This window comes from Rhyacophila brunnea, unplaced genomic scaffold (genome assembly GCF_057557595.1).
Source record: "Rhyacophila brunnea isolate RB1 unplaced genomic scaffold, BYU_Rbru_1.0 scaffold_6, whole genome shotgun sequence".
Taxonomy (NCBI): domain Eukaryota; kingdom Metazoa; phylum Arthropoda; class Insecta; order Trichoptera; family Rhyacophilidae; genus Rhyacophila; species Rhyacophila brunnea.
Window position 1 is genome coordinate 34,662,143 of NW_028233276.1, and position 57,832 is coordinate 34,719,974.

General features: G+C 32.6%; 1 protein-coding gene across 4 annotated transcripts; it reads left to right on the top strand.

Annotated features, from left to right (window-relative positions):
* Nucleotides 1-2,544: 2,544 nt before the first annotated feature.
* UGP (UDP-glucose pyrophosphorylase) lies at nucleotides 2,545-49,202 on the top strand. 4 transcript variants are annotated; one of them, XM_085956490.1, is made up of 6 exons: nucleotides 2,545-2,703; nucleotides 34,437-34,623; nucleotides 44,909-45,144; nucleotides 45,767-45,972; nucleotides 46,928-47,702; nucleotides 48,200-49,042. In XM_085956490.1, exons 1-6 carry the CDS (start codon nucleotides 2,674-2,676, stop codon nucleotides 48,305-48,307), a joined length of 1,542 nt encoding a protein of 513 aa, XP_085812616.1. In that variant the 5' UTR covers nucleotides 2,545-2,673; the 3' UTR covers nucleotides 48,308-49,042. The 4 variants fall into 4 exon arrangements, with proteins under 4 accessions (XP_085812616.1, XP_085812618.1, XP_085812617.1 ...); XM_085956492.1 differs by lacking the exon at nucleotides 2,545-2,703 and adding an exon at nucleotides 9,354-9,514 and having other exon boundaries at nucleotides 48,200-48,576; XM_085956491.1 differs by lacking the exon at nucleotides 2,545-2,703 and adding an exon at nucleotides 16,380-16,788 and having other exon boundaries at nucleotides 48,200-48,576.
* Nucleotides 49,203-57,832: the final 8,630 nt, after the last annotated feature.

The following is a 57,832-nucleotide window of genomic DNA, read 5'->3' on the forward strand; positions in this document are numbered from 1 at the left end:
ATTGTTATCATCATCATCATCAACCAGGATCAATCCTCTGCTTAATAAAGACCTCCATAGACTGATTCTACTCCTTTTTGTCATATGAATTTCTGTATTTATCAAAATCGGTTATATTATATTTATCTACATATTCATATCGTCATCATCATCACACCGACCTGAACCAATACACTGCTAAATAAAGACCTCCCTAGCCAGATTTTACTCCGTTCTGTCATATGAATCCCTGTATTTATAAAAATCGATGATATTATATTTATCAGCATATTCCTATCATCATCATCATCATCATCATCAACCAGGATTAATCCACTGCTTAATAAAGACCTCCCTAGCCTGATTCTACTCCTTTCTGTCAAATGAATTTCTGTATTTATCAAAATCGGTGATATTATATTTATCTACATATTCATATTGTCATTATCATTATCATCATCATCGACCTGAACCAATCCACTGCTTAATAAAGACCTCCCTAGCCTGATTCTACTCCTTTCTGTCATATGAATTGCTGTATTTCTCAAAATCGGTGATATTATATTTATCTACATATTCATATCGTCATCATCATCATCATCGACCTGAACCAATCCACTGCTTAATAAAGACCTCGCTAGCCTGATTCTACTCCTTTCTGTCATATGAATTTCTGTATTTATCAAAATCGGTGATATTATATTTATTTACATATTCATATCGTCATCATCATCATCATCATCGACCTGAACCAATCCACTGCTCAATAAAGACCTCCTTAGCCTGATTCTACTCCTTTCTGTGATATGAATTTCTGTATTTATCAAAATCGGTGATATTACATTTATCTACATATTCATATCGTCATCATCATCAACCAGAATCAATTCACTGTTGGATGGAGGGTTCCGCAACCTGATTCTACTACTATATTATACCTATTTCTATCTTCCTTATCATCATCGACCTGAATCCATCTACTGCTGGATAAAGGCCTCCCATGCCTGATTCTACTCCTTTCTGTCATTTGAATTGCTGTATTTATCAAAATCAGTGATATTATATTATATCTATTTATATTTCCATTATCATTATGAGCCTGAATCAATCCACCGGTGGATGAAGGCCTCTCTTAGTTGTTTGAATTTCTGTCGGTCATATGAATTGCTATATTTATCAAAATTGCTGATATTATATTTACCCATTCATAATATCGTCATTATCATCATCAACCGAGATTAATCCACTGCTGGATGAAGGTTATCCCAACCTAATTCTACTCTTCTTGGTCATATAAACTGCAATATTTTTTTAAATTTGTGATTTTATATACCTACCCATTTATATCGTCATTATCGTCATCAACCTGTATCAATCCACTGCTGGATGAAGGCCTCTTTAAGCTGATTCCACATCTTTAGGTCTTATAAATTCCTATTCTTATCATAAATAATATGTATTGCTTCATTATTTATCAACATTTGTGTCGATATGAATGTCCCGCACCGGGAAACTATATTGTTTAAGGTTAATTTTTAAATCAAAATATGATTTTTAAAATATTATTCTATGACTCCAAGCATTTATTTTTTATAGACAATGAAACAAAATAATGTTTAAATTTATTGTTTATGCTGCTAACCTTTTTCTATTATGTAAATGGGACCCGTAAAAGATTAATATTCGCGTTATATTGGATCGCTATTTATGATAATCACGATTGAGATGTATAATTATTTATCATATTTAAATGCACATACCTACACATATATTGTATTAAAATTAAAATAACAGTGGTAGCAATCGGCGATTGCCAGCTGTTCTGCTAAAACTAGCATCCTGAAATGGTGTCAGACGATATTGAGAAGGCCAGACTCCAGAATAGAACACGCACATGACTGCAAATTTGTATTGGCAGTGACGACATGCAGATCGTAAAACTGACAAATCAGCTAAATTTTCAACTGTCTGACGTGAATGAAAATCCATCCCGAAGAGAAAACTATGGCGCCGTCTATAGACACTTTACAATTATTATATTAAAATCCAACACCAAGTCACTATGACGAAAAGCTGTCTGCAAGACCAAGCGAGACAGACTGGCGAGAGCCAGCTGGCTCAGCTAGTATATTATAAATTATGAGTATTATGTCGAAAAGCGACACACAATCGTGAATGGTTCCTTTGCGCCTTGAATTTGATACATATTTCAAATTAAAGTTGGAAATAAAATCATGTTAACTCGCGTGTTTGAACATGTACCTACCGAACCGAAAAAACCGATATTTTTCGAATATTTACCGAACCGAATCAGAAAATTTTAGATCTCATCCCTTCAGAAAACCTCGAAAACCCCTTTAGGTGTCGTATTCTACAAAAATTATAATGATTATTGATTTTAATATTTTTTTAAAACCTTTCTAAAAATTAATTAACAGTTGAAACAAGCAATAAAAATATTAATGTTAATCGAAAGGGTCACTTATGTACTTAGTTATGAGGAGTGGCAAACTTAAAATTACCGCCAAATGTCACCACTGTTACCAGCTGACCGAAAAGATACTTTGACAGATACACTTTCTCATCAGTGTCGGAGAGTTTCGAATCGGATTATTTTTAAAGCAACCAGTACGGTTTTAACGTCCAAGTTTTGTTAATCGCTTTGAAAGATAAAAGCCGCGATAAACATAAGAAATGCTCGAAGTCAATCAAGATGATAAAAAAGTAAGTTGTCATTCAAAACTGACTGAACGTAACATAAAATGCTCTAACCTTATCTCGTTCGAACTTTGGCTTCATGTAAATATTTGTTTTGATTTTCAAAGTATAGAATATATTTATGACCTTGAACGAACGTAAAGGTCATAGATAACTTCAGTACCTATGGATAACTTAAAAAATAATATTATGTAGTTAGTATGTACCCATCTTATTATTATAATTTCCAATGACGAAGGTTACATAAATCCAAGCAAAAATAACTCACAAAAAATATTTGCGCAAAACTGTGTTTTTTTATGAAATTACGTATGAATAAATCATTCAGATTTGCATGCTCTGCAAGTATTCATTTAATAATAATGTGATATTCTCTTTATTTGCCTTAATAACATTGTTTTTTTAATCTTTGATACATCAAAATAGGTTAGGTTTACTTGCCTTTCAGTTTTCTATCGCATAAATACTATAAAATTTGAATATCTACCTGGCAATGCAGTATAAAATAGTAATAAAAATGCACTACAAGTGTTAGCTGTGTAGGTAGTTTTTTTATATTAAAAATGTAGGTAGATTAATTACCTCACAACATTTTACAATGGATGTTACTAGTTTCCTCAATAGTCATGAGTTAAAATTATGTACCATTGCACTTTAATTTAATTTAATATATTAGGTAGGTACAATATTAATATAATACAATAATTACTTATAAGTGCTATGTATTGGTACCTATGTAAAATGAATAGTGGATAAAATCGATTATCTTTACTGTACTGTAATGCGAAAGTTAAATTATTCTTTACAACTGACGATGAATATTGATAAAACACATGTGCCCTATTCACCAATCTACAACCTTATACCATAATACCAATTAGATATTGAATATTATTTTCACCCGTGGAAAGAATTAAGCTGGCTAATAATATGATATGACCTTTATTCAATAGATATTTTAATCGTAGCCCATCGCTGTTTTGTTAAAATATATTTGTTCAATCAATATTTAATTTCTCCATAATATTTGCGATTAAACATCAAACATTCTTGTATATATTAACGACGACGATAACAAAATTAATAAAAGGTCATCTATTATCATCTAACAATAATATGATAAACGCATCGTATCAGAAGTAGTATTTATTCATTGCCACGTTAAACTATTGCACGTAAAGCGTTTTACCTCTGAACCACCGATATGATGTAATTCTGGATTCATCTTTAAAATATGTCTCCATTTTTTTTAAGTATAGCTAGTCGCGAGTGGAGAACTACAAGGTTCTAAGTGTTTGTCTTTGGCGAAACAAAAGTAACAATGAGGCAGCTTAGAATACTACTTCATTGTTGGGTTTGTTTTCTCAAGGATGGACACTTAGAACCTTGTAGTATTAGACTCACGTAGTTTGTGATATTTCTTTAATAAAATACTTGATCATCATTGGCTGAATAGTTAATTAAATTAGTTCCTCTTTAGGACATTTCAATTGATATTTAAAGTTTTCCAAAAAAAGTTTTAAAAGTACAGAATTAGTTTGCATTTGTTCTATCTTTTTTTAGAGGGTGATGGTTATAGAGAAGTAACAAGTAAACACTCATGTCCTGGATTCAAACAAACAGGTTGATGTTAATAATTACTAGTATATAATATTGTATTGTATGATGGTATTGGTAAGTTTCGATTTAGGCAGGGCTTAATCGAATTTTAAAAACCATCTGCAATTTCTATTCTTAGTTTAATGAAAACTAGTTAGTATGACTGACAAGTTTAGTATGCCACTATTTTTGTTGGATCTCCACAGCCTACCTCCACCATTAACCACTGATGAGACTATTGAATCAACGGGATAGTATTTTAATATGAATGTGAAGAAAAATTCTGTGTGCGGAAAGATAAGGATAGAAAATAAGAAGAGAGGAGAGGAAAATAAAATCACTACCTTTCTGGATAATCAAAAGATTGAGTTTTAGACGACTTTGTATGAGAACTAATACGTTTCTTTAAAAAATTTAATTATTTAGAGGCGTTGATTTGACTCATCCTTTTTCTCATTTACTTATTGCATTGTGGTTAATTTGGCATATATTAATCAAGTATTTTCTTTAACACATTCGCGGACACATGTTAGCTCATACATGTTAGTGATATGACACATATTAAAATTAAAATTTTTTAAATTTTCGATTTAGATATATAGAAATGAGTATGTTTTAAGATACGACACTATCTAATGGAAATATGTTCGCACTGTGACACAAGTAGATAGGGAGTTTTCAATTTTGTTGTTCTCTAAAATTTCAGTATGTTGATTCTAAACATCTCATTTAATTGGTAGGCATCTATTATATCACACATTTAAAAAAGAATGAAGCCCTAATTATAAAGGTACCTACCTAAATATACTTATGGAAAAACAACGATTTATAATAATTTCCATATTGTGATCTACAATGCAGCACGGGCTCTCAACCTTTTACGATTTGCAACCCCTTATTTATAATAGCCAAGTAACCTGTGAGTAGAGTTGAGTTTCGGGAATTTTCCCTCATTTTGTTTACACGCAAATTCAAAATCATTTGGTTTCACTTTACTAGTCTCTGGTTGCTTACTATTAAACATTAAACTAATCTCTTTAGCCGGCTCGCACACCTAAACGCGTCTCGTCTGCAACGTGTCGAATATGTCGATGGGACGTTATCGTTATTGACAAAACACACGTTGCCAAATGGATCTCCGTACATTGGTAGAATGCGTCTTTTTAGTTTGAAAAAAACGGCTGGAGTCACATGCAACTGTGACATACCCGAAATCTCGCACTTCGGCATTCATTTTGGCTTGCCGTGTGACATCACTGTCCTCGTACGGCGTTGCCTATACGCATATAAGTTTCACTCAATTTTGATTTATGACTATTATCCCAGTCGAGACGATTTTCAATCTGCAACTGGGCTTAAGGCTAATTTTTATCTTTTCCACAAACCAGTAATTGATTGTTATTGTTTGTGAATATATCGTTCATTCCACTTTTATTAATTTTGTACTGAATATCACTTTCAGCCGAATCTCTAATTTTTGTTTGACGAGGTTAAGTAATCAAGAATGAAATGTAATTGTTAATGTCTTGCTAGTGACGCTTAACTTATATTTACACAAAATAAATGTGTTTTATTTAATTGAAAACCTACGATCTACCTACATGGTAATTTTCCTACGAGGTCATAGCAATTGTAATTATTTTATGTGTATGATTTGATGATGAGTGTAATTTTATTTTCCTGATTGCATGATAATAGGTACGGTTTATGTCTGTCATTTATATTACAGTAAAGTTAAATCACTGTATCTTCTCCAGAAGTAGCATATGGATGCCTAACATAAAGCACCTATTTCGACAGATGCTGCATATTATTAGCAATTCAAACCAGCCTTGTTTGTTTAAATTGTGAAAAAGATAAAATAAATACATTGTATAAGTGGTGATTACTACCCTTTTGACAAAGGTAAAACTTTAGTAAGCAAAAGAAATAATGATAAACACTTGGGACAGTGACCACTGCGTTATAATATACTTACAGTAGACGTGTTCACCAAGTAATTTTGGCAGTTCATTCTGGTCTATTCGGATAATACATGATTATTTCAGAAGAAATATAATATATTCAGTTTTAAAAAATATTATTTATGCATAGAAACGTCTGAACCAAAGACATTGAAAAAATCCTTTTATAGAGATGGAGCCTAAATGTATGAAATTGAAGCAAAAGATAGGACCACGTCTCCACTTGTTAAGTTTGCTACAAGTGATGGCATTGCAGGTTCATTTGCAGAGAACTTCAAACTACTGTTATGTCATATATTTGTCAATTTGTAAGACACGTAAGAACTCAATCTATCACGATGAGTAGATAAGCAGCCAATAAAACTATACACACTTCAGCATTATTACTTAGTTGAAAAAATATTTAAAAAGCCATTACGTAAGTAGTTGCGTAACTTAACCATGTTTTATGCGTTTGCTAAATAATTTCAAATGTTATAACAGAAATAACATATAAGGCTCTTTCTATTTATAGTCCAAATTTTTTGTTCTGAATGTTTTTTATTTTCCCCACTGCATAGCAATAATTGCTTTTTTATTACAAAATTTAGTTTATGATTCCCAAACCAAAAATGTCATACTATTTATAAATGTTGCTAGTTTCTCGTATTGTAATTTAATTGATTATGGATAAAATAATAATTAAATTAAGACTATTCATAGTAATCACATTATATATTTGTCTTGATTTATCTATCTGCTGTCTGTAATGCAGAGGTAGAAAAGACAACATATTTGAAACTGTGCAGGAGAGTGAGAGAGAAAGAAGAAATAATAATAGGGGTAGGGTGAGAGAAAACATATATAAGTATGTGAGAGTGAGAAAAGGAGTATATTGAAATAGTGGTAAGGTAAAATAGAACATAAACGTAAACATATGAGAAAGAGAGATACAGAGAGGAGACTTATTAAAAGGGGTAAGGTGAGAGAAAACATAATTATTATGTAAATGTGGATAGTATTATTGAGTGCATCAACAAGAATGTTGACACTGATGGTAATACCTTCTGGTAATTGTTTCTAGTTGTATTATATTATGTTTAGGCATTTAAATTATCCTATTCATTACGTTAAGGCTATACTTCAGTTGAGGCATGGTCTAAAAAGATCGTGGCTAGGCGATGCGCGGATTATGCAAATGACGCATGCCGAACGAAATATAATTTGTCATAAAAATTCAACATGCGTCCATTTAATGTTATGTTTATTGTTATATTACTAATAATAATAGAATATTCAATAACATGTTTTCTTTTTCAAGTACATACGTAAAGTTTTTTGGTCACCTTTACACGATTTAAGAATATATTCATCCGACGCCATTATAAAACAAATCGACGTGCGCACACCTCGACTGTCGGTCTCCGTTTGTTGACGAGTGCCAAATTTCGTCCCACCTACTGTTAAAAATTATTTACCGTTTCACTGAAGTACGCTCTTAAGTCAAGTAAACAATAAATAATCATTCAGTATCGATTCTTTGCCACTGCCGTGATTCCAGCTACATATATAGGTTGCAAAAAGCACATATGAACTTGGACCCACTATATCTTTCCTGAAATACCCTAACTCCCTGCTCTGTTATTATCTATGGATTTAATTTTTTTAAATACCAAATACACTTAAAATTTCCAATTTTCAAAATATCTTCAGTTATGTAGGTGCTTAAAATTGTCAACAAGAAAATGCATGTGTAATACCCCGTTTACACATGCATGGATTTACTTCTGACAGTACTATTATCGCGGCCATAACAAGAAAATGCACGTCATGTAAACATGTATTATCGTGGATGTTGCAAGACTGCATGCCTGAATCAAAAAAGTTCGGAAGCTTATGAACTTTCACGCGACAGTTGGATTTGTTCAATATCTGCGCCTGCGCAGTAGAACGATAATGGCAAACCTGCCGGTAAAAAAACGGAATATACTACGCAGACTCATTTTGAGGTTAACCGATTTTCACTATCTGCCAAATAGTACTATAAAGTGATAACATCGCGTCTCGCTTACTCTTGAAGAATGAAATTGGCGAGACAGTCAGCACTTTTACGTGTAAACAGATATTATCGCGATAGTTTAAAATACACACTATTGTTGCAAATAAATCCATGCGCGTGTACAAGCGCTATAAACACGTATTATCGTGCAAGTTACAAGATTGCATGCATGAATCAAAAACGTTCTGTGGGTTCTTAATTTTCACGCGATAATTAGAACCCGTGCGATATCTGCGCTTGCGCAGTTGAATGATAGTAGTGAACGTACCGGAAAAATACGAACTACACCACGCAGAACATTTTGACGTTTACCAATTTTCACAACCAATGAATGACAATGACAATGCGTCTCGCTTACGTTTGAAGAATAAGATTAAGACAATCAGCACCTTTACGGGTAAACAGTAAAGTTATTATTACGATAGTTTAATTTACACACTATTGGTTCTAGTAAATCCATGGACGTGTACAGGCGCTATAATGGATGGTGCACTCGCCTGGCAAGCAAAAGTTACACATTCAATTCCAACCTGGTCCAAGATTTTTTTCTAATAATTATGTTTCTGCGGTTACTACAAGCTATGTATTTTCATACTTAAAATTTGTGAATCGGAAGTATTTAAAATTTTATTTCTATATAGTAATCAAATACTATCTGTAGATGTGCAATATCATAAAAATATTAATAATTGTCCTATCGCTTCTAATAATATGGTCATAAATATTTTTTATTAATTTCATGTCCTTTAAATCAATCCAAATTTCTATTCAATATGGCCAACCGTAATTGAAATATCTCAATTTCAACTGGGCAAATATTAATTATCTGAAATCAATAAAACTAATCTATGATGACAATTACTACATGCTGTATTTTGTAAATGCATTTTTGATAACAGAAGTGCGCATGCAATTGTTTATGTAACCTTACTACTAGAAAACGTTGTACCTCTATGTTGTCTATAACTGTATTTTTTTTGAATTATTATCAGATTTATGATCATTTTTCTCTTACTTATACAAGGTTCTCTTAATCATTACTTCTCTATTATTCTGGCCAGTATGTTTTTAGTTGACACCGAGACATATTGTGCTCGAAAACTTCATTGTGTACCTATTATATTTCTTAATCAATTGAATAGTGTTATTAGTTAATTGAAACTGTTTTTGGAATTGTCATTATTTGACAACATTTTTTGTGATTTTTTTAAATACAGTAAGTATTATATCACTATAATATACTCATTAATCTTATCAATTTATTTTCATAAGTAATATATACTAACTAATTTAAACATATATTTTACATGTTTTATTAACTAATATTCTTCAATACTAGCTATCATTACCAGTTGGCAGTACCACTTGTCAACATTCTCAAACTTCTTCTCCCTGTTTCACTCTCTCTCATACGTTTACGTGTATATTTTGTCTTACTGTCATCGTTCTGATGTTTCAGACTGAATTATTTGTCTGTGAGTCTTCTGACTTTGCAGAGCACGCCATCGATGAACTCTTTCATTTGTCAAACGGTGACGCTTAGCTGATAGTTCTTCCTCATCCATAATGTTTCTATTTTTTGATTGATTGTGTATGTTGCCTAATGTTACAGTAGGTTACATACCCTATTTGTATTTTAATTACCCTTAAATCGTTCAGATAACACACTAATTTCTTGATTTGCTATTAGGCACCGCATTCTAAGCATCTATCAAACTTCTATGAGAGTATCATTTTTTTTATTCACGACCTGATTATAATTTTTCAAATTTAGAATTTGCGTTTATAGGTGTATATTTAGTACGTCTTCTCCCTCTCTTCCTGTCTTGCACATTTTCATATTTCTCTCGTGCGTTGCAGATAATTTAAAACAAATATATATAAGGTAATAACTAGATAGGGAAAGTACGGGCAAAACGATTACGTTTATTGAAGACAATAACTAACTAAATAGAATATTAATATCTTGATCCTTTTTTATTAATACTTTGTATGCAATCATGTTATAATATCATTAGTGGACAATAGTAATCATTAAAATCTTTTAATGAACAAAAATTAAGACTATAACTATTATCCACATTGTTTGAAAACCCCACATAAAGAAAATAAGATATACTTACTTCAAATTAGAACTTAAGCCGTCATAAGCATCACAAAAATAGGTTCCAAAATCCAAATAATACAATTTAATCATTCAAACTTCTTAATTAACATAAGCAATAGCCGTTATCCGTTTTACCTGGACAGCCCGGGCAATAAATCAACACATTAGTCCTCACAGACCACAAAAATAGGTTCCAAACCGCAATACTTACAGACAATCTTACCAATAAAATTGAAACGTTTCACAGTATTTATAATATCTTAGAAGTACTAGCGATTATTCCATTTACCTACACCACTCACTTTGCCCGTACTTCCCATAACTGTTTAATTGTTTAAAGTTTTATGAATGTAAAAAAGTATTTTGTTGTGTTTTTATTAGCATTACCAAATTTATGCAGAATTTACAATAGGTACTACAAAATTTGTTTAATGTCTAGTAAAAAATTGTTTATCTATATTGTATTAAGAATACTCTTCATTATCAAACACCGGCAAGGCAGAATTTGGCGCCTGTGTGTGGCGTGTATGTGTCCATGCTTTATTATTATGGACTATGGCAACCACATCCTGACACGGGACCCAGCCCAGGATCTTTGGCGGGTCTCCTACCAATTGCTAAGGGCAGCGTGATTTAATTGTATTTTAAATGGTATTTTTCATTATAATTTAAGAGTATCTGACGACCCCCTAGAAATCACGCGACCCATGGGCTTGGAAGCAATGATTTAAATTTATTCCTAATACCTACAATGGATTTTGAAAGTTTTCTGTCACCTGTTTGAAGGCACCTAATGATAATCAATTAAGAATCTGATTTAATGAAGAGATAAACTTATAATTTTTATTCCGCGAATAAATTTAATTGAGAAACGCTGCTCTACAGGATTTCAGATAAAATAAATTCATGTGCCTAATAAATTAATAGTTGGATAGACCAAGCAAAAGTCATCTTTGTCTTCTATTCACAACACTTAGCTGGCTGACCTTCCAGGTCGGGCCTCCTTAAGCCCGGGGCCTCAGGCTAAAGCCTTGTCAGCGCTCCCCTTGTGCGGGCCTTGATGTCAACACACTTGTGGCTCATGCTCGATATAATGCGCCTGCTCGAATATACCAAGCTAAGTAGCAAAGCCTAAATAGGAAACAAGTAAAAATGTCACATACATATTATTGCATTGGTTCCATCAGTTACAGTTTCTCTTTTCATGCGATCTTTGAATTCCAAATGACATTATAATTATCATAAAGATTCAGTCAACAGTTGTGTCAAGCATTCATTTATTCATCATCGTCAGTACATGTTAATATTCCCATACATAATTTTACATATAATTATTCGCATTACGTAAACAATTCAACAGACTCCAATTATTATCACGTCCATAAAAATAATTGATGTTTTTACTTATTTGGTTATTATAATTTGTTATCTTTAAGCTTACATTTTGTTTTTTTTTCTAATCAATGTACCTACATTTTAGCTACTGTTATTTAAGTGGTTGTATATCCTTCAATAACTGTGAATAAAACGTAAAACTAAACATGAAAATTGAGATACACAAAATTAAAATAATATCTTGTTATTATTACAAGACTTAAAATTATTTTTTATCAATAGATGGCAGTATATGCTTTGAAAACATATCTATACAATAATTATTAATAGTTGTTATTTTATTATAAGTTTTATTACTTTATTATAATACCAAGTAAAATAAGAAAGTAAAAAATAATTTAATGTGATGTAAGTCCTAATAAATTCATATTTATACCAATAAACGTCAAAATTGTCATATTATTTCATGAGTTGGTTGTTTTAATTGAATATTTACTTTTTTAAATTTTTGTGTGATTTTTACTTATTTTTTTACATTTCATTTATTTTATAAAGATTATGGGATTAATAAAAAGTAAGAAAAGTAATTTCTCTTATATATAATTTTACTGAGGCTTTGACTGCGACCTGATGTCATATTGTATTTTCTCTTCTCCTCTGAGTGAGTTGTTCAGGCCCTCTCTTCAATTCTCTTAAAAAACTTTATAATTTCACCAAACTCTTTGTCTTTGAGAATGGCTAATGACTCAAATATTTCCTGGCATTGAGGAAAACAGAAAATCTTGATCACAAGCCTTGTGTTGGTGTTTATAGAAATCTACCTAGTTAGTTCTTATTTCTTACATTACTATTAGATATATCCCGAAAAACGCCAAGATGACCTTGAGCGGCTTAAGCGTCAACCTAAAACATCGTGGATCACAGGTACAGATCGTTTGTCTGGCAAATACACATATTATTGTTTTTCAATTTGTGTTTGAGTCAGAGTACGGACCTAATATGTTGAGCAAGTGGCTAACATTCATTTCGCATAAAAATAAAAATCTGTTAATTCAAACCTCCACTCCGCGGAGGCCCATATGATCTTATTAGGATCGGAAATGGTCAAAAAAACAATCCTGAAAAAATAATTCCATAATGTTTACAGTAAAATTATTGTCTATATCAAGTTCTTTATCCCTAGTTACATAGCAGTAAGTAATTTCTGAATTATTTATTAGTACATACAATATGTAGACATTGATGAATTATCAGCAAAATACTAAATAATGCAGCACTGTAATTATCCATGTTTTTTCAATGATGTGACATTTTGTTACACATTTACCAGATGACTTATTCTACAATTAATGGGTCGGGAACTCCTAATGATTTTTTTTGTACAAAATGTTATTAATTGCATTTTATATGTCAAATACTTGTTACTTTTCCTTGACATTTTCTCAGTTGGTTAAGAACACATTCCTGCAAGATTTTTGTGCACGTCGGTCACTGGAGCGAGCTATCGTTAACAGCGGCAAAGTCCAATGATATTGTTGTATTGAAATTTATAACACAATATTTATTATAAGCGATAATACATAATCATAATTGTAAGTTTTCAGACTGCTTATTATTTCTTTACAGAAATACAGAATATTTTATCATGATTGTGTGTAATATAAATTCGTTTTCTAACTGCATGCCCGTTCTCCATCAATATCTAATCGTGACCGCTATAATAATAGTAGCTGGGTGATAAAATATCAGACTAACGTGTTACAAGTTTTATAACCAGTGAACTGTGAAAATGTCATATTTCTGTTATTAGCAATACTTCGTACGTATTCAGATATTTTGATTTTAGAAGCAGGTGCTGTCATATAAATCTCCCCTTTCTCAACCATGAAATCACCTTAAAAATGGATAACAACTGACTCCTTTAAATAGTACTGTCACTATTTTAGAATCAGTTATTTTATTCTATGTACAAGGCGGATATTATGAAAAAAGACATATGATTTATTTTTGAAAATGATCGCCAGTTTGGGAAACAGTGAATCAATAGTAGATTAGAGTCCATTATTATTTGCCTCACTCACACATACTGACTTATACCAGTGATTCCCAACCGGTTCCACGAAACCTAACCCTAGGCTCTGTGAACTCTATTAGGGGTTCCGCAGAGTCTGCAAAAACTTAAAAAAAACATGTTAATATATCTTGCCATTACTGCTTGGGAGGAGATTTTTTGTAGCAGCAAAAATATGATGAATTTAGTTTTCAGTAATGAATGTCGCTGTGTATTTACACACTACATTTTATTTCTAGCAAAGCGTTTAAATCCTGTATGCTGCTAATGTATGCCCCTGCTCCATCGCCACACAAGTCACATGATTTGCAGTCTTAGAACTTTTTCTCGCGTGGCGCACACCAAATCTGCAGACTTTTAAGTCCGCATACTAGATTTGTTGGATTTCAAACATTTTTGATATTTTACTCGCCGAGTTGCCAGAATTTGTCCGTCAGAGTTCAATCTGTCATTAATACACAATCATTGGGACCGCAAAAAACCTGTAATTGTTCTAAACTTTGTATTGATTAATTTGTTCATTTACATAAAATGAGGGATTTTGTAATAATAATTATTTTTTTTGACTTAATGAAATTCTTAAAATAAAACTTAAAATGTAGTTACCTAATTATATTGTTTTCACTCCTATATTATTTTCTGTAAATCTGCATGTAAATAACACGACATTTTAAGATTTTCAGAAGACATTACGATATTATGTTTATAGATGTGTTAACAAGAGTTGAGGCCAAGCAATACTCACACATTGTTTACAAAAAGGATGTTTCAAGGACATCAACGTAAACGCATGTTGTCCTCTTTTCGCTATAAGCGCAATAAGTAGGCGTAAGCAAGACAAGCGGCTGTTTCTCGTAGACGTTGTGCAATGCCTGTTGCCTCAGAAATTCACCAATACGCACAATCTTTCGTATCTTCGTTCGCACCAACTCTGGCTGAGAGACAATGATACCAACCGTACTATAATTATAGTACAATACTATAATTTTAATTCTGCGAAAAATGTAAAATACTATAATTTTATGCCAAATATACCAAAATACTATAATTTTAACGGATTCAAGACGAAAAATGTTCCTGTACTATATATTTTTTAGAAATACTATAATTTTTACGCCTTTGTACTATAATCAGCATAGAAAAAGATGGCAACACTGCTGAGAGACCTATAACTATCACAATTCGACTTTTACTCATTAGTTGGTCAGTAGCAGATCATAGACAAGTCAAACACTTGCATTACAGATACAGCATATCATAGACAATATGTTAAGGTTAGGGTTCAAATAGACTATATGACGATCGGGCACATAGAGCACTAAGAGCGTTTTAGTGTATATGATCAAATCTATGCCATTCCGACATATTATACATACATATTGTATGAGAGCTATGACATCGTATTTACAATCTGTGACACCCTGTGACACAGGACGCCAACATAAGAAACGGGGTTTTCGACATATATATGACTGATCGTCATAGAGTGTATTTGAAGCATAACTCATGTACTTATCAAAATTTTAAGTCAATATTAATTATGTTTGTGACAGTACCAATAATTCTGGAATGACTTTATTTTAATTATTTTTTTTTATCATGATAAAACTTTAAGTAGGTAATACATCATAATTTCAAAGATCATTTTTGGGTGTAGTTATCGATAAAATGGCCACGACAAATAATACTCGTAGATTGTAGGTATATGTAATGAATGCACACAAAATTTAAGACAAAATCGGAAGGAGATGATTTTGTCTGTTGAAGGTAGGCACTTTGCCAAAATAATAATGTCGTATTATGCATAAGTTTAGTCATATATTGTTATCCTTCATGTCAGTCAGGCAGGGGCATTTGTGACCATCTTTTTGTCACCGAATTACAGTATACGGTCCAAGAAATTATAGTATTTCGGCAAAAATTATAGAACGCTTGTCATCTGTTAAAAATGTTTAAGTACGTTTTTTTTTATTTCTTACAAAAAAAATAACAGAATTAAGTATTATGAGAAATTCTGAAGTTCTTTTTTATTTTAGTAGGTACCTCTTCCGACTAAAAATGCTTACCGTCGAATTCAAGAAATTCCATTTTAAATAAAAGCCGAGGGCTTTTAGTACGTCTTTCGAGCAACTTTATTTTTCGACTTTTCTTCTAATCTATTAGGTACGAAAAATGGTATAGTACGCAGATCAAAACTTTAGTACAAATACTATAAATAAAATTATAGTACGATTGGTAACACTACGGCCCTACCGCAGGGTTCTAAGAAATTTTACAATGTGTCTCAGGGGTTCCGTCTTTTTAAAAAGGTTCGGACTTCAGACTTCGAAATCACTGGCTTATACAATACACGCATTAGGACACAATTAAATGCGAGCTTTTTCGTGTGACTTATCTATTAAATACAATAATAACGCAATTAACAAACAGATAATATGTGTTGATAACAGACTTCGTGATGATTATGTTATAATATAATTATGTATTATATATTTTTTTCTTTGAACAGGCAGCGACCATCGACAATGTATGATTTAGGTATGTACATACAAGGTACATACATATTTTGTTGTCAGTGCGATACGATTCGTCGCCGGCTTCACTGATTATTTAGTGATGTGATAATATCGGTTAATCTTTTTTTTAACACATTTTAGAAGCATTGTATTTACATATTATTATTATTATTTATACTTTGTAACTAAATACCTATATTTTTCTTTCCAAATTCTAAAAGTTCTTTTGAATTCTTTTCAACGCAAGGGTTGCTATCTATTTCTACCTTCGTTTGTGTTTGTTTATCGGCGCTAACGTCACGACACATCAAATCTATCGAACTTTAATTAAAATTCGATTCTTAATTCGAATAGTTTGACGTTTTCCTTTTAATTAACTACACGATAAAAAGTGTTTACAGTTGCAAAAATAAAATAATTTTTCTGGTTCAAATATTACTATGGAAGACTTTTTAGCAAGGGTGAGATGCATTGTTTTTCTATACTTACAGCGCCGGTACACGTGCATGGGTTTACTGGCGACAATAGTGTTTATTTTTAAACTATCATGACAATAACTGTTTACACGTAAAAGTGCTGACTGTCTCCAATTCATTCTTTTAGAGTGAGCGAGACGCGATGTTGTCATTTTATGGTACTATTCCGTTCTATTTGACAGCAGTGAAAATCGGTGAACCTGAAAGTTCGTTTTATGCCGGCAGGTTCGCCACACTCGTTCTACTGCGCAGGCGCAGATAGAAAAAATCTTACTGTCATATGAAAATTCAGAAGCTTCCAAACTTGTTTGATTCATGCATGCAATCTTGCCAGCTGCATGATAATACATGTTCACCCATACATTTTCTTACTGTCAACAGTAAATCCATGCACGTGTAAACGGGGTATTATTTATATTTAACCGGAAACTGTTCCTTCTGGTTCCTGACTAATTAGGAAACTGATACAACCAATTTGTATACAACTGTTGTTATCTACAGTTTATTTGGTTCAGTGTTGTGTCAATGATAAATGAAATAATATGTAGGAATATATTGTAATAATTTAATAATTATGTCGCTGTACCTACCTATATATATATAAAAAAAGAAAGTCATTCAGTTTCTAAAAAAATAATCACCAGTTTTAATCAGACCTGTTGGAACCGCCAATTATTATCGAATCCAATTCGGCACAGATTACTATAGGTACCTACCTACATACGTAATTAACTACTTACTAGCATAGTTATTCTACCTTATTATAATATGTAGGTACATATATTATGAACATTTAATCTTTAATATAATTTAGGAACTCAAACGTAAGTGGCTCTACTCATTTTTACAAGACATCAGGTGAACCATATTATGACACCACAATTGTATGTATAATATGTATTTAACCGCATTAATAAAACAACATATTTACATTTCGTTGGAATTTATTATGTGTAATTATACTTAAACTAATTATACTTGATTGTGTTGAAGCTGAATTCGAGTAGTGGGGAGTTTATCCAGCCGACCCTCACGATTTTGACGATTTTTGTGACAATACTAATAGGCATTTGTTACTCGCACCTTACGCACATTACGCACTCTCGTCATATCCGGTGGTGTTCGTTTTGTCAAAATAATAGAGTTTTTTTTATAATAAAGTATATTTATCGCTATAGTGCTAATAATTTATTTTCTAGGGATGGAATTAAACCACCACCTAAAATTTTAAATACAACTTTATAATGATCAAACTTAGATTTACATTTTACTTTGCTATGACGAGTTAGTATCTACATTGATTGTTGTTTGATCCTTGCAGTGTAATCAAATGTAATTAACGCGAAGTTCAGTGGATATTTGATTTTTACTATACATATTATATATTTTCGGCCCATTTTCCAATGGCTCAAGCATATTAATAATTGAAAAACTCTGTCTTAGTAACATGACATTATTGTTTACAAATTAATAATTTTAAAGAAACTCGCGTATCTTTGTAATAAATAATTAATCGGTTTCATTATTAATACACCGTCAATCACCATTAAAAATATAAATTCTAGTTCTAGTACGATCCTGTCGATAACAAAACAATAATATTTCTAAACCAACAAAGAAGTTCACTCGAATGTGACAAAAATAGTCAGTTATGGTTTAGAAACATTGTCATAACGTTGTACTATTTGAAAAGTTTACTAGAAGTTTCTACCTAAACCTAAAGCCTAAGCTATAGTTGTTCATAAATCATATTATAACTTTGTATTATAATATCATAATATTATGTTATGTTGTTATGATGGTGTATAAGGTCTAGTAAATCAGTGTTTGTACGCGATGGATTAACCCAGTTGACATACGTCAGATTCAAGGTTTAAAATTTTGTGATTACCGCCGTGGTCGGATTTATTGCATGATGAATACGAGACCGCGAATATTGTGAACCAAAATTTTATTATTGAGGCGTGCGTACACGTCGTTGACAGGCCATGCCATTATCCTTGTCTCGTTATACCCTCATCTGTGGGTCTATTCTATGCTTATCGACCGCTAAAGTGATAAAGTGAAAAATATTATCAAACTTAGGGTAGGTTTGTATCAAAATATTAGCACTTATTGTAACAATTACACGAAGCCGGTTTTTATTGTTGCAATAAGTGCTATATTTTAACAGCACCTATCTTGCTGCTGTTAAAATATCGCACTTATTGCAACAATAAAAACCGGCTTCGTGTAATTGTTACAATAAGTGCTAATATTTTGATACAAACCTACCCTAAGTTTGATACTATTTATCAATTTAGTGTTCGATAAGTATAGAATAGACCCACTGGAATATAAATGTCATCACATCACATACGTGAGTCATGAAGCTATGATGTTTCATTTGTGACCTTCGTGGGTAGCATATAAGTAATCGATGCACTTTTATTGTTATTATTGCAATATAATTAATAGTACCTAAAGTAATGCATCGCATAATATATCAGTTGCTATAACCGATTTAGGACGGCAGTTAGCTGCACTCAGGGAACTCAGAAATAATGGGAACTGAAATACCTAACGGGTAAGGAGAAGCAGGCAACCGATCTCGAGTAAGGAAGAATACGGGATAAATTTAAACACGCGTCAAGAATACGTCATACGTCGAATACTGACAACTGCTCTCGGTTTATGGATGACGCTCATTTAATGTTGGTGTATTACACACACTATTGCACGTCTATAATGCGTGGTTAATTTTCGTAGGACACTCACACATTCAAAACACTGCGTCAAAATTTACTGTATTGGTATATAGCCTATCAGAATTCTATTTATTTTCTGATTTGTGGCTGGAGTAAACATGCTGTCCCGCTTTGGCATTTCTTTCGCGCAATGACCGATAAGAACAGTGACATGATGTGGTAGCTAATATCAACATTGGTCAGCACGATGTAGCATTTTACAAACGTCGATGATGTTTTATTTTTTTATTTATAGTATTCTTGTGCTGCGTTCTGATAGTATCATCAACCAAGAAGAAACTTTGTGATTAACTTATTTATGTAGGTAGGTACCTGTGTTAAATACGTCAAATACACGTAGGTACAATTTTCCTAACTGACTTCTTACAGCGGATAGACTTTAACCATAGATAATAATATACCTACCTACTTTAGCTACCGAAGCAGTGTTATCAGGTGATTTTTTTCTCAAAAATGTCAGTAGATTGATAAAAATCTATGGAATTCAACGATTTTGTTTGATGAGAGCGTGTAGGTATATTGACACAAGTGTGTAGAAAAACCTAGACATGGCAACACTTAACTGGAGATTGGGAAAACCTGAAAAAAAATGATTATATGAGAATAGCACACATCTACAAAAATGTATATTCGTTTTTTATGAGAGTGGGTATCAATATAATTTAACTCATTTTATTCCTAGAGTTATGTTAATAATTATGCCTAATATTACGATAAGGTGGAGGGGTGTCAGAGCACATCTTCACACCTGGTAAGAAATATGTCAATAATGCAACGCGAAATATAATTTGAACTCCATTAAACATTACATAACCACCCCATAATGATGTTTTCACGAGGATCTGTTCTTAGCCAAATTATTCGTCGACTTCTCACTAAATTGCCTAGATTTGAACCTACAGATTATAAAGTTTGTACTGCATCTGTGACAAGTGGGTACACTCATGTAACGAGGTAAATATTTAATGTTATCTTATCATTACCAATCTGAATATAATATACAGCTGCGTGGAAAATACCAAATTGACAGTAATGCTAATGATGAAATAATAAATATACTTACTTATTAGGTATATTATTATTACCGTCTAAGTAAACATTATAATTTACTTGCATGCTATTATCATTGTATACTAAAGGTTTCATGGAAAATTGTTGGACTTTATTACTATTGTAGTATTGTCGTGGAGCAGGAAATATAACATCAAACTCGCGTTGTTTCAAACGAATTACAAATTTCCATCGAGTACCTACCTACCTTCGGTATAGGTACAGCAGTTTCAGCGTCTTCTAGACATCGTACCTAAAGATAACAAAAATCGTTACAAAATAAGCACTTATTTTTTTAAAGAATTTGTAATTCGAATAGAAAGGTTTTCGAATCTACGATTAGTATTTATATGTTGACCCTATCTCAAACACTACCTACGGTCCATTCCGAACTCCTGAACCCGTGATCCGAGATGACGGTCTGATGTGACAGACGTTGTGTGTCTTATATTATATAAATGTATATATTATAAAATTAAATTATACGGATGATCAGATCGGACTAGGGATTGTAATATCGTTATTAAATATTAATCGATACCGGAATACCTGTTTCAAAATTCAAAAATACCGGTATTTTTATGTTTTTCGAAAATAAATTTAATGTTAGTTTTTCATTCCTACATACCTACTACTATATTGTAGGTATATGAGATTTAGTGTATAAGTTTTATGTTTCCAAAACGCAAATATATTGACTGAAACCAACAAAAGTTAAATAATATTAAAACAAAATCCCTACAAATATATACTTATAGAATTGTCGCGATGAATCAACTCTCCAACAAGAAGATTTAGGCAAAAGCCAGAAGGCGCTGTTGTCGACTAAATGGGAGGAGTTTGTTAGTTCACAGTTTTAACACATAGCCAAGAAGATGTTGTTCGAGGGCAAATATTTCCAATTATTTTGCTTATAAACTATTGATCCAATGTTGATAGTGCATCCAACAAACATTGAATTTGAGAGGATTTTCCTGTACCCGCTCTTAGTATTTGTAAAAATTAACATCTTACCTACTTATTTATAAAGGTCAACATAATAAATATAGGTAGACTTTAGGTCCCTATAAATAGTGTTTTAAATAGATTTTAATAGTTATATTTATTGATAGGTACCTACCTACTTCTTTTTTATATACTTAATGTGTTTTCAACAATACCGGTATTAATGACGATATTCAATAAGAAATACCGGTATTACAATCCCTACATCGGACTGTGGCCAAAAGTCTTGAGGGGGAAATAACGAATCGCGATAAGTTGTCATATTATATTGGCTAATCTAATAATTTAATCACAATGTCAATTATATTATCTTAGAATCGCTCTAATTTTTAGCCAAATAAAATAAAAGTACTTAAATGTGTTATAAATAATAATTATATATATGTACCTACCTATACACATAATCAACAATCATATTTAGATAAACGTGTACACAGTTAAAATGGAAACATATCAATATTATTTATTATCAACTATAACAGTTTTTTGAACCCAATACACTACAAACTAGTCATTGTATATTTATTTTTTTACTAAAATATCATTTGTACGATTGTATTATGTAATGTTTCATTAAATAGGTCAATAGTACACCTGAGACTATTATCGTATTATTGATTTGAAATATTTCAATTAGTTGATACGGCTTTCCATTGAGAATAATTCACGAATGATTGGAAAATAATAGGTATACAGAGCCGCCACTAGGGGTACGACCGCCTGTGTGATAAAACCAAATATTTGAATCGAGCGAAATGCGAAAACACGGTTTGAAGAATTTCAATATTTAGATGCCGATTACTAATAATGACAGCTTGTTGGAATAAAGTATCTTATTTTTTTTTTCAAAATATGTGGCCATTATAATTCCGTAGTTTCGTGGAGTTTGGTTGCAGCTGAGATAATCGGTTTTGAAATAAATCTCAGTTTTCAAAAATACTCTTGCTGAGAAATTTTTTGTATCTTTTAGAGGTTATACTTCTTTAGGCGCGTTTGGAAAATCAGATCAGAGTGTATTTTTGGCGTGTGACATGTAACACATAATTAATTTTTTCACACAAAAATAAACGCTCTCGATTGGATTCGAACCACCGATCGTTCGGTTATCAGCCTAACGCACTACCATTACGCCACAGTATGATACCACAATCGTGACGATTATACAGTATAATATTATAGTTTAGAATTGTTCCGTTGCCTATGCAGCGAATTTATTATTGTCGGCCATTTGCAATTCCTCACGTTAACAAACTATTAAACGTCATAGTGGCAGTTGTTACTTTAAAAATATAAACAACGATAAATAATTATATAATTTAGTAATATAAGTTAAAGTGTATAGAAATAAACCAACGGCGTTCCAATAAGGGGTCCTTTTTCTTGAGTGTGTAATTTAACAAGATAATTAAGAGCTAGTCGAACAATCTAGGTTATCACAAGTTTTGTTTTTGTTTTGTTACGCAAAAGAAGTATAACTTCTAACGCGCGTACATAATTACACACACTGATTTTTTTAAATATCTTTTACTTAAATTGTTTATGTATAATTAAGTTTATATATTGTGTTATATTCAATGTTTTAAATAAGTAATTTTTTCCTCAATTTAAGCTATTTCTACAAATTAAAATATCTATTTATTTTGCTTACATGAGACAAAACCTATGATAGGTACACAAAAAAGAACACAATTCTTTACATTAAAATCTTAATTTCATAAATACGCGACTTACGAACTTTTACCCTGCAACCACTGAATTCACAATGCTGTTATTTATACATACCATGACCACACTTAAAACCGGAAATCGGTCCTCAAAAGTATTTTATTTATATACTTACAACACTTTTCGACCATGTAATTAATAAGCAATTATTATGTTGTCAATAAAATCTAAAAATTATTATCTCATTCGTAATTGAGTAGTAACGATTGGTTATTCATAATAATATACTATTATTCATGCTTTATATGGCATTATGCTGTCATAGGTTTTTTATTTACTTTGCTCATTAAATGTTTTTCACATAGATGCACGCGAAAATGCGACGTTCAAGACAGAGCTGTTAGAACCTTATTTTTGAAAGTGTTTATGTTGTCAATAAAATCTAAAAATTATTATCCCATTCGTAATTGAGTAGTAACGATTGGTTATTCATAATAATATACCATTATTCATGCTTTATATGGCATTATGCTGTCATAGGTTTTTTATTTACTTTACCCATTAAATGTTTTTCACATAGATGCACGCGAAAATTCGACGTTCAAGACAGCTGTTATTATTATTTACTATTTACTTATTTTTGAAAGTGTTTAGTTCGTTCGGAAATCACATCAAGTTCGGTTCCGTTAAATAAAAAATAGATTCCATGGTTCCGGAATTTTTGGTAGCAGTCCTTAAAACCCCTACTTCTCTAGTGACAAGTTGTCACGAAATTATGAATAAGTACTTTATTTTAATTTCAAAACTCAAAAAGTAGGTACCTGGTTATACCGTATTATACATCCATTTCTCGTAAAAACAAAATCTGTTAATACAAACCTCCACTCTGTGGAGGCCCATATGATTTATTAGGATCGGACATGGTTAAAAGAAAGAAAATAATGAAACTTTTTAACATACGCTTACCAGGCGGAACATATGGACACCACAGTTTGCAGGTATTTAACCACATAAAACATATACATGCCATAATTATTTCGCGTCAATAAATAAATAAACTAGCTCCTCGATATTGCCCCTTATGGGATAAAATGTGGTATAGTGTCGAAATTGCATTGAATTGAACAGTTTCCCATTACTTTTTGACAGCAATGTCAACGTATGGTTTTATTGGGAACCAACGACAGCAATATTCAATTCATTTGTTTTGAAAAATCTGCCAAATACTATGTAAAATAATGTATTTGAATATCCATTGTGATAAAACTGTTACATCTCAAAATACTTCTTATGATTTATATAAGATGAAGAAGCGCACACCCGATCTCGAAATACACCGTACGCCATTGATAGTAGTTTAGATAATATGTTTATGCTTAGTTTACATTAAATTTGATATCCAATGTTTAAACGTAGGAAGTGGCTTGTATCTTGTATCTACAATAAAATATCAATAATTCAAATGTATAATTTTTCCGACAACTCATATTAGGTTGAATAATTCCACCCAGAGGTTTCTCACATTTTTGTTGCTTAGTGCCATCATTGCATGCCGCGTGTTTTCAAATTATTCACTTCAATTTAATATCACTACATTTAAACATTTTACGCCGTTAATAGAAGAAAATGCGTGTCTAAAATAATTTCGTCCGAAATTAACCAAATTGGAAAGTTTTATAAAATGGCTTGTACTTTTGAAAATAAATTGTAAAATAATAAACCCTAGTGAAGAAAAAAAGATTAATAATTGCCTACATTAAGGTTGGTTGATGAGGCAATGCAATCCTCCGAAACCTTAAAATTTTTAAGGAGTCCAGAACCACGTAATTAAGGGTTTCGATTCCGGTTCCATTTACAGCTCTGGTTCAAGGTTGATTCGCTATGGGACTTATTATATCTTATCTATCATTCACAGTGTATAAAAAAATACCCGATGTTTTTACCTACGTTTCCGCAATTTTATACAAAATTAAATTGCTTCGTTAATGTCCGTAATACATTATGTATTATTATTATTATTATATTAATTGTAAGAATATTTAATGCGTCAGTGCAGCATCTGTATATTTAGTACTTTCGTCTTACCTAAGTAGGTAGGTTAAAGTATTCCGTATAATATTATATTTTTAAACTCGGAGAACGTTATCATTATAATATTGTAATCACCTTGTAATTTATTGCCATAGAGAATCTGACCAAATTTCAAATAAAGAACTTCACTGCATTAAAAAACAAAAGGCAGTGATGCATTTCATAATTTAGTTTATATCAATTTTATTTCGAACCGATAAACAGGTTACCTCAATCAAAATTTTCTGTGAAATTTCATTAACGTAAATTCATTCAAAACGTAATCAATTTTACATTTATTATTATCATCATGATACAGTAATGTATATCGAAGAATCGAATTGCCTATAATATAAATATATATCTACATCCCATCACAGAAATTTAAACGCTAAAAGGAAACATCTGATGAAAATTGGCAAAACGAAACCTCAGACCTCGAAGTGTCACTGTGTAAGTTTAGAGTGAACAAATATTTAAACATGTATTTCTAACTTGTTTTCTTCGCGTTGATATTTACCTACCTAGTGGTGATTATTCAATAAAAGAATTAACGACGTATAAAATACCTATGTACAGATATAAACATACATGGCCATGAAAATTTGGTAAACAAAATGACTGATATAATATTTTCAACAGCTGATTAATTGATCCAAAACCCGTTACTCTTGAACTATATTATTATTAGTAATGCATATAAACAATAATATTGGAATATTATTGTCTATAATGACATTATTTTTATATCTTAGATATAATTTCTAGTCACCTACCAAATAGTAGATAATATATTATTATCTAGTGGAGTTCGGATTTTAATCTCCGTGTATTATATTCTCATTTGTCTTCTATTCCTGCACAAATATATTATTGGGGATTTTTTAGATTTTTACGATCCCCTCTAGGGGGTTATATTATATTACCCATATTATAATACTTACGTTTCTGTTTATTTAAATCCCCAATTTGTTATGTCTTCATGAACACAGACTTGCAGGCCTGTAGTATAGATCTAAATGATCAGGGGTGCCCGAAAAATAATATGATTGAGATCAATCGTTGTTCCCTTCCTCTTGTATTCCAAATGATTTTTTTTATAGATCTTGTTTTTTTGGACAAAAATCAAGGAGAGTTTGTGGGTACTAATAAAAAATCAATAAAATAAGTATGACAAATAAAAATAGTATTTTTTTAAATAGGCAGGTTCAATCATACGTTTTAGTGCTCCGTTAGACGTAAAGCCCAGGTCCGTTTAAGGGTAAAATATAAATTATAGTAATCAAAGTAAATTATAGTCTCTGAATAAGTATTCGGGATGGCATCGTGACATTACGATAGTAATGTAGATCTTATACAGCTGATATGTTATTTGTATTATTATTGTCTGACTAGTAAAAAATATACATAATATTGTAATCAATGTAAGCATATCGTGGGGTTGCTGCCAAAAGTTTGTAAGTCGATAATCTATGTATTTAGAGTTAACAACGGATTATGAAGTGTCTATATTATATAAATAATAAGTATGCTAGAAAAACAAATCAAGGTCATCCGATATATTATAGAACATGCATATAAAGCATGAAGAAATTCACATTATGTCCACAGAACAGGTGTTCCCTGATTATGCCTGATTTTTCAGGGCATGTCAAACTTAAAATTGCAACTATTTAATTAAGTTCAGCACTACATTAAGTACATATTTATTATTTCTCTATATATTTGGCTCTAGCTCCTTGTGTTAAGGACTTTGGCCTCCTTATATTATAATTTCGACATTTTTTTATTGTTTTGTCACAAGTTTATTGACGACGTTAAGAATTCGAACTTTATAGGTCTCTATCTTAAACTATAGATAGATACATGTCTCTATCATTTTTTACGATATCTCTCAACTTACGTTTATTATAATTCTTTATTTATATGGTCTTGATACTCTATTATTATGATATGAAAATAAGTTTTAATCTAGATTTAAGACTATTTAAGCTGTGTTTAAGTTTTAATCTTTAAAATATTTATAAGAAATATCTGAAAACAGCCATGTCTTGAGTAGATCTACTTGTATAAATTTATTTTAATTTCCTGTATCATTCTGTATTCATCGATCCTTCGTCATTATTCCTCGCGAGCTCAAAAGAACTGGTCGGTTGCCAAAATTAATAGTTGACGAAAGTTTCTCCAAAATATATTCAATCGTGTTCTTTTAAATAAGTGTCTCGTTGTGCCTTTTTGTACCTACCAATCAAACGATAATCTACTATAATTATTGATCTCTACTATATTTTACTCTACTTATAAGTTATATTATACATACGTAAATTAACTCTAACTTAAATTGAGTGTTTAAATCTAATATCACATAATTTGTCATTGGCGGGAAAATCCATAGATTATTGTGCTCTAGTTTTCAAAATGGTTGAAAAGGTGTCACATACTAATGGAATCCTAACGGACGACATAATGATTTTAAATGGTGATTTATTAAGGGTGTGTATACAACATTATTATATTATTTTATGTCTACTGAATTAGATACGTTGTTTATAAAATTTATCTATATTGGTATGTGTCATATAATATATGCAAATAAACATGTCACGTGTTTCGTTCGCATGGATACCCTTCATTAAGTACCTATACTAACTAAGTGCCTTGAAATAGTCTTTATTATTATAATTTTTATAATAAATGATTACCAAATAGCGATGAATTACTAAAAAAAATATACCATTAGATAATAATGAGAGGTATTTTTTATTGATAGATAATCTGCATCATTTTTATTTATTAAACACGGTTACTGTTAATTTATTATATTATAGTGCAATTATATAATATCTAGTTTGCTAATATATCCGACGCAGTTTATTATAAAAACCTGATATTCAAGGTTTTCTGTTAGAAAAATCCTCCTTATGCCAAAGCGTAAAAGTTACATGCAGCTAAAATTAAACAAACGAAACCATTATATTTTTTATAATCAATGGTAAGATCTACCATCATAAATTGGCATTTCAGCGAGGGCGCTAGTATGACATTGAGAATATTACCATAACTAACAAAAAAATGGTAATTTATAATTTTTTTATTGGTAGTAGATTTCTGTACAAATATTATGCAATCCATAATTCGAGAAACATGTTGTAAAATTAAATGGCATTTGTAACAAATTTATCCTCGATAGACAATTTTAGTTTCAAATTCGACCGGCTGCCAACTTACGATGGTAGATCTTTACTTGTAAACTTTGAGGGAAAACAATATTATACTTAGAAGTATTACCCCCGTTTCAGACGGGACATCGGTGTCGCGCTCGTATATAATAAGGAGGCCTTTGTATTCGAATAAAGGGGCCTTTGTATTATGTTTATGAACGCCCAGAGCTAATGAGTCAACGCATAATTTTGCGATATAAATTAGAACATAAAACTGGCTGCGGTCATAAAAACATGTGTATCGGCGGCTTGAGAAAGTAGCGGCCGACGGAAAAGTGTACCATACACGCTTTGACTCATTAGCTCAGGGCGTTCATAAACATAATACAAAGACCCTTTTATTCGAATACAAAGGCCTCCTTATTATATACGAGCGCGACACCGGTGTCCCGTCTGAAACCGGCCTTAGTCTTATTTTCTTACATACATGTACGTCAATGTCATTAACTGCATCCTTCTGTATCCTCATTCGACATCATCTTATATATCGTACACAGATTACTAGCATACTATTGTATTTAAATATAAATAAATATGCAGGTTCATTTTAAGTAAATTCGTATGAATAAACCAAATTATGATTGTTTGATGCCACTTGCGTATCTGAATTCTGCCACTATTTAGTGGCGGCCTTACTTGTATCTGATCTTTAGTTAGTTTTGGTTAACGGCGATAATATACAATACGTCATATAGTTACCTACCTAACATATTGTAACAGTAACCGTGATATGTACCCACTTTCTTATTATTTTCACAACTCGCCTCGTGTGCCTGACCGCCATAAATCAAAACTTCCGAAAACGGGCAGCCGGTGTTCCATGATACAACCTCGCACATTTGCCTGGTGACATCGACATTAACCGCATCGCGGCTGCTCCGAACGCGGCGACAGTCTGGAGAGAAATGGCCGATTGTGCGGCTGTGCGCATGCGCAGAGTCGATATTGGCCGATGTCGACATGCAGGCTCTGGCCAACGCAACTCGACGCATGTGGCAGCGTCGCAGCGTCGTAGTTGCATCGGCCAATCTGCGAAGCTCCATTTGATAACGTTTTTTTCTTGGTTTACGATGACGTCACATCGACGAATCCGTCGTAAGACGCATGCGGCGAGTTCTGATGTGCGAGCCCTCTAACATGACGTGTGTAACAACACACATCAAGAAAAATATGCATAACCTCAGTTTCATACGCAGCGAATATTATCGCGCGTCTATTTTCCGTCAAGTGGAGTGGTGCGTCGAACTGTTAGGACGCTTTCACATTACACGTCGGCCAACAATGGTCGCGAGACTGTGTATCGCGCGACAATATTCGCTGCGTATGAACCGGGGTTCGAGTTTCATATTTTGGATTCAGAATTCAGATTAGGTTCGTGGAGTTAGATAGGTTTTGATAATAAGATGCTCATGTTTATAAAACAATCATATTATGTAGGTATTAATCAGATGTATAATAATAGTACTATTAATTATATTAATATGATTTTCTTATTCCCCGTGTTAATGGAACTTGCAGCGGCTTTGCTTCATTGGAATTTTTAAGATATGATTTGTTGAAGAAGCCAACCATTTCACGGTGTATTACCAATACGTAGTCGAAGCCATTTCGCTTCACCGTTTTCGATTCTTTAATAAATACTAGGTTATTGGTATTATTCATGAGTAGTAAAGACTCGAGTAGAATTCAAAACATCGTTTTTATACAAAAATAATATTTTAAAAACTGAAAATTTTCAGTCAAACCGAATATGATAGAAAAAATTCAGGCGCATTACTATCTATGCGTCTAACACAGTGGTTCTTAACCGGTGCACCGCTAGTTTGTTGCAAGTGCACCGCGAAAAAAATGATAAAAGCAGAAAAATCAGCGAAACAGTGAAAACCGAAAAAGTCCTCCGCAAAATTATGAAAGCCGACGAAAGATCTAATGTGATTTCGATTTTGCCGAATCGACTTTAACGACAACATATCCAAGGGAATTATTTCCTTCCTTATATATAGAAAATTATCACTGGATACGAAATCCATTTGCTACGATTGATGCATCTAGTTGTGAATTGTTGTACCAAGAAGAAGAAGAATTGGTCACCTTATCAACGGATCGTACTCTAAAAATTAAATTTTATGAAATAACTATGGTAGAATTTTGGATTTCTGTCCAAGACGAATATCCAGCTATCTGCATGAGGGCACTGAAAATCTTGTTACAGTTTTCACCATCATAGTTGTGTGAGCTCGGTTTCTCAATTATAAATAACTAATATAAAAACTAAAAGACGGGAAAGACTTACGAATTTAGACCAAGAAATAAATTAAGGGTGGCTATATCAAATATTCGACCTAATATTTCTGAAATCTGCAAAATCCGACAAGCTCAGGTATCACATTAATTGATTTTCACATGAAATAAATTTCATTTTGTTAAGGGTAATTATTTTAGTTACAGTTTTTCCATTTATATTGTAAGTAGTATATATCTTTTCTTTAATATATTTTTTACTGTTATGTAATCTATTTAATTATTGTAGTAAATGTTATGTCCGCTTATTATTTTTCTTTGTTTTTTAACCGTTTGATTTTGGTGCACCGCAATTTTTTCATACGATCAAAAGTGCACCGTGACTTCGAAAAGGTTAAGAACCACTGGTCTAACATATATGTATTATAATATTATTAATTATTATAACTATAACATAACAAATTGATCACTGTCTAAGTGTGTATCGTTATTTTTTTAGTTTTTTATAATCGTTCACCACCATCCAATAGTAGTTATCGCCACTGCCTTCTGCTCTTTCCAAGTAGTAAATATAATATTTTTCGATATACTGTAACCACAGAATATTTCTGAGTTCCCTGACTGTAACCTTTTCTCATGATTGTTAGTTATCTACGTAGGTATATAAATGCAAGCTGGCGCTGACTTGTGTTTATCATGCCAGTGATTTAAATGCAATCGTGCATTACGTTGTGTAGAATGCATAATACATTTACTTTTAACGTTTAAGTTTTACAAATACTTATATTATTATGGTGTATGTATGCTTAATGAATGAAAATGATTAAAATTACACGTAATATTGTGCGACACACGTCTAGTATAAAAAATAGCTGAGAATTTGTTGATCGCGCCGTATTATCTCGTTTGCATCTATTAATATTCATGGAATTATTTATCCTAGTAAACACGAGTCTAGCATATTTTCAGTCAACATAATAATAATACACGCCTTTAAAATAGCATAAATATATCTACTATATTATCACATAATTACATAACATAATGTAAATACTTACAATTTTATTATTAAGAAGATTTGTTAATATTCGATTTTGCGATCTATTTTTGACTCAGACCAGAAGCGAGGAAAATACCACGTGTAAAATTCGTCGTATAAATAATTTACTTGGAACAAAATTTTCTGAAAACGTAGGGAGTTTAGTCTACAGCATAATGTGGGTACCTACTTGGTAGTGTTTTCATTTTTCTTTTGATGTGTTAAAATTAGAATGACTATTTGAAATAAAATAAACATGCTTACCTAGGGTATAACTCGGCTGTAGGTGCTTATTAGTAAAGAGAAGTCACATGGGGGTACAAAACACTATTGTCAAATGGGTGGCTTGCAATATATTCATGTTTTATGTGTCCAATTAACAAGGTGTATTCTAATGTTTTTACATTTTGACACCGTACCTAATTCTAGCATGACTGTTGTTGACTCTAAAGGGCGTGAAGTCTACATTAACGCTTTCGCTGCTGAATAGATAATGAGATTTTAATTGCCCCCTTTAAAATGCACGTTAATTACATCGATTGGCCGCCTGGTCATTACGCACCGTGTGCGTCTTCCGCGTCCAAAGTATTAACATACTTACTTAATAATATTTGAGATTTTTAATAATTTAAATGATCTAAAAATTTATTAAGTAATTAGCTTTTTTGTGATCTATATTTGTGTAAGTTCGTTAAAATTTGGCATTATCTGTCTGCGGATGACTACATAATATTATGAACTGGCTGAAGTACCCGGCTTCGCACGAGGTCACTTCAGCTATGTTCCTGCTAACCAAATCAAACTGAATCAAAGAAATCAAACCGGACGGTTGGACCTCGGACCATTTGGCAGAAATTTTGCGGGATGCGCATACTTAGAAAGTATACCGGAAACAGTTTGAGATTTGACTTTTGGTTCACTGTTCCAGCGACTTCAAACCATTCTTTGATCGTCAGGGTTTGGTATGATACTTCAAACCACTACTGACGATCTGTCAAAGTGATGAAGTCCCAGACAGGACCTAACCTAAAAATTATAGTCATTTTTTATTATATTCCGTATCTGTCAATTTCTCGACATATTGCGTTACCTATGAACATTATAATATTTTTAGGATTAAGAAAAATTTAGATGATAAGCATTCTTCGGCATTTATATATCGTGAGATGTTCATATTAATATTTTAGACGTCTATATAATATATGTATAAATGTATCAACAACAATATACTGGATATTTATCTACCTAGGTACCTACTACTACTTATAGAATTTGTAACAGTCGTTAAATATTGAAAATTAAATCAAACATGCAGTTACTAGATAAATAACTAGCGGCGTATTAAATAAAACAATTATTATACATTTACGATAATATTAATTAAGTAAATAATTGTATAGATGCAGGCGGCACGTGATAGGACAGTTTGCAGGGGTCGTTCTTCAGAAATATTAAATGAAAAAAATTAAACCACATTTCTGATAACAAATGACTGATTTTGAGGCCCAATACGATAAAAAAATTAATAAGAAAATTTTAATTTTCAATAAAAATATAAGTATATACTTTCACTAATAAAGTAGATAGTAGCATAAGCACCGCAGGCGAAAAAAAACATGTCCAAGGAATCTACAATCAAAAATGTATAATTTAATATTGGAACTATCTGCCTCAATTCTCTGTCCCTAAGCAGCGCATGACCTGCTTAGTCCCATAGGATGTCGTTGATTTTAACTTGATATATACATATGCCTGTGTTAAAATGGATACGTACCTAAATTACAATATTATTTAAACAATGAAATGAAAAAAAAAACAATTGGGCATTATAAATTGGAAATCCAGTTCAGACAGAAATATGTATCTTATTTCAGGGGGTCTATTCTATGCTTATCGACCGCTAAAGTGATAAAGTGAAAAATATTATCAAAATTAGGGTAGGTTTGTATCAAAATATTAGCACTTATTGTAACAATTACACGAAGCCGGTTTTTATTGTTGCAATAAGTGCTATATTTTAACAGCACCTATCTTGCTGCTGTTAAAATATCGCACTTATTGCAACAATAAAAACCGGCTTCGTGTAATTGTTACAATAAGTGCTAATATTTTGATACAAACCTACCCTAAGTTTGATACTATTTATCAATTTAGTGTTCGATAAGTATAGAATAGACCCACAGATGTAAATATTAATGTGAATAAAGAAAAAAATGTTTATATTACTCATGTCCAAAAAACAAAAAAATTTGAAGGTCTTGAAGGATTTTCACAGGAATGCCTGTATTTTGGGCTTGCAATACAATCTATTGCAAAACAATGTATTTTCGACAAGCTTATAATTGAACACAAATAATAAACTTGGACAGTTTTGTCGGAATAATGTGTACATACATACATACATACATAGCTAAAATAGCTCGCACGACCAAGAGTGAACGAGTTTTTTAACCCCTTTTAAATCTTATAACGAATTTATTGCGTCCTTTGCGTTATGTGAAAACAACCACTGTGTGTTCCCTGTTTGACGCAATGGCGACGATGACGACGATGACGACGATGCCATTCGCTGATTTTTGTTTTCCCGTTTGACAGGTCCGCAGCCACCAGCGCGCGCCTTCGGGTACGCGCGAGTTTCGGGAGATGACACAGCGAGACGCACTCATGACGCTCCAAGAAGAGCTGGACAGACTCCTGTCGACTGCTTCGCCAGACAGGAAGGTGGCCGCCAACAGTGAACTTCGCTGCTTCACTCAACTCTTCGGGAGATTCGTCGCTGAAGGTATGTGTTATCATCCGCATCCGCGCCATGTTATCTGATGATGTTATTTGCGACGGACCATTTTTATATCGGACTGTCACCCATAGTATCTAGTCATACGGTTTAGATAAGTAATAAGTATAAGTTGTTGATGTACTTACCACCATATTATTTCTGTTTTGCATTATTGTAGTCTGGTAAAACAATTAATATAGTCAGCCGATTATCATTATAAAGTAAACTGACAGCATTGACGTAGTGCCTTTTTACCCCAATCGTCGAGTTGGATTGTCCTAAAATATAACTAATTCTAGACTTCCATGGAGTCTAGACTCTAGACTCAATGATAAAATTCAAAATGACATTAATTTGCTGATCAGACCAGGAGGTCGTTGAAAGTCATTAAGTATGCAAGTCTGCTTATATAATTTAGACGAATGGTAGGTATTATTTTTCAATGGATTCATCGTTTACTCGGATATAGGTCAATTTAATAATATATATAATAATTATGCATCCGTTCTGCGGGAAGTACTATGTAAAAATTTAGCATTTTTAATGTCCTATCAACATGAAGATTATAGTAGTGATATCCGTCAAACATTTTATTCAGTCCAATTACGAGTATATTGTCCATCGAATGTCAAAATATTGGATAACTCTTAAGGGCGGACGTGCTCAGCGTGGGTCAAAATGGAGCTTTTTTCTGTTTTCAAAGCATGATCCTGGACATATCTTAAACGTTGTAGATAATCTATTTATATAATTTTGAAGCCTTATTATCCTTTATATTTATTTTAAACATTTCAACACAAACCGTTTAAAAAAAAAAGATTTTTTTCCGGTTATGTACATGTTCAAACACGCGCGTTAACATGATCTTACTCCCTACTTCAATTGTTGTTGGTCAATTTATGGCTACGGCCGTATGTTGTAGCTTAACCACTGGGGAATGCCAAAAGAAATGGCGTATTTAAAAAAAAACACTACCTTATTCTTAGGTCAATAATTATTATAAAGCAATCATTCGTAGGATGTTTATCACACTTGAATGGTCAAAGACATAGCTTATAATTAGTATCTTTAGAATTATCTTCAAATGTGTTAATCTTGCCCATTTATTGAATAATAAATTGCCTAATTCTTGTCAAATTTGGGATCACAGAGATTATCAATATAATTTTTTATCGTAAATATTTTACTAAAATTATCTCGTCATAAATTATACTAATGGTTTTATAAATGCGTTTAAAAAATAATAAATGTAAAAAATTTTAACACCACTGCACAGTTGTGTACTGAAATATGACTATATTCTAAAACATTAGAGCAAGAGGTTTAAAAGAATACTATTTTATGTAATAAAAATACTTTATGCAGTCCTCAAATGTTTAAAATAAATATAAAAAATAATAAGGCTTCAAAATTATATAAATAGATTATCTACAATGTTTAAGATATGTCCAGGATCATGCTTTTAAAATAGAACGAAAGCTCCATTTTGACCTACGCTGAGCATGTCCCCCTTTAAGGAGGTCTAACAAATTACAAAATTCTGTACCTAGTACTCAGGGCCGGTCCTACTAAATGCGAGGCCCGATTGGAGGATGTGCGCGAGACCCCTAGGTATGGGCCACGGTTATTCTCCCTCTGGTTACCATACATATTAGCGTGAAAAATTTAATTCTATGATTATAATTCTCGAATTATATTTTTTTTAAATATTCATCAACCAATTACCAACAACATACTTAACAATTTACAGGACATTGTGATACCGGACGAAATCCCAAAGGTCGAAATCCCGAAGACCGAAATCCCGAATGCTGAAATCCCGAATAGCCGAAATCCCGAAACCCTAAATCCCGATAGCCAAAATCCCGAAGGCCGAAATCCCGAAGGCCGAAATCTCGAAGACCGAAATCCCGAATGGCCGGAATCCCGAAGGCCGAAATCCCGAACAATTAATAAATATAAACAGTAATAATTCTCAACATCTGCATACCTACCCGAAAGCAAAAAATACTTAAGAAAATGCAATAAAAAATATATATTTTTACAATACGTAATTAATGTGGGTGGGAAAATCTGATTTTTTTAAAAATACTTGTAAACAATATTTACATTATAACTAAAATATGGTAGACGGAAATCCAAAACAAATAATAGATTTTCTAGTAATAGATACTCTTTAATCCACGAGTCTCTAACCTTAATGTTATCAAGAGCTCGTTTATTTTATGGACACGTGGAATGATGGGCACTATTTTTCCAGTGAAACTCACATCGGTACTTTACCAACGGACTTTCATAGAAATATGCCGTCGAATCCGTTTATTACAGTCATACCTTACGCCATAACCGTTTATTGCCATATATAAACCACTCGAGTGTTCATCCAATTGTGTTCAATATGTTCGTATATTTCGATCAAGTATTCCTTATACAAAAACAGAAAAATATTTTTCTCTATTGTCACTTTTTGGCAAGTTTGGTGTTCATGGGACTGCGATTTACTATCACTTAATGTGGAAAGTAAACAAATAAAATTAAATGCTTATCATAATAGTATAGGTACCATTTATTATGCATAAATCGATTCCATTACAATCATATGAATTGAGTATTTATATTATAATAATTAGATTTTATTTACGAACGAAACTCTTGAATTCGAAAGCATCATCACTTTTACGAAATTTGCGGCGCTGTAAATTATTGTCATCTGCGAAAGCAAAGTTTAGTATAAATAAAGCAGTCATGATTGAATAAAATGAAGCACCAATTATAGGATCAATTGTAAAATAAATAATACCATTAGACAATAATCAAAATAATTCACTCAATCCAAGTAAGTATGACAATTAACAACAAACGCGGGCTGTCGGTTGCAATCTGTCAAATTTAGCAATCGGTTTGTTCAACTTATGGGGGAGGGGCATTCGGTATACGGCCACGGCCAGATGCTTATGTACAAAATTTCCATGAACCCAAATTATACGTTTCGCATGCCGTGTGGCTTACAGCCGTATGCGAAAACAGTCTATGGATGCCTTGCCCCTTAAGACAGATTTACGACGAGAATTCAAAGTCGACCCTGTATTAATGAAGATGAAATATTCTTTCGAAACATTATTAAATAAATATGATGAAACAGATACACATTTAAGAATGTGTGATCATGTTTATTAGTTTAAAATGATTAATTTACTTTCCTACGAATTAAAATAGGCTATTTAATTAATGGGATCGTTGGCATTGGATTTTTTCAATAAACTATTCCTAATTAGGAATGTATGAGAATATTCATGTTACGCTCAGCTATAAATATTCTAAATCTGTATTGTTATCCCTATTCGCGGTATCACTCTTCTGATCACACTATAACTAAGCGCCAAATGTATTTACAGTTTAAACGTTTCTGAAGCTAATTTAGTTGGTTGTTCAACCATACATCGACGATTAATTTAATAAATCCAATCAACCAACATAAAAATTCAATTGCAATTTTTTTATTAATCGTTTTAAAATATAATAACAATCATAATATACCTATTTTAATATATGAAATGCACAAATGAGAAGGTGAGCGCATGCAGAAATTCTCGCGGGCACATGGTGGGGAATCCCTGCACTAAATGCATTAGAAACAAGATTTGGCCTAGTAGGTATTAATTACTTCGGGTCATTAATGTGTGAATATTCCATAAACCATAATCACCTATGCAGTTGTAAACCAATTATTTCTTGGTATTTTAACGTTTTAATAAACAATGTAAAATTTCGCCGTGTAAAATTAAGTTGCTGACTATTGTATGGAAGTAGGCAAATAATAATTAAGTAGACACTAGTTTATTCAAAAACATTTTGTTTAAATATGTAACGGATATAATATATTATATTATACCCACATATACATATTATTATACCTAGTTCTTATATTAATAATAATAATTATTATATCAATAATATAAAAAGTAGTTGTAATATTATTGTTAGCAAATGTTGTGTAAGCGTATTTATGATTTTCATTTAATACATTAAATTAATTTCATATTATGTAGATATATAATATATATCCTCGTCAGCTGGAGTCGATCCACTGCTGGATGAAGACCTTCGCTAGCTCATTATAAACGTATCCGTCCCTGGTCCTACACTGGCACGTATATAAGATTTTTCTAGTGGTTATATATTTCTCTAAGGTGTTTTCAAATTATATATGAAAGAGATATAGGTATTTTTACAAAAAATATTAAGGATGTAGAATTTACAATAATTGTATATTTAACTTAATATCAATTTGATCGCTTCCCTTCCCTTTATTCCTCAGCTCCTTAATTATTAAAATATCAACTTACTTATAAAAACGATTACTGTGATGTGTGAATGAATTGAGTTTCTTTCTGCATTGTAAGTAAGTTTATTACATAATCCTTTTAATAAGTTGTTCCTGAGTCCATGATTATTATAAGCAATACTCGATATAGACCAGTGTTTCCCAAAGTGGGGCTCGCGTCCCACGGGGGGGGGGCGATTTGAATATTTTGGGGGGCAAAAAGGTCGTCTTGAAAATCATTTGAAGACGAAGCATAGCACAAGGATCGAACTAATTTTCTTCCGAGTTGTAGGTAAGTACATATTGTAACGTAATAAGTATACATATTTACTTCCGAAAGTAAAATTAAAAATACTACATATTGCCTATGTGCATTTTTTATTTGAAGCAATTCATTTTTTTTTCAGAATTAATTAGGTACCTAACTATATTTTTTTTATAGGGAGATTTTTGAAGCGTTGAATTGGGGCTTAGCAGAAATAAGGTTGAGAAACACTGTAAACACTGAAAACTTATCTATGTATGTATGTCTATATTATAGACATACATAAATAGATAGGTAGGTACTCATAATATGTTATGCAATATGAAAGACGTGAGGTTTAGTTATTCGCTTATTTATATTATCAAATTCAAAACTTTTTTAAAAATTAATTTATCAATTACAAGAGCCATTCTTGAGAGTAATGTGGAGAATTAATTATTAATAATAATCAATTATTTTCACAGTATAACACTTTTTCTATGATAAGCGTGTGAATCTAACAAATTAAAGTCAGATAAAAAATATTTTTTTTAAAATACTCGCTTTATAAAGCCAAAACTATGGAAAACATACATAATTTTGAAAAACACTTCTGAGAAAATTTATTATAACCAATAGAAAAAATCTATTTGAAAAAAGTAAGACACCCGGCAGGATCGAACCTGCATCTCTTGGGTTTATGGCCCATGCGCATTGCTAAGTAAGTAAGATTATGCTAACGCGCGTGTTTGAACATGTACCGTTTAAAAAAAACGATTTTTTTTCCGGTTAGATACATGTTCAAACACACGCGTTAACATGATCTTACTCCCTACTTCATTTATCGTTTGTCAATTTATGGCTACGGCCGTATGTTGTAGCTTAACCACTGGGAAACGCCAATAGAAATGGCGTATTTAAAAAAAATACTACATTATTCTTATATCAATAATTATTATAACACAATCATTATTCGTAGGATGTTTATCACATTTGAATGGTCAAAGAGTCAAAGACATAGCTTATAATCAGTATATTTAGAATTATCTTCAAATGTGTTAATCGTGCCCATTTTTTGAATAATAAAATGCCCAATTCTTGTCAAATTTGGGATCACAGAGATTATAGAATATAACTTTTTATCGTAAATATTTCACTATATAATGCTAACATTAATTTTACTGATGGTTTTGTGAATGCGTTTAAAACTTAATAAATCTAAACACCACTGCATATGGATGTACTGAAATATGACTATATTCTAAATCATTAGATCGAGAGGTTTAAAAGAATACTTGCCTACTGGAAATTATTTAGAAAAAAATGTTGACAAAGTTATGTATTTATCAATACAGTAGGTAGGTACTCCGAAATAGTTAGGTATTAGCCGGGTATCATTTCGCGTAACATTAGGTTGCTGACTATTGTATGGATTTAAAAAAAATAGGCAAATATCATTAAGGGCCTACATGCCCAACGTAGGTCAAAATGGAGATTTTTTATGGTATTTTCAGAGCATAACCCTGGAAATTCCTTAAACGTTGTAGATAATCTATTTATATACTTTTGAAGCCTTATTATCATTTATATTTATTTTAAACATTTGATGACTGCATAAAGTATTTTTATTACATAAAATAGTACCTATGTACAAAAAATGTATCTTATTGATAAAATAAATTTATAAGCAGCTTTTGGTTCTGAAGTGTAATTAGCCATGTGTATAATATTAGGTTACTACAAAATTACTGATTATTATTGTACACTGATTATCTTATCATTTTAATAGTAGGCAAATATTTAATAAAAATCACATTAAGTAGATACCTACTGATTTATTAAAAAACATCATTTGTTTAAATGTGTAATGGACTATTATTATAAATTATAATATAAGAAGTACCTACCTATGTATAATGTTATATTTATTATCATATGCTATGAAAGTGCATCTGATGTTTTTAGTTACCTACATTATATTACTTCCCTTGTGATCTGTATCATCATTATCAGAACGGGTTGATCTACTGCTGGATGAAGGCTTCCTCTAGCTCTTAAAAATCTTGTCAGTCCCTAGTACGTCCATCCGACGAACTTTATGTTCGTTGATCCAGCGGCCTTAATAGAATCATTGTCGTTGTAATGCCCTATAGACACTACTCTATTACCGCATTTGTCCAACGGTTCTCAATTCGCTTCGTGACATGTCCAGCCCTGCCCATTACAATTTCTGCAGTTTGGAGACCTCTCTCACGTCGTGTACCTACTCTTGTCTGCCTCTAGCTTGTATAGATCTACCCCAGCAATTGCGCAACTGATTATCTTGTAAGAAAGTGAAAAAAACCCTTTTTTTAAAAACAAGATTTAATATAAAACAACTAAAACTGCATCAAAACTTCAATTTCGGTGAATATGATGATTCATGAAATAATTCCTAATTGTGGAATTGTATATTTTGGCGAAAATTTATTTTGTATTTTAAAACACTAAATTCCCAAGAAACAGATTACAACTGCACAGGTAAACTATAGCTTACGGATTATCTACACATTGATGATCCGAAGTTATACCTACGTACTAGGCCAAATCCCATTTCTAATGGATTAAGTTAGGATTCCCAATCCTGTGCCCGCGAGCACTTAAGCATGGGCTCACGGACTTATTTGTGCATTTTATATATTAAGGGGGGACATGCTCGTCGAAGATCAAAATTGAGTTTTTATTGTATTTTCAAACCATGATCCTGGACACTCCTTAAACGTTGTAGATAATCTATTTATATAATTTTGAAGCCTTATTATCCTTTATAGTTATTTTAAACATTTGATGACTGTATGAAGTATTTTTGTTACATAAAATAGTATTCTTTTAAATCTCTCGCTCTAATGTTTAAGAATATAGTCATATTTCGGTACATAACTGTGCAGTGGTGTTAAGATTTTTTACATTTATTAATTTTTAAACGCATTTATAAAACCATTAGCATAATTTATTACGAGATAATTTTTGTAAAATATTCACGATAAAAAATTATATTGATAATCTCTGTGATCCCAAATTTGACAAGAATTAGACATTTTATTATTCAAAAAATCGGCAATATTAACACATTTGAAGATGATTCTAAAGATACTTATTATAAGCTATCTCTTTGACCATTCAAGTGTGATAAACATATTATGAATAATGATTGCTTTATAATAATTATTGACCTAAGAATAAGGTAGTGTTTTTTTGAAATACGCCATTTCTTTTGTCATTCCCTAGTAGTTAAGCTACAACATACGGCCGTAGCCATAAATTGACAAACTTTAATTAAAGTAGGGAGTAAAATTATGTTAACGCGCGTGTTTGAACATGTACCTAACTGAATTTTTTAATTTTTTTTTTTAAACGGTACATGTTCAAACACGCGCGTCAATATCATTTTACTCCTTACTTCAATTATAGTTTGTCAATTTATGGCTACGGCCGTATGTTGTAGCTTAACCACTGGGGAATGACAAAAGAAATGGCGTATTTCAAAAAAACACTACCTTCTTCTTAGGTCAATAATTATTATAAAGCAATCATTATTCATAATATTTTTATCACACTTGAATGGTCAAAGACATAGCTTATAATAAGTATTTTTAGAATCATCTTCAAATGTGTTAATATTTCCGATTTTTTGAATAATAAAATGTCTAATTCTTGTCAAATTTGGGATCACAGAGATTATCAATATAATTTTTTATCGTGAATATTTTACAAAAATTATCTCGTAATAAATTATGCTAATGGTTTTATAAATGCGTTTAAAAATTAATAAATGTACAAAATCTTAACACCACTGCACAGTTATGTACCGAAATATGACTATATTCTAAAACATTAGAGCGAGAGGTTTAAAAGAATACTATTTTATGTAACAAAAATACTTCATGCAGTCATCAAATGTTTAAAATAACTATAAAGGATAATAAGGCTTCAAAATTATATAAATAGATTATCTATAACGTTTAAGGAGTGTCCAGGATCATGGTTTGAAAATACAATAAAAACTCAATTTTGACCTTCGACGAGCATGTCCCCCCTTAAATAGGTATATATAATAATTGTTATAATATTTTGAAACGATTAATAAAAATAATTGCAATTGAATTTTTATGTTGGTTAATTGGATGTAAGTACCTATTACATTTATTGTCGATGTATGGTTGTACAACCAACTTAATTTACTTCGTAAATATTTAAACGGTATATATTTGGCACCTAGTTTATAAAAATATAAATGATACCGCGAAGTGGGATAACAATGCAGATTTAGTATATTTATAGCTAGCTGAGCATGACAGGAATATTCACATAAATTGATTGAATAAATGTAATGCCAAAGATCCCATTAATTAAATTGCCTATTTTAACTCCTAGAAAGTAAATTAACTGTTTTAAACTAATAAACACGATTACATATTATTCTTAAATGTGTGTCTGTTTCGTCATATTGAATTATATGTTTTTAAATAATATTTCATCTTCATTAATACAGGGTTGACTATGAATTGTTAAAAAAATAAAACCAATATTTATTCGTCAATAATTATTCTTATCGTAATAAAATCTGTCTTAGTAAGTATGTAAGTTTCACTGGAAAAAATAGTGCCAGCCATCCTATCCCGTGCGTCCAACGCAACTGGTGCGTTGCCATTAGATGACTATTAGATACTATTAGCATGTTTATTAATTGTGGTAATTAAATAGTAATTAACTGGTCCGCAGTGAATGGGCAATGCAGACAATGGGAATGAGCTCGTGTTGAAAATAAGGTTAGGAACTCCTGGATTAAAGAGTATCTATTTACTATTACATAGAAATTCTATTAAGTACCTATATCTTTTGGATTTCCGTCTACCAACGTTTAGTTATAATGTAAATATTGTTTACAAATATTTTTTTTTTAAATCTCACTTTTTCACTTATCCCACTCAAAATTTTCCCACTCACATTAATTATTGTCAAAATATATATTTTTTTAATTTAATTTTCTTTTTTAAAAAAGTAGCATGTTTTGCTTTCGGGTTGTTGAGAATTATTACTGTTTATACTTATATTTTTATTTTTCGGGATTTCGGCCATTCGGTATTTCGGCCTTTGGGATTTCAGCCTTCGAGATTTTGACTTTCGGGATTTAGGCTTTCTGGATTTCGGCCTTAGGGATTTCGGCTTTCGGGATTTCGACCCAAACCCGATATAATACCTATAACAAAATTACTTACCCAGTCAAGATGATATTTTTCTTGCCTATTTATCAGCAAATTATTCAAAATTTCTGGATTTTTCGTTAACAGAAAAATTGGAAAGCGGCAAAATATCAGCAAATTTTATTCGTTTAACAGTATTGCTTTGTACTGCATATTCCATGATGCTGATGGGATAATTTTGAATGTTTTTTCAGAAGCATTTTATCAATTTTAATTCAATTCCTAAATAACTATATTAGAAACACATCATACACGATTTTTCCCGTGAATTCTATGATTCTACTGCATAACGACCTTGTGTTTTAAATGTTTCTTCAAATATTTGATAGCAATTAAAAACCAACTTTAATGTATCGTTTTATTATTTTGTTTGTGTATTTTTCTTGCAAAGCCCGAAGTAACCTAATCTTGCAATTTATCCGCGTACGTTTCCGTTGAGTTGCCTGGAGCTCATGTAAGTTATGATTTTTTTTTTTATAGAGGGACCGTCTGTATCATGGGACCGCATTCAAAAATTACCCGAAGGCGCAGTCGTGGACTATAGCTCGCTTCCAAACCCAAAGGGGGAAGAGGTCATCCGCAGCATGCTGGAGAAATTGGTTGTGGTGAAGCTTAACGGTGGACTCGGCACCTCCATGGGTTGCCGAGGACCTAAGTCTATCATTCCCGTAAGAAATGACCTCACCTTCCTCGATCTCACCGTGCAACAGATTGAGGTGAATATTATATTTTATTATTCTTCTTCTTTCGACCATGTCCGATCCTAATAGGATCATATGGGCCTCCACAGAGTGGAAGTTTGTATTAACAGATTTTATTTTTACGAGAAATGGATGTCAGCCACTTGCTCAACCTAATAGGTCCATACTCTGACTCATACACAAATTGAAAAACAATATCTGTACTTGCCAGACCCAGGATTCGAACCTGGGACCCTCGACACGAGAGGCCAGCGCTTAAGCCACGCGGCCATCGTGGGTGTATAAATATATTATAAGCATCTTGAAAAATCCCGAATCTGCAAATTCACTTTTTGTTTTTCAATGTTTGTTTGGACCGAGTGGCTCACATCTATTTCTCATAAAAACAAAAATCTGCTTATACCCTAGTGGAGGGCCCATATGATCTTTTTAGGATCAAACATGGTCAAAAAATATATAAAGCAAGTTAATTAAGTAAATATTTTATTAGATTCATAATTCTATATAATTGATAATAACTTCCTAAGGTTGTGCTTCGCGCCAAATCCACGCGCTCCCCCCTCACATAAATGATTGTATCCAGTGTCATACAATATTTAATTTTGCAATTTAATACGATTCTTGATATTTTTTTCAGCATCTCAATAAAACCTACAAGTGTAATGTTCCACTTGTTTTGATGAACTCTTTTAATACGGATGACGATACTGAAAAGATCATTCGCAAATACAAAGGGCTGAAGGTTGAGATCGCTACATTCAATCAATCCTGCTTCCCTCGTATCGACCGAGAATCATTACTACCCATTGCCAAGACTTGCGATGTTCAAGATGATTTAGAAGCGTAAGTATTATATCGACTGTGTTTAGGAAAAAGGGCGTAACCTTCGATTTTTCGAAAAGTGCTTTTATTAGATATTAACAATGTATACAACTAAATACACGTTCTATAAAAAGGAAGTAAGCCGCAAATGCCAAATTATTATCTAAATTCACGTTTTAATTGAGATTAATTAAGTTTTAATTTAAGGAAAAAACCATTTTCCCTCAATTTAAATGATTTTTCTGTAATAACTTCTTTAATTATTATTAGATCGAAAATATATTACACCAAATCATCAATCATGTACCCAATCCAAAATTATTCAAAAAACGTTTTATGCTCCTGTAAAATTTGTTCTGTGAGGGTAGGGTTATGCCATTTTTTCTAAACACGGTCGATATTGTATTAAATGAGTTCTATACATATGTAGGTATATATCACAAAAATTCAAATGTAATTTATTATTGAAATGTCCGATGTAACATGTCTAGAGATGTTAAAGATGTAGCAGTACTTTTCTTTCCATATTATACCTACCGATACTTGCAAATATTGATTGTGATTAAAATGAATTTATTGAAAACACCGGTCAATAACTGCTTAAGGATACATTGAGTTCTTTTTAAATATAAATTCAATGTGACTTTTTATGTCTCGGAATGAACACACTATCATAAGCATCCTATTTCTATTCCAACATAGCTGGAAACTAAATGAAGATAATGGTGTTGCTAAGCCAAATTTTTAGGGACATTATGGCGAAAATGAATTATTTATGGGGTGAGATTATTTAGTAGAATGTCAAGAGTTATTCCACGATGAAGTTACAACTAATTTTTAGAAGGGTTTTTTCAAACTGCTCTCTTGTACTCATGCCCTTTTGGCTTATAGCAATGTTTATTAAAAAATAATTGTGTTAATTTTGCTTTAAATAATTGTCTCATCATTTTCTAACTACAATTATGTTTTATTGCAGTTGGTATCCTCCAGGCCACGGTGACTTCTACCAGTCATTCCAAAACTCTGGCTTGCTGAAGAGGTTTTTAAAAAACGGTCGACAGTATTGCTTCATTAGTAATATTGACAATTTAGGAGCGACTGTAGACCTGAACATCCTCGATTTCCTCCTGGACCCCAAGTCTGCCCCGTCACCGATAGAATTTGTAATGGAGGTCACCGATAAAACGAGAGCTGACGTAAAAGGCGGTACCCTAATTCAATACGATGATAAACTAAGACTTCTCGAAATTGCTCAAGTGCCAAAAGAACATGTAGAAGAATTCAAGTCCGTGAAGACATTTAAGTTTTTCAATACCAATAACCTCTGGGTGAAACTTGATGCGATAGATCGTGTTTTGAACCAAGGGAAACTGGATATGGAAATAATTGTCAACAACAAGTCACTAGGGAACGGATTGAACGTGATCCAATTGGAAACGGCCGTGGGAGCTGCTATGAAGGTGTTCAACGACGGCATTGGAATTAATGTCCCAAGAAGCCGGTTCCTTCCCGTCAAGAAGACTTCGGATCTCATGCTGGTCATGTCGAATCTGTACAGCTTGTCGCAAGGCTCTTTGGTTATGTCGCCGCAGAGGATGTTCCCTACCACACCGCTTGTTAAATTAGGAGATAACCATTTTTCTAAAGTTAAAGAGTTTCTCGGGAGATTCGCCAATATTCCTGACTTAATAGAATTGGATCACTTGACGGTTTCTGGGGATGTCACGTTTGGAAGGGGTGTATCATTAAAGGTACCTAATACTTTATACAGACTAGAGTTTTTTTATCGTCGTTATTTTTATTTTTATAGTTGTTAATTATCTGGTAAGTATTATAAATCTTCTAATTGAATTTTGATATAAAAACATACTGATCTATGTTTTTACTAAAATTTTCAATCAAGTCACATTGTGCCACTGATATAGGTACATATTTAAGAATATAAAACATTTATGATAACTAAACCATGTATGTAGCTTAGTGTCGTAAATGTCACATGATCTACAAATGATTCTTCATCCGTACCCTTAATAAGTTAGCCGTCCGACAGCCTTCTCCGCGGCTTGACTCCATCACTAAAAACACTCAAAAGTATGCATGGCCTGTGTTGTAAATAAAAAATCAGTTACAACACAGTCTTATAAGTTCTTTACTTTCGATAATTAAATATGTGGTGTATTGATTATCATGCTACCCGAATGAAATTAGTTATTGAACACTTGTTAACAAGTTTTTATTATTGTTACAGGGCACAGTTATCATCATAGCCAACCATGGAGACAGAATTGATATTCCTTCAGGTGCCTTGCTAGAAAACAAAATCGTCTCCGGCAACATGAGAATTTTGGACCATTAATTATTATTTTCGACTATCTGATAAACCAAATATAAATTACCTACTTTACGGTCATTTTTTTTTTTACATGAAAACGTGTACTGGATGATGTTTTGTATTTATAAGGAACATGCACAAGGTTCAAACAGAAAACAGTCTATATTTCTCCAGTATATTCACTAACTTCACCATCTTGCCACTTAAAAGATTCGTAAAATCTAATTTTACATAATTGTTGCATTATAAATTCAGTAAATTATTTAATTATTAATGTGCAACACTTTCTTTCCAAAAAAATTGACAATATTATTAAATTTATGGAACATCTGTATCTGATTTTGTTAGCCACTAAATTATGTTCACCTGTTAAATATTATATTGTGGATTTATAGTTGAAAATCAATCGCCACATAACATATCTACGCAATATGATATATTATTTTTTAGTACCAAATGTGTCAAAATCACATTTTCTATTGAAATTGTTGTAATGGGATCGTTTTAATTTTATTTAATTTTAAATTAAGATAAAATAGCAGCCATTATCCCTAGTCATTATTTGGGTAGTTTTTAAACTCTCTTAGCACATGACCTTTTTTCGATCCGGAACATTTTGTAATTTTCAATATACATACATGTATTGTATTTGGGTATAGCTTATTCATATTTCCTTTGATATAATATAATGTTTGAATGAGGTATTATGATGACCAAGTTATCTATAAACTATTTTTGAGATTAAAGTCATAATTTTCCAAAATTGTTTTTTTGTAACATGTTTATTTTATGGTCGCAAAAAAGTGAAGAATGTGTTTTTGATTGTACTTTTATCAATTTATATATATATATCAATATAGAAATGAAATCAAAAAGTGTTTGTATTATTTTTATTAGAAATAAATGTTTTTATACATTCTTTTTGATTTTTCAATGAATAAAATATAGTATGCTTTTCACCTTATTTTTATCTATGTTCCAAGGTTTCAATCCCCAAACAATATCCAGATCGCACAGGACACGCATGCCCAACTTTAAATTAAGCTACTTAATTCCTTCCAAACCAACCCGTCCTAATCAAGCGTATCACGCGTTTACCACATGCCCTACGTTTGATGTGAAGCATTGGCAGTTATTTATGTCTGGGAATGTCTCGGAAGCAGATGCCCAAGACTGAGGTCACAGTTTAGAGACTTAATTTAATAAAAAGTGCCCCACGGGAGAGACGAGCACAGAGAAATAACAAAAATAAATGATATTCCCAGAGGATGCGGTTTGCATCCCGTACTTCTCCCCCACATGGACATTTTACTCGGGTGGCAAGTCCAATCTCAAAGTGCTTGATAGCGAATCCACCGTAACCGGTGAAGAATTGACCGGTGTGAATGTCCAATCACCATTGGACATATCAAATATGTGTACCTGCCCTTTAAGTAAGCTCTCATCTACCACACTCCCAAAGTGTCATTCTTCAACTTGAATGTATTATATTTGGCTGTAAATCAACAAGTCACCGTCACAAAGAAATACCTACCTACTCAATTTCCCATTCATCGTGAATTGGTCTTCTATTGATGAGCGGCTTATTTTGGTACAATAGGGAGTAATTTTACTACCAAGTATAAAGAACATATTCAGTCATGGAAAATAGGTAAGTGTAAAGCCTGAGTGGACAGCTTTCGGCGTGGTGTTTTTTTTGTTATACGTTTGAGTCGCGCACGCCCCACCGAATGCTATTCACTAAAGTGTCAATTACACTAAGCTTCTTTGCGAGCTGTTTGTTGACGAATTTATAATCTGCCTGTAAAGTCGCCCAGTGTAATCATCGAACAAGTTAACATGTTCGATGATTACACTGGGCGACTTTACAGGCAGATTATAAATTCGCCAACAAACAGCTCGTAAAGAAGCTCAATGTAATTGACGCATAAGGCAGATTTCCAATTCGCCAAGCACGTCATAGAGAATAGCCATGCTGTAGATCTTAGTGAAGGTAGTATACCTGTATGTCATCTATGTGATAAGGGTCATCGGCTCAACCTCATGGAGCAAGTTGAAATAAACAAATACATTGAAAACAAGTCCAGAGATGACATTATCAATGTAAATGTTAACCTATTCAAAACTCCGCATTCAAAAAAAATATATGTTTGTATGTGTAAAATAATTCTAATACAAAAATTAGGTTTGATATTAATAAAAAGGATTTCAAGTTAACGCAATATGTCAATTTTTTTGTAAAAATTAATATTTTTTTTAAACAATTAAAAAAACCATAAAACTGAATTTATCAAAAATCTTTTCTGTACATTGAAGAAAACTAATAAACTAAATATTTGAATAATAAAAATCCACAAAAAATAAGATGGGATCCTTTGACAAATTCACATTATGCAGTCGAACTTGGTTATTATGAGAAAGATGGGACCGACTGAATTTGCTCGTTATAGATATCAGAGAATAGGTATTTTTAAATGAGCGGTCACATAACAAAAAGTCGAAAATCTGAAAACCATCGTAAAAATCCCCGAAACAAGCATGGCATTCATAAACTACAAAAGAAGTTGTTTATTGTAATGAACGCCGGTAGGTACCTACTGACTTCACAAACCTTGCAATTTCAACCATATGCGTGGCAACTTTTTCTATATTGTCGGCGAAAACACCAATTAGGTAGGTACTTAGACACTTAACTAGTGTCATAAACGTAATCCGATCCCGGCGGCATCCTGTCCGGTCGTATCTAATTGCTTGGGGTTAAAATGTTTTTAAACAACCAACACATTACCAGTTTTAAGAAAAATTTTGACGATTTTTAGCTTGATATATCCGATAAGTAGCTCGTTATAAAAGTGAATAAATGTATGGAGAAAATCATAAACTAAAATGTCAACGAATGCTTCCTCGTTACATCCGAGATCTCGCTATATCTGTGATCGTAATAACTGAGTTCGACTGTATAACTTTTTTAAATTTTAAGGTTATCTATCCTTGACTTTAAATGTTTTTATTTTTATATTTTAGTTAGGTAAGGTAAGTCAGGGCAAGATCGTCAATGGGTCTAGTTCGTCCAGTGCCTTTATTTTCTTATTACAGCGATGTGGGTGAGTGCCGCTTCGTATTCGTGTTACCAACATTCATACTCAACGTCCTCCACATTTGCAATGAAGTTAGCTTCAGTCTAGCTTACGTGGCAGAGGAGAGAAGTTGTGTCGTGATTCAGCTTCTATATTGTAAATGCGGTTAGATCGTCAAATCGTAAAATATCTCGATAATCCAATGCCCAAATCAACTGATTTTTGGTATGTACCTAATTTGCTCTATACCGCTTTCTATTTTAGCTTTTATTTTCACATGTGCCTTCAATTATTTTTGACTGCTGACGGACTAACCCCACTAGCTTGGTTAACAGCAGATAAGTTCGTCAGATGTACGACGATCTATACCCGTGGTTTTTTAATATGGGGTTAGTTCGTACGAGTATACCTACTTAGATGAAATATATTTATTTTTACCATTAAAAACTCAGTTTTAAAAACCTAATAACAATGTCTGGTTTGTTACAGATAAAAAAACCGTGATAATGCCTCGAACCTACAAAAGAAAGTCTAACAGAGCCACGTCTTACACAAAAGAGCAATTGAATCATGCTGTTGATGAAGTGTTATCAAAAAGAATGAGTGTATATTAAGCATTCAAACTATTTAAAATTCCACGAATGACACTCATGAACCACGTCAATAGAACACATGGGCATAAATCCTCATCGATGGGCAAACCAACTGCTTTATCCCTTCAGGATGCAATTGTAGTACAAGTTGTAAATAATCCTCAAGAAAAAACTGACTGGATTTTAGTCAAGTTTGAAACCAAAAAGACCATCAAACACTTTGTTGGTAAAATTTTGAGTTTCAACAAAGAAGACAAACCCGTGGTTAAGTTTACCAGGAGAAAGATTTTATTAAAAAATATGGTCTCGAAAAAGCAAACAGTTTTTGACGACATTTCTGATGTTCTCAATGAAGAGATAATTTGTACTCTTCCGCAACCTTTAATTTTAAGGAGAGGTGAAATTATGTATAATTTTAATCTTCAACAATTCAATATTCAATAAAAATTCCATTAACTTATTCATTTATCGAAAATATTATTTTTATATGTATGTACTTTGCTTTCTTAATTAATTTTCTACGTAGTATATGATGGGAATAATAAACATTATATTTTAAACGATCTTTTAATACTAGATCCATTTACTATGCCTAAACATTTGTGATGGGGTTACATCGGCATACATTTAATATGCCAAAGTAACCCCATGGTTGTGAAATATGATCATAAATGGTATTTTATTCCGTGTATTTATACTTTTGGTATGATACTTTTCTCTACCAATAAGCATATTTTGACAGTCTAAACCCGTGTGGTTCTCAAGCGTGTTATAATGAAAATAATTCTTTCTGACGAACTAACCCCTGGTGAAGGGGTAAGATCGTAATAAGGGTCATTTTTACGTTTTTTGTCAAAATAATGCCATTTAAGCCATACGATACTTTTGTAACAAACACTACTTTTATTAAATAGTATGTTTCATTCAATAAATCTAAAATATATTAAAAATCTCAATTACTAATTCCGTAAAATTAATTTAAAGTCACACTCATCAATTTGTATGCCGATCTTGCCCCGACTGACCTTACCTAAATTAAAACATTTTAAAACGTATATTCTCAAAAAATGTCTCAAATCGCTAGCTTCATATTTTTCCGCTAGATGCCTCTGGTAGATGGTGTATTCCAGGGCTACACCGTGCCCAACTATTAGAACCCTAAACTATAGAAGAGAGTATTTTTAACGCTCCGTCTTCAAACAGAGCAATCTACACAGGAAATAATAGTCACTCTGGTGACCACACGAAATTAAACAATATGACAATAATATCTTACATAATTTAAGACGTTCACAACATGACATTTAGAAACAACGAAATATTATTAAAACAATATTAGGTACATAACAAAAGAGATAGATCAGTATTAAGTTATTCCAAAGTATAAATGTGTAAATACAAAAAATTATATAGGTACAAGGAAGTACACCGGCTGAGTTAAGCAGACCCTATTTTAAGAATTTATAAAATAACGTCCACCTATACTCATCCTCACGTAGATGGAATATATCAACATCTGAAGCGATTTGGTTGAACAGAGTTATTGCCCTACCAATTGGCATCACCAATGGCAGGTTAATTCTGCTCCTCGGGAGAACAAGCAACTGATGCTCCCGATTTCTAAGATAGTTATCAGGGACACACAAGTCAATACTACCAAGAATGGCAGAGTTCTCATTCACACCACGTATAAGTCGAAAAAAATACGTGGCCAAATATTGATATCTTCTAGCACTTAAACGTATATAAGTATACCTAAGAGAAAGTCAGTTGGATAAAGCCACGGATAGTATCCATATAACCTCAAATAAAGGAGTCTCAAAATTTTATTTTTAACACGCTACCATAAGGTCATATTTCAACTGATGCGGGGCCCAAACAATCGACCCACTCTCAAGCCGGCTTCTCACAAAGGAATTATAAAGAATTTTTAATACAGTAACATCTGAAAAGACCCGGGAAGTACGCAAGACGAAGCCCAACATTTGTAGCGCCCTTTTTACAAATGATAGCAATGTGACCACTAAATGACAGCTTACTGTCAAACGTAATGCCAAGATCCCTTACAGATGGTATTCGCGAAAGAACTCTGCCATGCATCGAATATTGGAAACATAATACTCGCGAGGCTCTGGTAAACGATAAAATATTGCATTTTTCAATATTGAAGCCCAGTTTGTTACGCCTGCCCCAATCTAATATTATCTATATCAAGTTGGAGTTGACAACAATCGTCCAAGGTGGCAACTTCCATGAAGAGTTTCAGGTGATAAGCGAACAACAAAAACATAGCATTTTTAATGACCATTGCTATGTCATTTATTAAAATCGTAAACAGCAATGGCCCCAAGTTTGAGCCCTGAGGGACACCAGAAAATGTATTGAACATCTGTGACTGATAGACGCCATACGATACGTATTGTTGACGATTCCTAAAATAGCTCCCGAATAACTTCAGAAAACGATCGGACAATCCAATTAGTTGGAGTTTTTCCAACAGGATGCCGTGATCGACTCTGTCAAATGCTTTTGAGAAGTCATTGCAGGAACAGTCAACCTGATGGCCTCTATCTAGTGCTGACGACACATAATCTACAAATACCATCAGGTTAGTTTCCGTTGATCGGCCAACTCTAAATCCATGCTGCTCATTCATTATAAATGACTCAATTTTTGGATAATCATGTTATGCATGATCATCTCAAGAACTTTTGCGGGTGCCGAGAGAACAGCCACCGGCCTGTAGTTCTCCACTGATGACTCGGTACCACTCTTATGGATTGGAGTAACCTTTGACATCTTCCACAATTCGGGAAAGATACCCGTCTCCATCACAAGATTAAATATATATGAAAGCGGGCCTTTGACAAAGTCAATACACCCCTTTAAAAAAAATGTTGGGAGATTATCCGGTCCTAAAGATCGACTGTTCTTTAGCTTTTTAATGAACCTAAACACAGTAGCAACATCAATCGGAAGGATATCAATATATTGGGCACCGCGTGATTGTTTTCTTGACGCTGAGGCAACATCCAGATTCGGACTGCTATTTGCGTAGACAGACCTAAAGTGACCGGCAAATGCCTCTGCCACTCCAGATCCGGTCACCTCTTCGCCTTTCCAACTCATTGAATTGGCAAACCCACCATCCCTTCTTAAAGATTTCACATAGTCCCAAAACGATTTAGAATTTTCGCAGATGCAATTTTCTACCGTTTCTATATGCGCTCGATAGGCCAGTCGAACAGCTTGCCGCACTCTTGAGCGATAAAGACTAAACATTTCATCAGAATATGCTTAGTCTTCCAAGTTCTATGGTAATAATGTTTGACCTCAATGTCCCCGATAATTTCCCGAGAAAATCACCTCATTGTATTGGGAAAATCCAAAAACAGCACACAGAAATTCGAGTTCTCTCTTGACCCTTTCACTGCTGCGCGCTGAATTCAGGTTAAAACTCCCATTACAATAATCCTTCTATCCCTAATTAAGATATCGCTAGACAACATTTTCCAACAAATAGTTTATATAAATCTCCAATTCACTCGCTGTAGGAAAATACACGACACAAACATACGTGGTCACTCCGTTACAGGTTAGTTTTACCCAAAGGTCCTCATTAAGAGTCTCCAAAACATGAAAACGTTCGGCCCGTAATCCTTCCATATATCTAACTCCAAAAAGACAGCCTCCACCCTGCCTGTAGCCTGTTCCGGAGTCTCGATCCCTTCTGAAGACCGTATACTCACCACCAAAATATTCATGACTGAAAACACTGTTATTGAGCCACGTTTCTGTTAATGCTATGATATCATAATCATCAACCAAAACGCCACTCGAAAATTCCACAGTTTTAGTTCTCAAGCCACGGACATTTTGGTAGTAGAAAAACAGCTCATTAGAGCGGTTACTATTCCGAAGTCAGCTACTTGGTAACCTCGGGGTTTCCACATTTGCCACCCATTTCTTTATAAATGAGTGACGTGGTCAATTTTCAGCCTTCAGAACAGTATCAGTAACGTCAGAAGGGATACCCACCTTGAATGATGCGTAGTCCCATCTTGATTTAATCCTTACTACTAACTGTAAATTCAGCGGTAAATAAATTTTTTAAATATCTCAGGAGATCATTGCTCGTAGTGTCCCGTTGAAACGGGTGAAAATGGTAGTGTTTCACCACCGGTTTAAACGGTCCTTCGAGACTTCCACGTACGGCGACTCGGCGTTTCCATGAAATAGTAGCCCATCCGTCGTCTGTTTTTGCAGCTGAGGTTTTATCTGAGGCCTTATCACATGGTTTTTTTATTAGAGGTTGTGAAGATGTTTCTACATTATTTGGCACGGTACTGGGCCCTGGTTTAATATATGATCCTTCACATACCATTTTTGTTTTAATTTTCGATTGCGACCGTGTCGTTCTTGCATAGCTTGTTGGCGGTGTTGATCTCGGTGCCGGCACAGGAGGCGAGAGCGAGAAGCAAACACTAAACAGTGTCGTTCGCTAGTGCACGCGCTGTCGCTGGCAATGGTATGTCTACTATAATTGCACTGGGCTTAATTGCTTTTTTAATGACACTGATTTATTTTTATTATAAATTTGGTTATCGGTTAGAATTTTTTCGATTGATTCTTCCTTTTTTAACAAAATGGCAATCATTTCAGACTGCTGTCTGATAACACAGAACAAATCCACATTTTCCACGGTATTACCGATGTTCTTAGACATTGTAATGCAGTTTTATAAGCAAATTATTGAATTTAAACTTAGAGAGCAGACTTGCACGTCTTGTCAGAATAGCGGCAACAATAATTAATAATTATATATATTATGAGATTGGAGAAATTGAAAGTCAAGAGTAGAGCATGATTAAGATGTAAGAGTAAAGAGTAAAATAATTAAATAGTCCAGGGCATGTGATCGCGCTGACAAATGTATGTGACTATCAGTGAACTTGTATCTATGGAATAGAATAAAAAAAGGATTTAATTAGAGACTAAGAAAAAAGTTTATAAACAAGACTTGTAAGTGTATGATAAAATTGATTAATGATTAAGGCGCCAAGTGCTTTCTACGTGTGTACATAACGAAATACCATATAAATAAAGAAAACAGTATATTTAGAGATAACAATAATTGTTTATTAAAGGCTTGAAAACATTGAATTTATTTAAGCAAGTAATAATGTAGAGACATGTAATTAAGGAGACTCGTGATCTTTGCTATGCGAACATATACAATTTAACAATAACATTATAATACAAATCATATGGGTACTCATCTGCTGGTTCCTTTGGAGTTGTAGACACTGATTTTATAAATGAATGTTAATGAAAGTTCAAATGAAGCGAAAGAAATACTGATATTTAATGTGACCGGCGTCCGTACCGCCAGGGTAAAAGTGATAGAAATCGATAGAGGTCCAACCCTCATGCCCGCCAAAGTACAAAGTAGGGTCTCGTCCTGCCGCATGGTTGGGGTTGGTGTGAAAGAGAAGCAATCTTGCGTCTTCTTTTCTCTTGGTCAGCATTTACCTACTTTGAATTTAGGTATAGGTAGGTATCCACTACGTGACAACACCCCTTTTCCACTCCAAGAAAAAAAGATTGAACTCCTCCCAGGGTTTCCATTGGCAGTCAGCTGTTCATGGTGTGACATAATATCGTAGTAGAATTTGTCCACGTCTCGTCAGTATCTCGACCATTGAAGTTCAGTTGCCTCTGCCAGTGTAGCAACAAGTAGTAGACCATTGTGTGAGACACTGACCCAAGATCAGTAGTGGAGAGCAGTTCCTCATCTTGCAGAGTGGTTTGTTCCAAGGGCCATGTCTTTCTTCGAAAAACTTAAAGCATCGTTTGAGAAAAACAATTATTGACGGTTT

Excerpts from the sequence above, each read along its gene's own strand:
- UGP (XM_085956489.1), top strand. The coding sequence starts at position 27,759 with ATGGTTGAAAAGGTGTCACATACTAATGGAATCCTAACGGACGACATA. Across the intron at positions 45,145-45,766 it reads TCACCGTGCAACAGATTGAG|CATCTCAATAAAACCTACAA; the intron begins GTGAATATTATA and ends TATTTTTTTCAG. Across the intron at positions 45,973-46,927 it reads GTTCAAGATGATTTAGAAGC|TTGGTATCCTCCAGGCCACG; the intron begins GTAAGTATTATA and ends GTTTTATTGCAG.